The 72,089-nt window shown below is 38.2% G+C and overlaps 1 protein-coding gene across 4 annotated transcripts; it reads left to right on the top strand.

The window, feature by feature from the left end:
* The first annotated feature begins 27,700 nt into the window (after window positions 1–27,700).
* On the top strand, window positions 27,701–58,161 carry prkd1 (protein kinase D1). Of its 4 annotated transcripts, XM_077731217.1 has the most exons (22): window positions 27,701–28,150; window positions 31,730–31,868; window positions 33,976–34,107; window positions 34,196–34,371; window positions 34,450–34,473; window positions 36,165–36,363; window positions 36,445–36,522; window positions 37,445–37,513; window positions 37,586–37,652; window positions 37,715–37,838; window positions 39,259–39,336; window positions 39,425–39,589; window positions 40,129–40,240; window positions 43,589–43,641; window positions 45,682–45,754; window positions 45,844–45,950; window positions 46,272–46,433; window positions 50,566–50,664; window positions 50,736–50,896; window positions 52,916–53,022; window positions 56,649–56,734; window positions 57,250–58,161. In XM_077731217.1, the coding sequence occupies exons 1-22, from the start codon at window positions 27,935–27,937 to the stop codon at window positions 57,460–57,462; spliced, it is 2,640 nt and encodes an 879-aa protein (XP_077587343.1). In that variant the 5' UTR covers window positions 27,701–27,934; the 3' UTR covers window positions 57,463–58,161. The 4 variants fall into 4 exon arrangements, with proteins under 4 accessions (XP_077587343.1, XP_077587342.1, XP_077587345.1 ...); XM_077731216.1 differs by having other exon boundaries at window positions 37,445–37,652; XM_077731219.1 differs by having other exon boundaries at window positions 37,445–37,652; window positions 56,649–56,762; window positions 57,250–57,383.
* The last annotated feature ends 13,928 nt before the right edge of the window (window positions 58,162–72,089 follow it).

Raw genomic sequence — 72,089 nt, forward strand, 5'->3', positions numbered from 1 at the left:
TCAAATATATATAATTCTAAAGGTTAAATTACAGGGTTTGCAGCTAAAACAAGATTGACTACATCATGACATCTTTGGTATTTTCAAGCATACTAATCAATCTCACAAAATTCACTACTTGTGAAGTTCCACGACATGGCGGATGTATTTGTAGGCTTGACATATTTTTTCCCCGTACGGATTGGCCTGGCACGAAATTTACACACTATATTAAGTAAGATGTTGTTATTTAAGAAGGCCCTAATCTTGTGCTTTATCTAAGTCTACATTATCCTTTCCTGTGTCTGTGCTTGCAACAAACTGATTTTCCAGAATATGGGATGAATAAAGGTTAATCTAATAGAATAAACTCTAATCTAATTTAACCAAAGTTGGTGACTCCGGTCTAAATTGATTTCTAAATGGGTTGCGTGGGTTTTCTCCGGGTACTCCAGTTTCCACCCACATACCAAACACATGCATTGTAGGCTGGTTATAAAAAAAACTGAATAACCCCTCGGTATGAGTGGGAGCATGAATCCTTGTCTATCTCTTGTGCCCTGCGATTGGCTGCCCACCTTCTTGGGTGTTCCCCCGTGTGGTGCCCATAGTTGCCTGGAATAGGTTCCAGCACCCGCGCGACCATTGTAAGAATTTGCTTAATGCTTGACAAAATTAATGAATAACATTAATTAGAAAACCGTCAACTAATTAAACTAAGTTAGACTTGTATTTAATCCAAATGATCAGTAGAGGGCAGAAAAACCCAAGATTTGAAACTCCATCTTTTCTAGAGGTCAAAGAGGGCATGAAAAAGTTGCACGTTGAATACAACAGATTTTCCCAACCTTTTTTGAGCAGCAGCACAATATTTGCATTGATAAAAATCTCAAGGGAAACCACCATCTGAAAATTATTTAATTTAAAACAATGTGCCCAATATTAACAATAGTGATTCTCATAAAATTTTTATCAGCAGGAATCACATAAATTGCCAAAATCAAATTTTTCACAGTGACCTAATGTCACCAAAAGTTGATGTCTGCAGACCCTGAACGACTTCTGGCAAAAATAAGTAATGTAATGTTTTTCAATTGCATAATTTTAGGACTTTTCACAAAATATCACTTTAAATCTCCTAAATTCATTCAAAAAATAAATCTCTCACAAAGACTTTACGTCGCCAAAAGTTGATGCCCTAGAAACCAAACAACTGCTGATTCATGTTGGAGAAATATAAACATGAACTAAAGTTTAAATATTGAATATAATATACAAAAATCCCTTTAATTACGCTCTTAAACCAGGTTTGAATGTTTTCCCATTGTCCTATTGTTATTTTAAACAAGCAGATCAGCTACCCCCACACAGGCCGATGCGTCCACTTTTATGCCGTGTGATCTTATTGAGCCTATTAGATGCAGGTGTGGTGCTAATTAGACCAGGTGGCTCGCCGAGGAGGTAAAAATATTCTAATCACACACATCTGTACTGGTAGTTGCCTGCCTTCATCTCCCACCGGGTGACACTCAGACACACAAACACACAACAGGGACAATGGGGGTGTGTGTGCTTTTGTGCTGCTATTTCTGTGATTTGTTTGAATCTACAGTCAAAGAAAAACAAACTATCATTGCGAGATGTAATTGTGTAATCTGTTTTCTAACACACATAGACTGAGTTACTGTATTTTATCGCATATAAGCCGTATTTGTAAATCAATGAAAATGATGACTGAATCAAGGGTACAGCTTATATCCACACAAGACTTAGTGTTGCTACACTATTTTTTTACCAGTAGATATATTTACTATTTATTAATTATTTTCCGTTTTGCAGTACGAAATCAACAATTACTAGATGAATTACTAACTTCTTTATGATAATGTTCTTTTGAACCATACAGTATCTCAGAAATACTGTGAATCGACGGGCAGCTAATACGTGAAAAATTGCAACGATTTTAAGGCAAGTTTAAGGGGCGACTTTAATGTGTGGAGGCTTATATTCCAGAAAATACGGTGTTACATGCCACGTGACAAAGACAATTCAAGTTGACCCAGGTTTAAGTGTGTCCATGAACGATTGTTGGGCGCATTGTCGCCTGCGATTTGCTGGCAACCAATTCAGAATGTCCCCTGCCTACTGCCAAAAGTTGCCTGGGATAGGCTCCAGCACCCACACAAGGGATAAACTGTGAGGATAAACTGTATAGTAAATGAATGAAGGAAAGAAGGAATTAGTGAGTATTTTTATGCTGAATTGAAAATAAAATTTTGAGTACTTTTTTTTACTTTGAGCTAAACATTTTTGTTATAAATGTGTATTTTAAGCCAAACCTAAGTACTGATCAAAACGGGCCGGGGCAGGATCGAGGAACATTTCCATACTATATACTGACAATGTTGTGCTTTTCCACCTCCAAAGTTTTACTATTCAGGTAGGCGGCATTGTGGGTACTCGGACGATTCGCCGACAGACGTTTTGCCGATGGACAGTTCGCCGAATGTACGTTTCGCCAAACGGACAGTTTGCCGAACGGACGTTTCGCCAAAAAAATAGTCTTTAGTTTATTATTTTATTCAACAATTAAAAGTGGGGATGTTTCTCATTGTGTTGTTTTTTTGTGCCGAGCTTGAAAAACACATTTATTTTGCTGGAAATAAACAATAGGTCCCTGGCCCTCTACTGCAATCTGCCAAAAGAAAAGCACAAAGCATTGTGCTGCAACCGGGGATTGTTGACGAACTTGTGTTCCTCAAAAGAGTCTTGCTTGGAAACATGGAAATTCTGGAAGAAACATTTTCATGTTTTTTCTTAAATGCAGATTTAAAAAAAATAGATTATTTCCAATTTTGTAAATGTAATTGCTATTGTAGCTGATTAAAATGATTCTTTTACCCAAATGTAAAGTTAAAGTGGAATGTCTCACATTTGGTCTTATTGCAATGTGACAATACGACTGGCCTCTGACTGCTCACCACCAAATATAGCAATCAAGCGCAACCTTTTCCCCATTTTTCTGTCAGGTGGCCCAAGTACAGATGAATACTTGACTTCATGTCCATACATGAAGAACATGTAACATGTTTTCCCCGCTCGTAGCACGACTCCACCTGTTGGCCCGCTGAGAGACATGCACTTTCATTATCTTATCCCACCTCACATTACATGTCAGCACACTTGCACACACACGCACACATGCACACACACACACACATATATACGCGTGTTGAGAAGTGTGGAGGTTATTATCGGATGGTGTCAGTGGGCCGTGGACATGTGCCATGAAGTGAAATGAATCTATTCAGGTGTGTTATATCCTCACTCTATGTTCCACTGACAATTGGAAGGTGCAGGTGGGCTGGGATGTGGGGGTCTTCTCGATGGAGTCCACCATGCTATCGCATGCTTAACTATTTTTTTTCATGATAAAAAGTAATTAAAAAAAAAGATTAAAAAGTGACATTTCATATTAAAAAAGAAACCCTGACCCTGTTGTCTCGGTGGTGGACTGAAAGTCATCTATAATGTACAACCTTTAATATAGTAGTGTTAAACAATTAATTTTGACAGTGTGGGAATCGACAATGTTGACAGAGGTGGCCCTTAAACAATGGTTACTAAGACGTATAATTAGTCAATGGACGTTTTGGGGGCAGAGTTTGCCAAAGCTTCAGGATGTATCCTGCCAACCTCCCATAGTTCGCTGGGACTCCAGCACCCCATTACCCTCCTGAGGGTAAATGGCACAGTAGAAAAATGATTAAATGATGGTGATAGGTGTTCAGTCCATTTTATCTGGAAATGCAGTTGCAAAGGTCTAGAAGTCACCATCAATGGCTGCCATTGAGTTAGTGATTGGCTGTCAGTAGATGTCAACACAGATACAGGTGTCACGTGCACCCCGTGCCATCATTTTATGTGAATCATGAATTTTCTCAATGCCTGCAACAGACACTACATTATTATTATTTTTCACATGTACGTATGCTGCGACCAATCGGCGCGCCCGATTCACACTTGTGACACACAGGAAACGGAGCGACGTAAAGAGAAGACAAAAAGTCCAGCTGTGACTGAAGGTGGCACAAAGAAGGAAGCAGATGTCGTCTTTTGGAGGAATACACGCGTCCGCGCATTGAGCATCGGAGCATGTTAGCGTGCATGTGATTGGTTGTATGTGAAAGATGTCATCTCCAGCTTATTATTTGCACAAAGTTGCTTATTTGTGTGCTCATGAAATTAACTTAATTGCTTGTTGTTGAGGATTTATTGGTATTTTCATGGAGGCTCACACGCTAGGGGGGGCTTTAAATGCACACACACATCCGCGGCAGGTGGCCGCACTCATACACGCTCACACTACAACAGGCACACACACAGACACACACTCTTTTTCAAACTCAATCATGCAAAGACACTTTTTTTTCAAACTCACTCAATCACTTCTGTGTGACTTTATCATAAACATCAACCATTGCAGATGGGTCACATGACAATGCTTGGGCCCAAAACACCAACATGATCTCATCTCACATCATTGGCTACGACCAAATATAATGTGACAGAAAACAGACGGCAAACAGCCACCACACACACAATTTCCCTCACGCATTCATGAATTCATCTTTTCATATTAACATATTACCTTGAGATCCCACATAATGACTAAGAATATTATATATATATATATATATATATATATATATATATATATATATATATATATATATATATATATATATATATATATATATATACATATATATACATATATATATACATATATATATATATATATACATATATATACATATATATATACATATATATATATATATATATATATATATATATATATATATATATATATATATATATATATATATATATATATATATATATATATATATATATATATATATATATATATATATATATATATATATATATATATATATATATATATATATATATATATATATATATATATATATATATATATATATATATATATATATATATATATATATATATATATATATATATATATATATATATATATATATATATATATATATATATATATATATATATATATATATATATATATATATATATATATATAAAGTGCGAAAGAGAAAAACATTTACCTCCCATAATGCAAATCTTTACGAAGGTTGCTGAAGTCTATCCCAATGAACTATGAGATGAAAATGGATGTTTGGTTGTCAGACAATTGCAAGGCACATATGTATAGACAAACAACCATATACACTCAAAATCACACAGACAACTTAGAGTGTTCAATCAGCCTACCTACTTTGGAAGAAAACCCAAGTTTCTGGAGAAATCCCTCACGCCGAAGGCCGGAGCCCAAGATTGGACCCTTCATCTCAAAACTGTGGGGTGTGTTCCACTAGGCCCCGAAATGTGTATGTCACAATTTTCTATTATGCGTTCATAAATGAGCCAACACATAAAATGTGGACATTTTGTATTCCAACTTGGAACAGTGTCTCCAAACAAAACATCATGTCTACACTTTCTGTCATTGGGATGCGTAAAAAAACATTTCCTATGTTGTGTGTATTTCTCCAACTGAAAACACCCACAGGTTGAAAGCTGTGAGAACATTTTCTTTTGGCCCGAAGGTGTTCGATCAAACCAGCAACATCTCATTACGAGCCTTCCCAGTGCACACTGTGTGCGCGTGTGAACAGCTCCCCAGTGTGTGCTGCTGTATAATAGCTTTTGGAGGAGATTGGCGCTTTGTATAGACATTTGATTGACACCTCCTGATGTCCCGGCCCAATTAGAGAGCTCCTTTGTTAGTGTACACCAGTCCATGTGGCTGTTTGTGAGTGTATGTGTGTGTTTGAGAGAGAGAGAGAGGGAATGAATAATAATAATATGCTAGATTATGTCTTTCACACACTCAGACACTTAAAACGGTCAATTATTTAGCTGATTAAATTGCATCTGCTGTTAAAAATTGATGAAGACATTGATGAGGAGGATGAGAATTAGGATGTTTTTGGGGTGCTGTTTGATTTCGTGTATGTGAAATAAATAAATAATCTGAAATTAAATCATAATTCCGTGGTAATAATTTGACAGTTTTTAATGGGTGTTTTCTTTAGAGAATTACGGAATATTTTTTCAATTTTTTCTGTATTTTTGTTTCGGTTGCACTACAGAAAAAACAGATTTTTTATACCTTGTTTTTAAACCTTGCTTTTAAACCTTTAAATAATGACGACAATAAACATTTAAATGAAATTAATATGAATAATATATTTTTATATTTATCCTGTGACGCTGTCTTGGATAATCAAATATTTATATACATAAAATGAAAAATGAAATGAACATATTTGTATTTTAAAATAGTAATAATAAAAAAATAATTACAATACTAATCCATATAAGAATGAATGTGTGTGTGTCATTTTGATGATTAATGAACATCAAAAAAGCCCACAAAAATAAAAATATCATGACTTTATTTCAAAATCTCTAACAAAGAAAAATGCACATATGCATTTTCAATAACTATATTTGATCAAATTATGCTTAAATAATCAGTGCAAGCTCTCCAATTTAAGTGAGTAGGATGTCTATTGGCATCAGTGGTAGTGAATACTAAGTATAATAAGTATATGAATAAGTTGTATTATTCTTATTTCCTGGTGTCTCGCGGCCTCAACAGAGCACAAAACATCCAACACACAACACACTGTTATTGCTTTTGCCAGCGGGATGCAGTGTATGTATGTGTGAGTACAAGTGCATGTGAGCAATATGACCATGTTAACGAGCGGCCTGTCACTCTTCAGCTCTCAAAGCAGACTTCTGTGTCATTAACGACCTGGCATGTGTGCAAGTGTGCGTGTGTGACACGGGGATAAATGTAATAATGTCTCAGCAGGACAGAAAAAACATTGAGTCTCTTTTGGTGCCACAATGTCAAGATTTCAATGGCGGCTGTCTTCTAATGCTAAGTGCTGGCCTGCATGTGCGCGCGCTTATATCCTATCAGAGTAGTACAATGTAAAAAATAATAGCATGTGTAAAATGGCAGTGAATTCAAAAAGGAGGTTTTTATCAGAAAAGTCGTGTCAGTGTCTTTTAAAACGTAATATAATGTAAGTCATAATAAGCAATGAGTTGTGAAATAATGCTTTCACATCATGTGTTAAAACAATTGCAATTATAGCCATATGTTGTTCATGCTGTTGTGTGAAATAATAATAATCCAAAGTTCACCATACAATAATGTCAAACGATATAATTCTTAAGCAAAATAATTGGCAATTTCATGTCAACAACTGCTCAATGTCATTATTAATAGGATGAAAAATGCTAGAAAACTGATGCTATAGTGTAAAAGAGTATATACTTTCATATTTTTAAACTGGGAATACGCTCAGAATAAAATCATGTTTGATGACATCATGTAAATTTATTATTTATAGATTTTAATCTACAATTGGCTAGCAACTAATTCAGCGTGTAACCTGCCTTCTGCTCATAGTTAGCTGGGATAGACTCCAGCGCCCCTCGAGATCCTCCCCCAGTTTAGAGGATGAATATAACAAAATATATTCATTATTGCAGTAGTGCTTCACAATAAAATAATTTAAAATTGCTACCGTTTTAACGTGAAATAAACATAATTGTAAATGATGTAAAATTTGGGAATTTAAGAATATGCATATATTTACTTTAATTTCATTATTCAATGATGCATATTATACTTTGCAAGTAAAACAGCAACATGAAGTAAGGTATCTGGGTAAAACAATGTACATTTATATTATAATGTAAATGTTTTTTCATGGTCAAATTGTAATATTTTTTTTCTAATAAAATGAAGCCCTGTCATACTGTACTAAATGATGTCATAAAAAAGCAATATTGTATAAACAAAATAAAGTATTACTACAATGTATTATTCATCCTCATCAAAATGCTAAAATGCAAACCTTTAATAAAATTGTCACATTGCAGGAATGCAGAATAAAAGTTATGTCAAAAAAATATCATGGTGCTTGACGTGTGTGATAGGTCACATGCATTATGAAATACATGCAGCATATGTCCAAACAGAGTTAAAACTGAATGAATTGACACTTGAATATTCATTGTTGTTTTGATTTCATTTATTCATGATATTATCATGAATATTTTATAATTTGGATTAAAGTAATGCTCTTTTTTTTCCAGAGCATATTTAAGTCCATTGGCTGCTACATAGATCTCAAATGCATTTAAACTGGTATTCTGTTGCACTCAGCCACTTCCAGTTAAAATAAAAATGCAACTTCACTTGATCATGTAAGAAAGTGTTAGTATATTTAGTATTCAAAGATGGCTGATGGTAATTAAACTAAAGATAGAAACGCAGCACAAAATCTCAAAAACAGAAATTTCCAAATACATAAAATGGTAAAAATAAATGAATTAATTCTCCTTTTTAGACCCTCCCCACACCTCTTCCTTTATGCCGATGTCTTTCTTTCCGTTTTTTTCTTTTCTTTTTTTTCCCCCTCTGGTACTTTGCGTGACGTTCTCTCAGTGTTTTCATAGCTGTCGAGACCTTGCAAGCAAACACTGCTGCCTCCGCTCCAATTCACACATACACACACACACACACACACACATGAATGAGCACGAGTACACACTGATATTCTCTCTACATACACAATAACACACACAAGACAAACCCACGTTTAATCCCAAAATCACACACCCACACAGGCAAACTTATGTTCTCTCTATGCACACAAACCTACATACACGCTTACACAAACTTATTCATGATGTCTCACACATTATTTATTTAAAATGAATAATACATTTTCTGTGAAAAAAAATGTGTTTATTTGTTTCAATTAAATTGATTAAAGCAATACAGTCCTACCTTGAGATACTAGCTCAATGCATTCCGGGACCGGGCTCATATGTCGATTTACTCGTAACTCAATCAACATTTCACATACAAATGAACTGAATACAAATTAATTTGTTCTCACCCCCTGAAAAAAAACAATGGAAAACATTTTTATTGGTTGTAATTCACCATTAAAATAAATACACCTGGCTGTCTCGTATGCTTGTATATTAAAATTTGTCTCGTATCTCAAGGCAAATATTTGCTCTGAATTTTACTCGCATCTCAAATTACTCGTATGTTGGGGTGTATGTCAAGGTATTACTGTACTAATCTTTTAATCTGAATGAACATATTAAAGATGGTTCTTGAAAGAATTAATTCATTTATTTTTAACATAGCTTGTCCACATTAGGGTCGCGAGGTGTTGGAGCCTATGCCAGATGACTACAGTCAGACGACACCCTAGACTGGTCATCAGGCGTCAGTCCTAGGTCACATATAGAGACAGACTACCATTCACACTAACAATCACAGTGCCACTGAGTGGGAATCGATTCAATGCTGTCCGCACAGACGTCAGGGTAATAAATCACTACACCATCCGGTGGAGTTTAAAGAATTTAAATAAACAACATCAGAATTTCATAGAACAAGGAACCTGGAAAAAAATATATAAGGTCAAATTTGTCTTCGGATAGCAGACAGTAATACCTTGAAATACGAGTGCCCCGACATATGAGGAATTTGAGATACGAGTACAATTCAAATATTTACTTTGAGATACGAGACAAATTTTGAGATACAAGCATTCGATAAAGCCAGGTGGCCAGGGCACGAGAGAGAGGCTGCTTATGATCTTTCTCGCCGGATCTCCCTCGTGCAAAGATCACTACGTACACTGGGCGGAGCGTTGCATTTTTTGTGCGTTTAATTTTTAATTTTTTGCATTAGTCAGTGCAGAATTAAGGGAACCACAATGGATCCAAAGCAGGCCGGTGCAATGAAGGGTAGTGGGAAGAAAAGGCATATGATGACAATCGATATTAAGCACGAAATAATTGAAAAACATGAGTAGGGTACGCGTGACTGAGCTGAGTCATGAACCCCACCTCAATTAAATATCACTGACAATTCATGTCACATTTTGCTTCTAGCCTGGTTGTATATTTCATTACAGAGCCCAGGTGTGTGAAGGTGGACAGTTCCCCGCATAACACCTGTATTCCCTCTTGTCAGCAGAGTATTTAAACACAGGCAATCCAAGAGAAGGATCTCCAGGTGTAGTCTTGCCATTGCCAAATTAACATCTTGTGCCCTTAGCTACTTGCTTTTTATTCTCTACCTTTTGTAGATATTTAGTGTTTTGCTTCGTTTTGTACTCGTACCCTTCTGTTGCAGCACCCTTCCGTCGCTTTAGTTAGGATTTTTTTTACCTGTAAGCCACACCCTTAAATTTGTTGAATTTTACAATTTCTGGTGTATAAGCCGCCCCCTGAATCACAAGTTCACCTCCATATTCATGGTTTTAATAGAATACAAATGTGTTGAAGGGAAAATCTTACTAAGAATCATTGCACGTGGTATTTCTGAAATACTTTATGAATCAAAAGCAAACTATTAGGGTCAATATAATAAGGTCATTAGTAATTCATCCAGTAATGGTTGTTTTCCTACTGTAAAACAGAAAATAACTAACAAATACTAAATGTTAATTCGACGAAATCTACTGGTGAAAAACTGTAGCAATGCTGTAAGTCTTGTACGCATATAAGTCGTACCTTTGATTCAGTCGTCATAGTGTTTTTGTTACAAATACGGCTTATATGTGAGAAAATATGGTACTTTTCGTGTGTGAATGTGTTTTTGAGTTGAAGAAATATGGTTAACATGCCTCCTTGGTTTGAGTTGTCTTCTTCAGGGTCTGCTTCCCTCGACCTTACCAGTTCCTACGGAATACACTTTATCAAATAGGTCCATTATTATATGCATGCCAGGAGTTCTCTCTCGGTTTATAGCAGCACTTATGTTTTCTTTTGGCAAATGCTGGGTTTTACTTCTTAATATTTATCGAGAAGTAGCTCTTTCTTCTCAGAAATAATGTTTTCTAATGTTCCAACAGTGATTCTGTGATTGATTTTGTGAACTTTTTGAGAATGTGCCGTCTGTGCTGTTACAACATTTACAACTGGCTCGTTTAAACAGCTTCTGTTCTTCTGGTCAATGTAAAAATGGAACCAACTGTTTCAGGAAAGTGCTAATCAGGGTTTGTCTTTGCATGTATCCGTTTTACTTTTGTGCACCCACCACCTGGTTGCCAGGGCTCTGTGGGCTACATAAACTTAGGCCGGTACTACTTTTACAAGTAGTATGACTTAATGATGTCATCTACAACTACAGCATAAAAATAATAATAATGATTGTATAAATAAATTAGACAAGGACATGCTTTGGAAATTCCTTTAATCAATGGAGACACTGTTCATAACTTTTATGGACACAAGAGCTAGATGGCGCTGTCCGGTTTGGTGGCCTCAATATTGCAATGGTGCTCTTGATGTCGTTCTTTTGGCTTCATCCGACCATGACTTAAAACTCATTGTGACATTTCACAACCGAGTGTGAAGTGGTCGGGATGAGAATCAGAACCTCTAAATCTGAGACCAGATCCTCAGCTGTAAAAGAATGGCATGCCCTCTCCGGGTCAGGGATGAGGTTCTTCCCCAAGTGGAGGAGTTTAAGTGTCTTGGGTTGTTGTACACCAGTGACGGGAACAATGGAGTGGAAGATCGCGGGACGGATCGGTGCAGTGTCTGCAGTGATACGGACACTACATCGGTCGGTTGTGGTGTAGAAAGAGCTAAGCCAAAAGGCTAAGCTCTCTATTTACTGGTCGATCTACGTTCCTATGCTCATCTATGGTCACTAGCTGTGGGTCGTGACTGAAATAACAAGGTCCCCCTTATTTATCTCCTTTAGAGATAGAGTAAGAAGCTTGGTCATCCAGGAGATGCTGAGAGTAGAGCTGCTACTCCTCTGCCTCGAGAGGAGCCACATAAGTTTGCTAGTAAATCTGATTAGCATTCCTCCAGGACGCCTCCCTGGGTCCAGGCCTGGGAACGCCTTGGGATACTCCCAGAAGAGCAGGATGAAGTGGCTGGGTAGAGGGAAGTCCGGGCTGAAGCTGTTGCCCTCGTGACCCAACCTCGGATAACCTTAATATAATGATGTAAATAGTTTTTAGATTGACACATTATTTATATAAAAGTTGACATTCTAAAAACAGAAACATTTGACACAAAATACACAATTTACCATACACTGACATTTAGATCATATATATATAAACCACAAAAATACACACATGACCACACAAGCTCATGGGCAATTTTCGGTCTACAACCCAAACACACACTTGTGTGTGTGTGCGTGTGTGTGTGTGTTTGGGCTGTGAACTGAATATTGATTGTTAAAGTAGTTTGAGTGTAACATGTCACAAGTTGTTAACATCAACTCACTCAGCCGAACGCACAACAGTGCCGCTAGCACGCAACCACCAATAGGGGTGGGGGGGTTGAGTGAGGACCAGAGAGAGAGAAAGAGGAAGGAGAGCACAGCCATTGGACTAGAGAAATCGGGGGAGCGGCTTACTCTGCAAGTGCATGTTTGTGTGTGTGTTGTCAAACAAACTAACAAACAAACAATCCCTCAGGCTTTCATTCAATCTGTAAACTGTGTGCGTTTCTAACTGCAAACACACACAGTCCAGATTTTCAGCCATGAGTGACGTCAAAAAGTGTTTTTCTCAAAGAAGCTGCACAAATTTCCTTATATGCAACATAAAACTACCTAAATGTATGTGACTGAATCTGCCTCTGTGTATTACACACATTTCTTTGACAAGCCAAATAAGATTGTATGAATTTCATTTGTCCACACTCAAATCAAATCAAATCAAATGCACAAATATACAGAAATTCCTATACCACAAAGATTTCCTCATCAAACTGAACGTGTTACACTAAATTGTTCATACCATAAGAAATGTGTGTAGCTTTATAAGCCACATAGATAAGAAAAGAAGTTCTAACAACCGTAAATGGATGGCCACCAATTCACGGTGCTCCCCCACCTGGTGCCCATACCCCGAGACATGATATTGTTTTCCTCAAGACCCCTTTTAGCCATTTTTACAGTATGTTTACGGTCATTGGCCATTTGGGAGACCCATTTGCACCCATGTTGTAGCTTCCTGCCCAATTTCTTGAGCTAGATGAAATGGTGTTCTCGAGGTTATTAGCTTCCCCCTTTATTCTCCAGATGTAATGTTGGTCAACATCAGTCTCACTTTTGTTTCCTAAGCACTGAGTCAGCGGGGATATGCTCCAGCACCCCCCATGACCCTAATGAGAATAGAGCGGTTCAGAAAATGAGATGAGATGAGACCAAAGGACATGTCTCCGTATGTTTGTCTTGGTGTCTTTTAATGTTTCTTTGGGACTAATGGCTTCTTACTGAGTGGCCTTTCAAATTATTTTAGTGCAGGCCCTTCAAATTATTTTAGTGCAGGCCCCATTTAATTGTTGGTGCTGGTGGGCCACTGGTTAGAGCATCAGCCTAACAGTTCTGGGGTTGATGGTTCGATCACAGTTGGGCCCTCACTATTTTCTCCGGCTACTTTGCTTAACTCCCACATTACAAAAAGAGGCACAATGAGGCTGAATGAACACTCTGAATTGGCCATAAGGATGAGTATAAATAGTTATCTGTCAGCTGGGATAGGCCCCAGCACCCCCGCGACCCTAGTCAGGATAAAGCGGTTCATTAAATGAAGTAATGGATGAATTTACCAATACCTTGTCACATTGTTTTTATCCTCTGTATAGAATAACTAACGTTCTTTCTATGTAAAAACTGTCTAATGTGCTATTTTGACTTTATTTTCCGATTAATTTTTTATTTTTTTGTTGTTGCCGATTTGCGATTACGAGTGTTTTGTCTTCGAAGCACAGAACAAATCAACGGCAGCGACATGAGCATCATCCCGCAGTCGACGTCGCCATAGCAACAAGCCGCGTTCCTACGTGACAGCGCTAAAAGAGTGGCGGTTTCTCTGTGGAGACAAAAGACAAACATTTACACCTCCCGCTTTTCAGCACCGCGCTTCCGACTCATCAGCATACCTGTCAACTGGTACGTTCTCGCCGTAATTGGTACAACTGAAAGCCCATTTTTATATTGGTACGCTGTACACATGAAAATGGTACGCTAAACGGTGATTTTGAGAAAAAAAAATAAATTAAGGCACTTTCTAGCCATTTTTCACCATCCGCCATTGTTTCTTCCCGGAAACGCATGTCTGCCAAGTGATATATGTACCGGCGCCTCTGATTGGCTAAAAAAAAAAGATCATGATAAACATTTCGTTTTGTAACACTTTCACCATGTGATTTCCGTTTCCTGTTCCCTTGTTTATGTTTACTTTCATTTTCACTTGTTGTTCGTGATTTTTTACAAAAAAGTAAAGTGGTAAGATTTTCCATGTATTTATACATATATGTAAGGGCGAAAACAAAATTTGGTAAGATCACAAATGGTTCGAGGTTGACAGGTATGCATCAGCGCACTTTCCCGTCACTACGCCGTTTCAAGGTGTGCATGTGAGAGCGCGCGTGTGTGTTGCAGGTGCTAACAGCCGGAGCTAATTGGGCCGCTGAGCCCATCAAGGCGGGAGGAGCATGACGAAATTAGTGATGATGAGGCTCATAAGCGACGAAGACCCGCAGTGAGATCGACACCCACTCTACCTAAGTTCCCCTTTCTACCACTAGAGGGCAATATTTACTAGCAAACAGCTTCAAAAGTCACTTTGTGGTCATGTAAAATGAAACAAATAGATTTTTTTGTCCCGCAAACAAGTCACACGTTGATGATGTCATCAGCTCGCCACCAATAAAAAATGGTCCTATGCGTTCATGGTCTTGTTGCCTTAGCAACCAGTCACTTGTGGTTCCTGGAATTGCTGCATAGAAATAACTAAAAATGTGTGTGTACAAATACGTTTGCGCAAATTTGTGCATGTGCCTCTTTCTGTTAAATAGTAATTACATATATACTTAGAAAAACAAACAATATTTTTTCCATCAGTGTGTGAATTTTTGAGGTTGTATGTTTGTAAGAGTATACTATGTGTGTTGGGTTAGTGTTTGTGCATGAGACAGTATTTATTTGCCTTTCTTTGTGTCAACGTATGCATATGCATGTTACATATTGATTAAATAATTCGCGGCCATTGCCAGCGATAAACGTCCAACTCTATGTTGACTTGGAGGGGCTGGCAGCCCCTTCCAGTAAAAATGTATTGAACGTCTTTGATGATCAATGGCATTGAAAGATGATAATTTGTTGCCAGATCCTCACAGTTAAAATTGCTCTTATTGTAAGCCAATGATTTCAATAATTTGAATAAAAATTACATATTAATATCAAAGTTATAACACCACTTTAACAGACATTTTCTATCAATATTTGATTGTTAGATTTTTGGGCTGTGATTAGATACATTTCTATGTGAATGTTTGTATGTATAAATGATATGTATGTGTTTTGTTTGTGTATGTAAACAAGGTGACTACCATCCCTAATAAAAAGACCAGCCCCAAATTTGAATAACCATATTTTCTTTAATCTTGGGAGAATAAACCGAACATGGAGCTAAAACTAGTTTATTTTTAACATGATTTACAATGTTCAGGAAAAAAAATCTATCCAAATTTAGGACCCGTTTATTTTTCTTTTCTTTTTTTAATCCTGTTTACTTATGAATAAGTAACTACCTGCAAGTGTGTGTAAGAATGTATATAATTATGCAGGTGTGTCCGCATGGCTGTGTATACAGGTGATGGCCTTTTGTGTTTATGTGTGTAAGTCTTGGTGTGTACTTGTTAGTATTTATGTGTTTTTAACAGTGTAGTGTAATTAATTGTATGTTCCTCCCATCCTGCCTGACAGCAAAGGAGCAAGAAAGAAAGATGGCGCTGATCAATGGCATCATCCTGTGCTTGCTACAACCACACACACACACACACACATGGGGTGCAAAGAAGCACACATGCATGGAGGGTGTAATTAGGAGGCCTCCGCGCCGCCGCCATTGATGTGCAGATGAAGATGGCGTTGTGAAAGCAGACGTGTGTTTTACGAGTGTGCGTGTTTATGTGTGTGTGTTTTGCTTTTCGTTTTGTCAACTGAACAGCTGGATTGCCATTTTTCACTCAAATTAGATTTGGCCTCAAGCACCGGCGCTGGGGGGAATTAAAAACCGAGGAGGAAGACGGCATTGGTGCCTTTGGCGTAGTCAAGCATTGCCGTTGCCTAGAAGTTTGCTCTCGTTTCACATTTTCTGGTTTTTCTTTAGTACTATCAGAGAGCAGTGCAGGCCATGCCCGAAAAATGTTTGACAACGTTGATTTTGTAGGTGTCCGGAGTAATGTCAAGCTAATCTGAAGCTCATTGTCAATATTTTTGATAATGCAAATGATGCTGTAGCTCGTCAGGCCTCTGTAATTACCCCCCTTTCCATGATGTCCTAGTTACACACTGGATTTACTTCAGTTTCTCGCATATAACCCATATTTGTAACTAAACAAATAATGATTACTGAATCAAAGGTATAGTTTATATGCGCATAAGACTTGCTATACTCTTTTTCAACAGTAGATTTCGGCGAAGTAACATTTATTGTTTGTTGGTTATTTTCTGTTTTGCAGTAAGAAAACAACCATTACTGGATGAATTAATTCCTTATGATGTTCTCATCTCATCTCATTTTTTGAACCACTTTATCCTCAATAGGGTCGCGGTGGGTGCTGGAGCCTCTCCTAGCTGACTCCGGGCCAGAGGCAGGGGACAACCTGTATCGGTGGCCAGCCGATCCGATCACAGGGCACAAGGAGATGGATACAGTATCTCAGAAATACCACGTGCAATGATTTTGCTTATGATATTCCCTTCAAAGTACGTAACACATTTGAACTCCCTATTAAAACCTTGAATATGGAGGTGAAAATTGTGAATCAGAGGGTAGATTACATGCCAGAAATTGAAAAATTCACTGATTCTAAGGCAATTTTAAGGGTGTAGTTTATATGCGAGTAAACACAGTACTTGGGAAATATGCAGCAGTAACATACATGAAGGAAATAAGCAAGTTAGGTAGTATTCATCATGATTGTTTGAACAAACATCATTTGGTTGTTTTTTTTGTTGTTGTCATAATACATTTGCATTTGTTTTTAAGGGAGAGTTTAACTATTACTAATATTTATAAAATAAGTACATTTTTTAATGTTGGCTCTTAAATGGTTTGTGGGAAGAGTTAAAAGTGTTTTTACGACCTACAGGTGGCAGCACAGATCAGTGGACATCAGTGCTGGTGAGATCCAAAAGGTTTCCAAAAGTAATCACGATAATTTCAGGCAGAAAAAAAGAATAATTGGTTGAAATATTCAGAGTTGACGTGATCAGGACGAGGATCTTGTGTGAGCATAAATTACGTATTTTATTCATTAATTCATTTTGTGAACCGCTTTATCCTAATTAGGGTGGCGTGGGGTGCTGGAGCCTATCCCAACACCCTGAATCAGTAATCAGCCGATCGTAGAGCACGAGGAGACACGACCACCCACACACACATACCTAGGGCCAATTTAGAGTGTCCAATCAGCCTATCATGTATGTTTTTGGAATGTGGGAGGAAACCGGAATGATGGGAGAAAACCCACACAGGCCCAGGGAGAACATGCAAACACAGGTGGATCAATCTGGATTCGAACCCAGGACCCCAGAGCTATGAGGCCGACGTGCTAACCACCATAATAAGTCTTATTTTAATAATATTTATTGATCAATTTTAGACACTGGGTGTTTATTCTGTTCAAAAATACATTTTTATGGATGTTTGATGATTTGAAATGTTTAACTGATTAACATCATTTACATGACTTGATGTATTTATCTTGAGGACAAACTATTTACAAACAAATTATATTTTGCCTTGTATTTTATATTTTTTTATTATCTCATCTTTTAAAAATCATAATTAATGTTTTTTCTACTTAGACAGTGTCACACAGTATCTTGCCGTTATTTATCAAACTTTAATTCCTTTTTTAGACAATTTGGCAAAAAAAGATTGATATGACTGTTTAAATTCACTATTTTAGGGGATTTATCAATGCAAGCATCAGACTAAAAGAACAATATATAAGTAATAATAATGAAAAAAACTTTGAAGTAAACATTAGGACTAAACATCATTGACTTATTACCATTTTTCTTCAGGAAATAAAGTTTTATTTTGACAGATAATCATTCCACTCATTTAGATAACAAAAAATAAAACACATTTACTGTGATGAGGCAATTTAAAAAAAATCAACTTAAACATGGTCTTAAATAAGGAATTTTATCAAAGGCTCCATTAATTGCTGTTCTTAGAATTTTAATGTATATATTTTAAACTATTTCTCCTTACCGACATAACATGAAACCCCTCTGTATTGTTTCAGTTGTGTATTATTTTAATCCAAAGGGAAACAATAGAGGAATGGATCCTATTTTGTTTTCTTTTTTTGTTGTGATATGTTGTCTTAACTTGTGTTTATACTCTGATACTCCAAGCAAACATGGACATGTTGTTTTGTATCCGCCGACACCGATCGCACAACCAATTATTTTATACACACACACATACACACAATGACGTGCACTGACTTTGATGGCAGTCAACAATAACAATTACAAAACTTCATTAAGCAGCCAACATCTCATGTTTGGTAGTTACCCTCTATCACTCATTAAAATTTCATGTTAATGTTAAATATTTTATATTTATTAGTTGCAACATGAGCTAGCATTTTGTTTCAGGTTGCTAATGTGATAAAAATTCAACTTTAATACTTAATAATGTATGATAATTGAGATCTCCAGGTAATGTTCCTCAGGTGGCTGCTGTATTAACAAGTTGCCACATGTTTCCAGCAGCAAGGTGATAGATTATTCCATCAGGACAATCCATTAATTCCACTGAGGGATTTGTTTTAAAAGATCATCTTTCAGATTTTACCTTATATCTCTGAGATATTATGATGTGAGGATAGAGTGACTGTGCATCTTGGATTCAGCTAATTTGGGTAAATTTGACAAAGACATTTTTGATAACAACGTTTATGTTTTTTTAATCAGCATGTTGTTCAAGAAAGCAGCACATTTGTCACGGACACTTAAGACATATTGAGGAACAATTTACCGTCACCTCTACCCATAAAAAATAATTTGGATTTACATTTTGCAATTCATTCTGAAACAGAGTAACTCAATCCCCATTGATAACGAATGGTCTTGATTGAGTTATTGCCTTATCTTTCACCATTTTTGTCACAACCATTAATTTCACCATATATAAGATATAATTCTACTCAGTTGGTGCCTTGACATCCACCATCTGCACAAATATTAATGGTTATCAATTCAGTCCACAGCTATGCATTTAAATTTCAAGCCCATATATATTACAAATGTATTCCAAAGAGCCATTTATTGTAATTAATCAATCAAAATTTGCACCGAGTCCAAAGAAAAACTATGTTTTGGGAAGTGTCGCAGTGTGTTTTCTGACCATGGGCTCAGTATCACAATGCACTGCTTGAGAAAAATGGACCAATCAGAGGCTGGTATCTGCCTAACACAACAAGCTAAAACTAAAATAAATTGAGGTTTTATGGATAATCCTTAAATGTACATGTGACCATCTTATTTTACTTTATCATGATAATGATAATTTCCATTTTCGTAATGATACCTGCAAGTTTGGGAATCCTCATATGGATATTTTCAAACAGTATTAAGAGTAAAAATTGTTTTCTTTAGATGATCTGTCATCTAGCTGACATTTTGGTGGAATGCCGCTCATTTATTCATTTTCTGAACTAATTATCCTCACAAGGGTCGTTGCTGAAGCCTATCCCAACTACTCAGGGGCAATTTAGAGTGTTTAACAAGCCTATCATGCATATTTTTGGTATGTGGGAGGAAACCAAAATACCCAGAGAAAACCCACCTAAGCCCAGAGAGAAAATGCAAACTCCAGTTTGTCCCGGCCCGGGATTGAACCCAGAACTCTGAGGCCAACATGCTAACCGCTCGGTCACCGGGCTCCTTTTGGAAAAACGTTAACAAAAACATCTCATCAACTTTAAATGAATAAAAGTTTTATTTGTGGATAATTTATTGCAGTTGTAATGAATGGGACAATTTTGAGTGTTTAACCAGGCTACCATGCATTTTTAGGTAAATGGGAGGGAACCCAAAGAAAACCTATGCAAACCCGGGAAGAAAACACAGGAAAGTATGATCCTGGGATTGAACCCCAGATTTCAGAATGGTGAGGCTGGTGCGCTAATCAACCAAACTGCCATTTACTGAACATTCAATTAGGAAAATACCATATATGAAAATATTTTTACCCAATATTTTTTTTGCCTTTCATCTCCCAAATCTGTGTGCAACTTCCAAATCATTTATCTACACCAATTTACAAATGATATTTTTCAAATCCAATGTTTACAATAGTATATAATTGTAAACAACAATATAGAATAGGCCAGAAATGATTCCATGACGACAATGTCAAATATTGTTAATGAACTTCTCCAAACATATACTAAAGTCTCCTAAAATAAATCCACTTAAACGCCTACTGCCTTTAATTGCGCTCACTGGGTGTGAGCTTCATTATCACACACATGAGACACACACGCACACAAGCTGCAGCAATATGGCAACATTGCTCCTGAGGGAGTGCGTTTGTGTATGTGTGTGTGCCCACAGACAGGTGACACATAGACACTTGGGCATGTTAGACACAGCTGAACACGTTTACGCTTGATTATTAAGTCTAACGAGGCTTCATGTGTTGCAGCCACTGGGAGTTGAGTTCTCACAATACTGCGAAACAATTACACTCTCGATCTTTGTGTGTGTGTATGTGTGTGTCTGCATGTGCTTGTGAACGGACTGTATTGTATTTTTGTGTGCACTTCATTGTGTTTTTGTATGTACACGTTCGTGCATCTTTTGTGTCTCTCCTGTCCTGTATTTTTGCATTTACGTGTATGGCTCTACAAGTGTGTGGGTGTGTCTTTGTGAGTGTGAAATAATGTTGCAATGTACCGTATTTACTCGCATTTAAGCCACCCCCACGTATATTGTTGATTTTTACAATTACAATTTTTCGCGTATAAGCCGCCCTCAACATATTTTTGCAGTCACAAGTTAGGAAAGCGGTAACTGGCCTCAAAAGCTCCAAAGCAAAGGATGCATTCAACATGGATGTAACATTTCTGAAATACCACAAAGAATCTCTCACAGTTCCATTAACCACAATTGTAAACAAATCCATAAATGAGAGTCCCTTCCCTGAACCCTGGAATTGCTCAGTTATTACACCAGTCCTTAAATCAGGGAACCCCATATTAACAACCAACTACAGATCTGTAAGCATCCTTCCGGCCATCTCAAAAGTCTTGGAAAGGATAGAAGCGGAGCAAATTGTGGATCACATTAACATGATTCCATACACCCTTAAAAGGCTGCAATTCGGCTTCAGAAAACATCATTCTACCGAAACGGCGGTATGCTTTTTTCTAAACATAAAATCGAAACTAAATATAGACTGAGACATTGGTGCGGTCTTCATTGATCTCAATAGGCATTTGACACCATCAACCACCAGATACTGCCGACTAAACTATCTAATTTTAATTTATCACCAAGCAAACTAAATTGGATTTAATCATACTTATCTGCAGCGGCGGTCCGTGAATTTTCTATTGACGCCTTCAGCTATGTCTGAATCAATCCAACCCTCAAAAACTATTTTATGGCTATAAAACCTCAATTGCAACTACAGCTCTGACACATAAAAAAACCATCAATAATAACCTCATACAATTGAAATGTTATTTAGGAATATAGCCATATTTTACTCCCCAAAACTTCACTCCAAAAAGAATGCTTTCAGCCAAAGCACCTTCTCTGTCTGGAAATTAATAACAATTAACATATGGCAATCATCTTAAAGCCTGGCTGGTAGACGAACTAAATTGTGATTACAACACTGTCTAAGATTGTGCTACGTGTATGTGTATGTGTATAGTATAGTGTGTGTCATTGTTTATTTTATACCTACCCAATGGACTAAAGATGGAAATTAGACGTCGGCTACAATGTTACATATTTACATATATCATTAACATGAATATAACTATGTTCATAAATATGTGCTGTCCCTTAACAAATCAATCAAGGGCAACGTTGATTTGAGATACGAGTAAATCGACCTACGAGCTCAATCCTGAAAGCATTGAACTTGTATCTGTAGGTATTTCTGTACATGCCTTATCCATGGTTTTGACTGAATTTTAAATGCAGTTTGCCAACCCCGTTTGTTTCTGGTTACTATGACAATGAAAAAGCATGGTAATCTAAAGGGGATAAAATACTCCTGTTTTCCATGAAAATCTACTCATAATCTCTGTCACACATACAAACACACTTCATTTAGCATGTTCAACAAGCATGCACATGATCTTGCACACGAGCACCTGTGCTAATGAAGCTGCAGCACATCATCCTTGAGTCTGTCAATCAAAAGCTTTGCTAATGGACCTCTAGACTACAAACACACAGATGCAGCTGTACCTTGTCACCCATTAATCATGCAACATACACTTGAGGAGACAAGAAGGCACTCAAATCCAAAACCAAAGTGAATGTCCAAAGAGGCTACATTCTCACCTCCTAGTTCATTTGGATTGGAAATACATTTTCCCCACTGGCAGCCAAAAAACTAACACAAGGCTATATTTTTTTTCTTTTAGAAAAAAAAAGAACAATGAAAGTCCATATGAATTGAGAGCGGAGCAGAGCTGCCCACCTCCGTCAACCCCATTTGAGGAGTTTTGTGTTTTCATCAAGAGTGAATGTGATTCACGCAAATTTTATATGAATATAAAAAAAGAACGGAGAATTTATATCATACTGTTATTGTCATGCTCGGACGATTTACAATGCACTAGTGTTTCCAAATTCATCCGGTTTATAGTGCAGTTGAATCAAATGCGTACGTAAGATGGCGTAAGCTGTAACGATAGTCTGAATTTCGAGGAATTTAAATAGGAAATTTGGCACTTTGCCTAATTAAAAAAGGTGACAATTCCTTTGGATTTTTGGAGTTTAGGGATGTTGTCAGGAATCCCAGAGTTTGCATTACTTGTCCGGAGTAAACCCCCGAAATTCCGGAAAAGTTGGCAGCTGTGGTAGATAGGTTAATGAGTTGTTAAGAGCACTAAAAAAAAAAAAAATATGAGTGTGAGCGTACATTGTTGTCCATCTCCTTGCAACCTGTGATTGGCTAGCCACCAATTCAAGGTGTCTCCTGCCTGGTATCTGTAGTTAGCTAGGATAAGCTCCAGTACCCTCCACCCTTGTATGAATAAGTGGCTTGGAAAATGAACTAATGTTTTTTGTTCTAATAATTGTTAATTGTTGTTGTCACAGTTCCATTCATTGTTTAATGTACAGCTTTTCCTTAAGCATACTTTGATTTTGAATGAATATTTATATTAAAAATGTAAAATAATTAGGTCATCAAGCAAAAGGGAAAGAAAATTAAAAAAAAGATACAATTAAAAGACAACTCCAAAAAATAATTTTGGCACTGAATGATCTCAATTTATTCTATTCCTTTACACATTTTTACCTTAGAAATGCTTATGAACAAAGAAAATAAGAAGAAAGATTTGCTCTAGTTCTGGAATATTCATAGTCCAGCATTTCTTATATAGTATAGTTTCTGGTTTTAAAAAAGGCCAATTTCTTTTCAAATAAAAGATTTTTTGGCGTAAAATTTTCCAAACAAGCTTAATACAAATAAAAGGCAGCTGTTAGCATCCTAGCCTAGCATAACATAGAACAAGATGGCTAATTAGCTTCTTGCTAAATGTTTGCATGCAGGCCGGCGAGGCTAGATGGAGGATTTGTTTGTATTAAATCAATTTCTGGACAACGCAGGAGTGGCAAACACGTAATATGCACAATTTCCAAATAAAGTCACTCACACGTGCAGTTCAAGATAGAGGCTAAGGTGTGATCTTGTTTGTGAGAGTTAACGAGCTAAGCCTGAACATCTAATTAACCAGAGAGAGGCAGACGTGCAGCACACACACCTGCTACAATTAAACACACACATATTCAGCTACAAAGCCAAGTAATAAATGAACGTAAATGTCTTCACAGTCACTACTGCCTTGTAACTATTAAAGTAAATCCAAGTCAAGTAATTGTTGTGCGGATGCTTTGAAAAGAAAAGGACATCACATTAAAATATGTGCACTTAGCAATGATTCCCCCCACTTTTTTGACACACTGCAAAACCAACCTGCTTTGACCTATAACAGCCCAGAAATCTCTTAAATGTCTGAATTGTTTGATGCAATTTGCCTTTTATCTGCAACCGCGTAAAATTCAGTTTTGCCAGAATTCTGCCAAAATCTCATAGCCATGCCAAACAACCTACCGGAAGTAGATTTAACTGCCAAAATAACGTATTTTCTCGCATATAATCTGTATTTATAACAAAAAAATGATGACTGAGTTAAGGGTACGGCTTATATGCGCATAAGACTTACAGCGTTGCTATATTCCTTTTCAGCAGTAGATTTCGGTAAATTAACATTTACTATTTGTTGGTAATTTTCTGTTTTAAGTGGGAAAACAACCATTACTGGATGAAATAATTTCTTATGACATTGACACTTATAATGTGCCTTTGATTCATTCAGTATCTCAGATATAACACGTGCAGTGATTTTTTAAAAAAGATTTTCCATTCAAAGTAACACATTTGTACTCCCTATTAAAACCATGAATATGGAGGTGAAAATTGTGAACCAGGGGGCGGCTTGTACGCGAAAATTGTATAATTGAATGATTTTAAGGCAATTTTTTGGGTGCGACTTATACGCAGTGGCACCTGATATGCGAGAAACTGCAGTAATAATGAACATGTACACACTCACAATTTTGCAGTATAGCTTTTGTTTGTGCGTATGAAGTCAAATTGCTCAGCTTATCGACTTCTGGCGAGGTCGTTCATGTCTGAAACTCCCATACGACAACTTGACAAAACTTGAAAACACACACACGGGCACGTTGACTTTGTTGGGTCTACATTTTCACATCCGAGTAACGCCTCTTTCTCTCCTCGGCGATGCCGTCTGTGCGCCTCCCCAGGATGGGACTTTTTGCAACACACACATACACTGTGACAGATTTGACACCAATCACCCCCTCCCATCTCTTTGGGTGCTATTCCTGTCACTGCGTGCATCTGTGTGTGAGGGAAAGAGACAGAGAAAAAAAGTGTGAAAAAGGCAACACATTAGCGAAACTTGGTTGTGCATTGTTGTGCAAATGTTTGGAGGCAAAGTTTGCCGACGCTGTGCACAAGTTGACGCAAAACACCAGCAGGAAGTCGCCAACACTTTTAAAACTGTTTTTCCCTTTGTATATGGAGGGCTGGTCAAGCACATTATTTCATAGTTCAGTACTAGATATATGAATGAGAATAATGAATCTAAATCCAAATGAGCAAGAGTGTAGAGTGATTTCATCCTGGCTTGTTACTGGGTTAACTGTGAAAAATCTATTCATTTATTCTTCCCATCTCTGAGTCGGTTTTCTCTTGGTACTCAGTTTCTTTCTATATAACACATGTGGTAGGCTTATTTGATTCCAACTGTGTTGTAAGAGTTGGAAATATAGTTTGTCTATACCAGGGGTGGGAAAACTTTTCGACCCAGGGGCCACCATATTGACTTTAAAAATTTGACAGATGGGCGGAGTCAGCACAAGATACGATACATATAAAAAAGTGCATCCGTTAAGAGTTCATATGAAAAATAAACAGAAAAAAAGGACTAAAGTATTAACATACTCATCACTCATTAATAAAGTAAAAAAGTATAAAGTACAAGGTCAAGTAAAAAGGAATGTATTAAGAAATATTAAAATGTCATTTAAAAAAAGATAGAAAAAACATGAAAAACGAATAAAAGTGGTCAGAGCTACTGCCACTGGCTTCCGCGTGACAGCGCCATCTTGGGGTAAAAACAAAAAAATTGGACAATGTCGGCGGGCCGGATTAGAGAGCCTAATGGGCCGCATGTGGCCCGCGGGCCGTAGTTTGCCCATTATGGGTCTATACTATATCCGCCCTGTAATTGACAGGCAATCAGTTCAGGGTTCACACTGCGTCTTCCCCATACAGGCTTAAGCACCCCTGCTAACCACGCCATAGTACATAAATGGTAAGAAGATGAATGCATATACTCTTCAAAACCAGGTAAGTAAAATTGTATATCAATAACGTATGAAGACTTGCTAATCTTTTTCTTTAGGGATTTTAAAAACTGAAAATCAAAGTTTGCTCCCACGATATGACATGAAAATATTAAGATCTGATATAAATTCCTATTCCCATTCCCATCCCCATCCCCATCCCCATCCCCATCCCCATCCCCTATACCCTATTCCTATTCCTATTCCTATTCCTATTCCTATTCCTATTCCTATTCCTATTCTATTCCATTCCTATTTCTATTCCTATTCCTATTCCTATTCCTATTGCTATTTTCATTTTCATTGAATTTCATTTTCATTTTCAACAATGCTTGTACTTCTCAGTAGTGCTGCAGCCTATGCAACTGACTTTGGGCAAAAGGCAGACTACGACTTGATCGGTCGCCAGACAGTCATCGGGCATACATAGCGATGGAACAACCATTCACAATCACAATCACACCACCACCGAGTGCGAATCGATCACTTGTTGCCATGCTGAAAGAAATATTGCTTTCAGGTGGCTAAAAAATAAATTCTATTCTATTCTACAACCCTATGTCAACATTAAAGTAGTATACATTTTTGCTAAATTAATATTTTGCTGACAAAAGTATGACATCAAACATCACAGTATTTTTTGGTGGTCACCCCTACACATTTTTTTCACTATTAAGACTGATTTTATGCAAGATTATAGCTTTTTTTTACAAAAGTATATAACTTTTAGTGGCTAGCACGTCGGCTTCTAATTTCTGGGGCTGTGGGTCTGATTGCATGTTCTCTCTGGGCTTGCGCGGGTTTTCTCCAAATACTTCTGTTTCCTCTCACATCATCCCGAAAACATGCAAACTAGGCTGGTTGAACACTCTTAATTGCCCCTAGGTATGAGTGTGAGCGTAACTTGTTGTCCGTCTCTTTATGCCCTGCGATTGCCTGGCCACCGATTCAGGGTGTGCCCTGCTTTCATACCATAATTGGCTGGGACAGGATCCAGCACCCCCCGCGACCTTTGTTAGTATAAGCAGTTCAGAAATTGAATGAATTAATCTAAATCTTGATTCTCAAAATACAGCATTTTAAAAGACCGTCAATCAAGTTCAAAATCACAATCTAATGCAACAATAATGATAACATAACTAACTTAATAATCTTGTGTAAGACCACCAATTTTATCTGGCAACAGCTCACATGGCTAAATTGTTCTCCAAATCGATCACATGAACGCGTGGCGCCATTGGGCACGCTGCTGCGTTTCCATAGCAACGGGGACAACTTTGTGCCGTTTTAAAGCAAACTTGTGTGTTCAAAGGTGTCACATGATCGCCATCGTCATCATGATGATGAAGAAGAGGAGGAAGAGTGTCCTTCTCCCTCCACCTCCCTCTTCATCCCTCCTCCTCCTCCTTTTCCCTTCACAGTAGCACCAGAGTCCAGTGGAGTGCCGCTCGTTCCTTCTTTCTGCTTTTACACCTCTCGTCTTTTTTGCTCCTTTTGGGAACTTCTGACATCCAAGACGTGCCTCCCTCCTCTTTCTCCTCCTCTCCTTTCTTGGCGTCCTTTAGAAGCAGTGGGTCTTTCTACTTTTTTGCTGACATGAGTGCGCCTCCGCTCATCCGCACCCCCAGTTTACTCACCTTCCCCGGGGGGCAACCAGGAGGAGAAGGAGGAGGAGGAAGTGGAGGGGGCGGAGAAGGCGTGCTGTCCTTCCACATCCAGATCGGTCTGAGCCGAGAACCGGTCCTGCTGGACTCGGCTGACGTGAGTCTAGCTCAAGTGCGAGAAGTGGCCTGCTCCATCGTGGACCAAAAGGTAAGACCGGATCAATCACAGTCAACACAGTCAGCACTAATCCTAAAAGAGGAGGGTGACGATGTGAAGTCAAACTTCAAATAAAAAGTTGAAGAAAGACATTTAGAAAAATTGCAGTCTACATGCTGAAAAACAGTTCACAAAATATTATAATTTAGTAATTACCTCTTCTTTACAGATGTACTTTAACCCAGTACCATATCCAATTTTGGTTGTTATTCCACTGTCAACTAATGGGATCATTTAGACTTGGAAGGCGGGCACTGATCAATCTCATGATCCCTGAATGGCTAAAAACGTATTTACAGTGCAAACAGATTGGTCGGGAATTGTCAACAATGTCTATGAAACATCATTACAGTTCTTATAGTTTGGATATCTATTGCCATCCCTGGCACTGAATGGGCTAATGCCACATTATTCCAACACAATGTGAATTCAACCAATGAACAAGAATGAAAACAGGAAGGAATTGAGATCACATGAGTTTTTCCATCCTACTTTACACTATGACATAAAGAAACAACAATGGTTCATTTAGTTGGGGATTATTAATTGATAATGTCAAATGATTAGTTGGGAATTTAAATGCAGGTTTAATGTGTCACCAAAACGGGTGTAACCAAGTCATTGTGGTGTGTGGACAGTAAGGCATTATTATAATGAAATTTGTATTTGTTTTCATTTATTTATTTAATTTTTATGCAAAGCTTATAAACATTTTCAACAGTGAGTAAATTGGTGCCAATCAATGTTTATGTTAAAAAAATATACCACACCTCTCCACAGACACTTACATTACTGCAATACAACACTCTTACAAACACATTCAAATACGACCTACATAAACAAAAACATACACACAATAAAGAACATTAAATAGCACACACATACAAACATTCCCAAGCAAATCAACAAATTTACACAAAATAAAATAAACCCATAAAATTTACAAAAACAAAGACTAACATTTAAGACACACGCGTAAATTTTACACACAAATACAAGAATTATACCAAAGAAAGTATATTTGTAAACTGCACATACTAAATCACACCACTAACACACACATAAAACAAACATACAGCCATTCCTTCAAAACAAACATCACAAAAAACACTAAAAACATCTTCACAGAAACAAAATGCACAAAACTATAAATCAAAATGTAATGCTTTTGTCCATGTTTACATGTGTGCTTGTTTGCCTGAATAAGAGCATGTGTTGGAGGGAATTCAATGCAGGTCATGCAGTGATCATGTGTAATGCTGCAGGCTAACCACACTAACCACAGAGTTATAATTTTGAACCCCATCAGCACTGCGACAAGTTACATCAATGAGGTCATATGACCATGCTTACTTCAAATTGTTAGCTCTTTGTTGATTTTAAAGTGCACACTGGCCAACATCATGTTGGAAGTCTATAAACTCTTTGCAGAAACTGCTAGAAAACACATATTCCATATATTCACAAAAACACTCAAACATTTCCATTAACAACTACGTGTGTACCATTGCCCAAAAAACAAGAATTCAAGGGTTTTTACTGTCACTTTAACACAGAAAAAAAAACTCAGAGCAGTGTAAAACAAAAACCACAGTGCACTTACATTATTTACACAAACGCATAGGGACACACAAACCGATGTGTCCATTAAGTTGCTTTAATTGTCGCACTTCAGTTGGCACTTTTGCACCTGAACTGTTAGCAAGCTTGCTAAGCATAAATGCACATATGCAATGTTGCTAGCGAGAGCAGCAGGTGACCGCAACACCTGTAAGACAGCATGCGACACTTCACACATTTACACAAATGAACGTATTAATGTGGATGAGTGTTGGTTTTAACAAACCCTATATTGCCTGGAAAGTGCTTAGTGATGGGCTCAATGATTGTGTTCCCACTAGAGGACCTGATGCACAATTTAGATTATTTTTTAAAAATTAAATCAGATTTTTTTTTTTGCTGAAGCATAAAGATATGCGAAACGGAGCGTTAAGAGAACACTACCATGAAGTCACACACATGTGCATTGGTGAAAAGTCTGATGAGGTTTTTTTTTTAACAAAATTATGTGTAAACGTCAAACAAACATCATGTAAAAGCGGCCTATAGTAAAAAAAAAAAATTAAACGAGCCAAACTATGGCAAGTTTCCATAAGGGGTTCTTAGTACTAATAACTTCTTAAAATCAGGCAAATAACAGAACTTTTTCCCACGTTAGCCGAATGTGAATCACTCCCTCATTCGCTTACACAACCGCATTTGGTTGTGCAACACGTTTAGTTTTTTTGTCATCAGATTTTTTTTTTTTTTTTCAATTGATCCATTGGTAACAAAGCGAAACATTTTAATTTGCTTGGCAAGTTGAGTATCATCCTTACAAAAATTTGATGATGAAAATTCCAGTTTTGGCTAATATTTTATTTAGCATTTCTAGTTTAATTTTGTTTGTTTTGTATTACATATATTTCTGGAAATATAATAAATGCATTGATTAATAAATCTTTATTTATTTACTCATTTAGTTATTTTTTTTCCAGTGCCATTGATCCCAATTCACGTCCATTCCATTTGAAAACACATGAATGTATAGAAACACACACATTTTATATATTTGATGACATAATACACAGCTTTAATGGGTTTATGTTTACCTTATTACTATCATATAGGTACAATTTGATGTATGACATTATTGTTTAACTCATTTGCTATAGTTAACCGCAATAAATGACCAATCCACTTTAACAGAGATGGCTGGAAGCACTCAATCGCCATCCATGGTTGGCGTTAAAGATTTTTTTTTAACAAAACCGGGTGGCTTTGCAAAAGGTTTATATATTATTCATTGTATCAGGGTACATGAAGAGAGTACATATGTACCTATAATATAAATACACACACTTGCACAGAGACACACAGATAGTAAACGACTGACAGTTTTAATAAAGTCATTTGTGTCATTTGAGGCTTTTTCCTACTGTTGCCGGGCAACTGATGATGATGATGATGAGGATGATTGCGCTTGTGAAGTGTCCTCATGTCATTATGGCTATTATACGCACACACTCGCACACAGTGTGTGTCTGGTCGAGGTAACAACTTTTAGTGCAGTTACCCATCATGCATATCAGAGTGCGCGTGTACATGAGTGTGTGTGCATACAGTGGAAAAGGAAGCAGCCTTGAGCGGCGGCTACTGCCATGCCAACTGAGTGCTGTTACCGTGGCGACGAGCATCACAAGTATGAGGAGATCAGAATGTTGCAAATAAAGGACGATAGCAATAAATGTCTTAAATTATTTGGACTGGAGATGATTATATGTTTCAGTGCGATTCATGGCAATAGTCATTTAAATAATGTTTCCACCGATACGTTGCAACTGTGATGACGGTAGGTAGGTTGTTGATATGTTTCATTCTTTGGAGTGTTGTAATTGGAGCCAAAGCTATAATATTGTCATGTAAAAGAGTTTTTTTTTAACCCAGATATGATTTTTCCATTTTCATCAGCGGTGGCAAATGAAGTTTGCTCCTTATGCCATTTTTCTTATTCATATGTCTATCCTTTAGATTCCTGAATGTGGCTTCTATGGGATGTACGACAAGATCCTCCTTTTCCGCCACGACTCTACAGCTGACAACGTTCTACAGCTGCTTCGTTCTGCCTCACAAATCCAAGATGGCGACCTCGTCGAGGCCATACTCTCAGGTGGTTTTACATTAAGCAAGTAATTTTCAAATGACTGAAAGTGAGGAACTACGTATATTAAGCCCATTTGACCATAAGCTACACTAGTAAAATTTCTAAAAAAGTAAGAAAAATATGAACTATAAATCTATCAATACTGGATTATATATATATATATATATATATATATATATATATATATATATATATATATATATATATATATATATATATATATATATATATATATATATATATATATATATATATATATATATATATATATATATAGAGAGAGAGAGAGAGAGAGAGAGAGAGAGAGAGAAAGAGAGAGAGAGAGAGAGAGAGGGAGAGAGAGAGAGAGAGAGAGAGAGAGAGAGAGAGAGAGAGAGAGAGAGAGAGAGAGAGAGAGAGAGAGAGAGAGAGAGAGAGAGAGAGAGAGAGAGAGAGAGAGAGAGAGAGAGAGAGAGAGAGAGAGAGAGAGAGAGAGAGAGAGAGAGAGAGAGAGAGAGAGAGAGAGAGAGAGAGAATTTCACAGATTCTTAACTATTAAAACTGTAGAAAGAAAATCATTTATGTAACATGAAACACCATCAATGTACTGGGCAGAATCCAGCAGAGGGTGTATGAAGCAATGGAAAGAAAGAGTATGGAGATTTTTGCATTCATTGTGTTTATAATGTGCCAAATTGGAATACAAAATTGAAAGTGGGTCAGAGAAGAAAATAAGACCCGAAGAAAATGAGATTTTACAATACAAGATCTAAACGGAGACTCAGACAGCATAACACAGGTCCCTGTGCGTCAAGAAAAATGAGAGAATAGGGAGCATTTTGGGCTTCCTTATTATCTGGTCTGCTGAATGCCAATTATCTTACATTCATGACCCTCGACTCTACATTTATCATTTGAAATCAAAACCACCTACAGTAATCCCTCGACTATCACGGTTAATGAAGACCAGACATGGCCGCGATAATCCAAAAATTGCCAAGTAGGTTTCGTCCTCTATTATAACTTTTTTTTATCTTTAATGCTGAGTCCTAGTAGCAAAAGTAGCTTCAGTTTATGAGTTTCAGCGTGGATTTTCAAATTTTTCTGTACTTTTAAAAAGAAAGACGGGATAATCGAGGTATTACAGTATTTTTCCTAGTTCAGTTTCAGCAGACCAAATAAAGCCTTATTCTTTTGGGTACCATGTCATTGTAAGACGGGTATATTTTGCCTGTGGGTTCGGTCCTACTGTGGCCCTTTGTGGAATTAATTGCCCAGGTTTGGGCAAATGGCTCTGAACGCTACTCCTAGATAGCGTTGCCAACTTTCCCAAGAAGAAAAAATACATTTTATTTATAAAACTGGCTGACCCAATAATCATCATCCTTTAGTTGTTTTTGTGTGTGTGTTTTTAATGATTTGGCTCAAACCTGAGTTAATTAGGCACACGTTTTACTGAAATAAACACGTGGAAATTCAATAATTATGAGTGTTGTATTTTAAAGTGTATATTTTAAATTTGAGATGCAAATGTAAATACTAAACAGATATTATCTATTCATAATAACTGTTTAAATACTTTAAGTACTGTAATCACAATGATGCTCTTGACGCTTGAGTTTAATAAAAAAAAAATTTAAAGATGATGAGAGACTTGATGAAAATGAAAATTAAAAATGAAGATTTACTGCACAAATTATTGAAAGCTTTATTCCAAGACATGGGATGGCTCTACATATGTGGTCTTTCCCTTCATATTATTACCAATAGAATTCTTCTCCCTTGGGCAGGCGTTCCTCTTCACTGTTCTTCTTCATCGTTCTTCATCTGTGGCGTTTATGACACTTATAGCAATAGACTGAAGCCCCGAACTTTGAAGCTGTGAAGTGGTGAGGGATGACTGTACTCCGGTTTCCTCCCACATCACCCAAAACATGTGTTGTATGCTGGTTGAGGACTCTAAATTGCCCCTAGATATGAGTTTGTAAATGCTTGTCCGTTTCCTTGTGCCTTGCAATGGCCTGGCCACCAATTTATGGTGTCCCCCGCCTGGTGCCTAACAGGTGCAAAGGGACAAGATGTCTATTGCCGTCAATGGGCCTTTACCTTGATCATTGAATGTTTTGTTGCTCAGCTTCAGCCACAGTTGAAGACTTCCAGATCCGCCCTCATTGCCTGTTCGTTCACTCATACCGGGCACCTGCCTTCTGCGACCATTGCGGTGAAATGTTGTGGGGGCTTGTGCGACAGGGCCTCAAATGTGAAGGTACGTTAAAAAGAATTGGACGTCTTTGGGTTTCAGTGCCAGCCAATGAGTTATAAATGTTTGTTTGCGTGTTTATATGTATGTGTAGGCTGCGGGTTGAACTACCACAAGCGCTGTGCATTCAAGATCCCAAACAACTGTAGTGGCGTGAGGCGTCGACGCCCGTCAAATGTTTCTCTGACAGGGGTGTCAGGCTACTCAGTGGGTCGCCCTCTCTCGGGCGAACCCTCGCCCCCACCCCACTTTGGTGATGAAGCCCTGCTGGTCAGTTCCTTCACTCTCATTATTGTAAACTCATTAAATATGCAAAACCTCACTATCTATTTTATGTTCCTTTTCCAGTCACCCGTCAGTCCAAATATGGAGGTAAGAACAACAACGTAAGATTTCAAATAGGAGTTATGGCTTTAAATTGGAGTTAGATGGTTTCAGGGTTTCAGTCAAAATTAGGCATTCTGGGTTTCAAATATTGACTTTTAAGAAGTGTTAATGGTTCAAAATTGCCTTTTAAGATTGGATTTTTAGGTCTAAATATAATGGCTTTAAAATTAGGGTTTCACCTAGCAGCACACGTTGAAAAAATATGAATTCAAAATTTCCAAATAAGAATGTTTTCCAGAAGGGAATATTTGAAAATAGCATTTCAACATTAGGTTGCTTTGCATTGGAGAGCTTTCAATTAAATGACTGTGAGTCATTTTAAGATTTGAAATCATGGTCAGTGTTCTATAACATGATATTGTTTTACATTTGTGTTTTGGGCCTGGTAAAGTGCACGGTTTATTTATTCATTCATTCTTCTGAACCGCTTTATTCTCACTCGCGGGGGGTGCCGGAGCCCATCCCAGCTGACATTGGGCCAGAGGCAGTGGACACCCTGAATTGGTGTCCAGCCCATCCCAGGGCACGACGAGACACACAACTATTCACGCACACAGTCATACCTAGGGGCAATTTAAAGTGTATAGCCTACCATGCATGTTTTTGGAATGTGGGAGGAAACCGGAATACCCGGAGAAAACCCACACAGGCTCAGGGAGAACATGCAAACTCCACACAGGTGGACCGACCTGGATTTGAACCCAGTACCCCAGAGCTGACAGGTGTGAGGTTCTAAATACAAATTTAGAACATTGTCTTAAGGTTTCAAATTAAGATTTTAAACCTGGGTTTTAGTTGTAAAACACTATTTGTGAGTGAAATTCGGTTTCCAAATTAGGGTCAAGATTCTAAAAATGGTTAGACCACTGTTCTTCAGTTTTTTCATAAATGATCTGTCAAGCTGTTGTGCTTCGATAGTCACCTGCCAAATCCGATGATGCTGTTCTACATGTCTATTGGAAAGATTAAAAAACATGCTGTACGAGAACTGACAGATGCTACGACAAGCATGTATAATTGGCTTGAAAAATCCCAACAGTACTTAAATATATCCAAGACTGTCTGTGTGTACTTCTCAAAAACAGCAACAACTGACAGTGATACCAACGTTTTTGTCCAAGGTACAATAATCAACGAAGTTCGAAAATTTAAAATCGTAGGAATCACTCTTAACTATTAACTTGTCTTTAAAGGACAGTAAAAAATATCAAAATTTAATTTAATTCAATCTCTCTAATTTTAGGTTTACTAGAAACAATCGAACTCCTGAAAAAGAAAAACTGTATTTTGACACAACGTATCACACATGACTTACTGCCTAACAAGTTGGTCATCGGCTTGTTAAACAACACTAAAACCAATTGAAGCCACTTAGAAGCAAGCTCGGAAAGTATTGGACGAAAAACAAATAATGTACCATCATTGTCAGATATTAAAAAACCCAAATACCTGAACTGGGACGATAATGTTAAATTTGCAAATTACAGTTTTCAGCGTAGAAATCTTTTTAAATGAAGATTTTAAGACTACTTTGGAATTCCCATAACAGTTTGGGTTGAAATTCCTCATATGTTAAGTTTGAAAATTATTTTTTTCCATGTATGAAGATTCTATTACGAAAGATGTCACACTTTCAATGAAAGTTGTCAATAAGGTTGTTGTTTTTTTTAAACTAGGGGGACACGTGGCGGACTCGTGAGCGACGCTTTAGCTGCCAGTCATATGTGGGTCGACCCATCGAACTGGACAAGCTTCTGATGTCAAAGGTGAAAGTGCCCCACAGCTTTCTCATCCACTCATACACGAGACCCACTGTCTGCCAGCACTGCAAAAAACTCCTAAAGGGCATCTTTAGACAGGGCTTGCAGTGCAAAGGTAAGTGGCTAGCTCATTTCCTGCCACTGATAACGAGTTCTGTTCCGTGTCTGATGTTAATCTGTCTCTCTTCTTGTTCAGATTGTCGCTTCAATTGTCACAAGCGTTGCGCTCCAAAGGTTCCAAACAACTGCTTGGGAGAAGTTTCCAGAAATGGTGGTGAGCACACACAAACACGCACACCCCCTACTCATACTTACACCAATACAGGTACTTATATATGGAGAACAGGAGGGGCAAAATTACATTAAACAATTTCATCATAATAAGAGTTTTATACAATCACTCATATCATGGGCTGTTCATTAATTCATTTATTTGCTTATTATTTATTGATTTGTATAGTTAAAAGGGTTATGAGTGAGCTGGGGTCTGTCCCAGCCAACTGTGGACATTAGGCGGGGGACACCCTGAAATGGGTGCCAGCCATTTGCATGGCAAAAGGCATACTTGTCAACCTCTGCCCATAACTGCCCTTATAAATGATTATGATTCCCTGTACAAACCCCAAAAAAACATACAAACACCGTACGATGCATGTTTACTCGCGGTAACTCGTTTCTTACTAGGTGGCTCCTCCATGCTTGCTTCCACAAAATTTACTCTAGGTATATCTACGCATGCGCATGTCATCCTTTATCGATATTGCCGTACGCACCGCTAAAAAAAATACATACGATTGAGGATAATTTTTGCTGGTATACCGTGACAATAGTAACGATCGATGACAGTAGCGTCGTTGGCTACCAGCCTACGAGACTATCTAGATTTTAGCCAAAACGGTCTTGTTGAGATCAGTTTTCATAAATATTGGCGATTTTTTATTTTATTTATTTTTTCCCCGCACAAAAGTTTGGAAAATTTGGAATTATTTAATGAGTATTCATGGACAAAATATAATTTGGAATTTAGTGTATACTCAAGGCGCACCAACTGATTGTGAGCAAAATTCATTTTAAAGCATTTAATACTCGTGCGATTCACAGGCGTGAAAATATGTTAAATAAATAAAACTTTAATGAGCCATTAAGTTAAGTATTTTCATTTTATTATGTACTCTCACCAACATTTGAACCCACAGAGCTGCTAAGTCCAGGGGCCGAATCCGATGGCATAATGGCGGACGTTTGCTTTGACGACCATGAGAGAGGTGGTGGGCTGATCGATGACACCGATGACATCGCCATGACAACAGATGACATGACCGTTGCTGTGGCTGCAGAGGCGGGGTCCACGGATCTTGGAGACATACAAGACCAAGATGGGGATGACTCCAACAGGGCCATCAGGTAGTTGCCATTCATAATAGCTTTTTGTATGTCAATCAGAGGTATGTCCTGACCCTTCACAGCCCATCGACCAGTAACAACATCCCATTGATGAGAGTGGTGCAGTCAGTCAAACACACCAAGAGGAAAAACAGCAACGTCATGAAGGAAGGATGGATGGTCCACTACACCAGCAAGGACACCCTGGTACTCATCTGGTACTCATTGGCTGTCACTGATGGTGATAAATGTCCAATCTATTCGGACCAGCAGTTCCAGAAAAATGCAAAAGTGTTGTAGTTAACCGATACTTTCATCAGAAAGATATTTACTAACGCTTTCAATATAGTAGCCATTGGGCATTATCATGGCATAAGACACCGTCAAAGCCCTATTTTTGTCAACATTTTATCTCATCTCATCATTTTCTGAACCGCCTTATCCTCATGAGGGTTGTTGGGGGTTCTGGAGTCCATCCTAGCTGTCTCCGGGCCATAGGCGGGGTACACCCTGAACCGACTGACAACCATGCACATTCACACTCATACCTAGGGTCAATTTAGAGTGTCCAATCAGCCTACCATGCATGTTTTTGGAATGCGGGAGGAAACCGGAGTTCCCGGAGGAAACCCACCCCAGCCCGTTGAGAACATGCAAACTCCTCTCAGATGGATGTGACCTGGATTTGAACCAAGAACCCCAGAGATGTGAGGCTGACGTGCTAACCACTTGCACCACCGAGCTTCCCTTATGTCAAAATGAAGCTCTTTAAATCACTTTGGAAACTAACTCCCTTGCCACTTATAAAACCACTTCTTATAGTCTTCTTATATTAGTATTAATATTTTAATATTTTTTAAACAAAAAAAAGTATACTTCACAAATGAAGGTCATAAGTCATTGTAATGGAGAGAAGACAATTTATGTAGAAATTACACTCCTCAATACACTTCAACATAGTTACTTGACACTTTAGATCAGGGGTGGGCCGGGGGCCACATTGACTCAAAAAAATTGTCAGATGGGCGGGTCAGCACAAGCTACGATACATATAAAAAACTGCATCCGTTAACAGTACACATGAAACATGAACAGAAAAGAAGGAATAAAGAATTAACATACTCATCAGTCATCATTAAAATAAAAAGTATAAAGTACAAAGTAAAGTAAAAAGGAATGTATTAAGAAATATTAAAATGTAATTTAAAAAAGATAGAGGGGCTGTAAAACACGAAAAACAAATATAAATGGACAGAGCTACTGCCAGTGGCTTCCGCGTGACGGCGCCATGTTGGGGGGAAAAAAATATATATATTATTTGGTTGGTGGGCCAGATTAAAAGTCCCAGCGGACCGTATGTGGCCCAAGGGCCGTAGTTTGCCCGTGTCTCAGCAGGAATATGCCACAAGAATTGGTAAAATGAATTCATTGGCTGTCATTTCGGGAGTCAATTCTTTTCTGATTGAGGACCATAGACTCATGGCTGCCAGCCTCTCTACAGTCTTCTAGTCAAAGAGGACTGGATGTCAATCGGCGTCAATAACAGCCAATGATTGAAGCCAAATGGGATAATGCAAAATGTTTTTTATTCATTAAAATTAATGACGTGATGTTATGTATGTTTCAGAGGAAGAGACATTATTGGCGCCTGGATAGTAAGTGCCTCACGTTGTACCAGAACGACACTGGGAGTAAATATTATAAGGTAATGTCAAAGCTAGAAAATAAAATAGTCATGCAAACTGTATGCACATTGATAAGCAAGAAAATTTGGTCCCATGTGTGTCATTCAGGAGATTCCGCTGTCAGAGATATTGTCATTAGAGGTCGCTCGGAATTTCTCGCTTCTCCCGGACGGCGCCAACGCACACTGCTTTGAGATTGCCACCACAAGTTCTCTGGTTTACTATGTGGGCGAAGAGCTGCAGGGGTCTGAGAGCAACGGCGATAATGTGCTGGTGATGCAAAAGAAATAAACAAAAACAACTCCTATTAATGTACAAGACATTCACAGGCTATAATATTGTTGAGCATATGTGGCTCAGATTTGGCAGTTTTTAGTTAAAATCTGTAAAGTTTGACCTTGAAGGAAAAAGCTGAACTAATTCAAGAATGGCTCCTGAAGGTCAAAATGTCTGACTTTTATTGTCTTTTTGGGGCATAAATTCTTTATTTATTTTCTGGTTCTACTGTTTGATCTGCTACTTAATAGTTGTTTCTCCCACATTGCTACATCAAATGTGCTTCATTGGTAGATTTTTTTCCCAAAATTCTAAGCCTCCTTTAAAGGAAACTGACTCAAGTGAACTTCCTCCTTTGTCTTTTCAGGCATGACATCTTGAGACTTTTTTGGGGTGTACATTTGCCAAGTAAAACAGACTTTGGAGGTTGCAGCTTTAGCAGGACCAGAAAAAAATGTTGAAAATAGCCCTAAAACGGCAGTTTTAAATAAAATTGCAAACTTTGTATTGTTTGATGAGATTTTTTTTCTTACCAGGTGAGCGGTGCGGGTCAGGATGTGGCCCGAATGTGGGAGATGGCTATACAGCACGCTCTCATGCCTGCAGTCTCCATGGGCATTTCTCACAGTTGTCATGGCGATGGGCACAGTGAGTACTCTGACATTAAAATGACAAATTCTTTTTCCCCATTTATTCATAACCATTTGGCTGACCACCAATTTAGGGTTTCCCCTACCTAGTACCCATTGTTAGCTGGAATAGGCACCACCATCCCCCGCGACATTTGTGAGGATAAACGGTTTAGAAAATGAATGAATTCTTAACTAAAATGCAAATTTTCCAAATCTCCTCAAATAATTTACAATACACATTATTCATTACAAATATGTGATGTGTCAATCACAAGTGAAGTTGTGTATTAGTCTGGTTTAACTGGTACGGAGTCTAAATGAGCACCTGATGAGAAATGTTGTATAGTCTCTTAGTTTATCTTTCTTTCTGTTTTTTGTTTATTGGCAATTGCACACTAGGACTTCTGGGTTACCCCGTCTCATTCTGTTAGTCAGTCGAATCTTCAGTCAGATTGAGATTTAAACTATTCTGTCCCTTGGAGTTATTTGTGTTTGTAGTGTTTATAGTTGTGGAATGCTTTAGGATGCTGTTCCTTGGTGACATTGTAGCTATTCCGGTGGTCATCGAAGAATTCATCGTTCTGCTGTCCCTTGGTGGCATTGATGCCTTATTGGTCGTCTAGGGCTTTGTTGCTCTGCTATGACTTGGCAGCAATCTGGCCCTTGTGATGGTCATAAAGGCCCCATATCACAGTTCCGAAAAACCTGAGATTGTACCATACAAGTTCAATCCACACTGTAAGACAGCCCCCATGACTCTCAAAATGGGAGACAGACATTTTTCCTACTTTGCTTTCAATGGTGCCGTCTGGGTCATCATCCGCATCCTCAACCTCATTCTTCATTTTTATATTCCATGATAAAACCAATAAGAACCTGTCTACATACTGCAAACCCTCTTCTGGCTCCCTCACTTCTCTTGACGTCAATGTTTTTTAAGAAAGCTGACGGGACCATAACATAAATGATTTTTAGGGGGACAATTTTATTACTTCCGTGTGAATGCTGTTCTTTAATTTTGGAATTTGAGAAGATTTTATCTTTTAATTGGTATGTAAAAATCCAGGTTATGGGACCTTTAATTCCTGCTGTGTTTAGTGAAATCGTATGTGACCATTAGCTTTCATTTCTGTTACTAATTAGGAATCTGAAAAGTACTGGAGTAGACATGCAATCAGAAATGCTTTAGAAATCCGTCCGGGAAGCCATACCTGCCCCTTGTGCCTTACATTTAGGCGGGGGCACCCTGAATTTGTTGCCAGCCAATCGCAGGGCACAACAGACTACAACTACGTACACTCACAAACACACTGCCATTGAGTGGGAATTGAACCCAAACATCCCACCCCAAAGTTAAGTGGAAGAACCACCGCATTAATTTTAGGATCTTTTAACAGAACATTTTTAAAAAGCCATGTCGGAGGTTGTTGAAAGGTGGAGTCATTTTGCAAATTACAAATTCAAATCACCCTTTTAAATCCAGCAGTGCTTGCTGGTCTTCTCTCAATACCAGCTGGTGCTCTGTGGGTGGACTCCTACGCCAGCCATCATAGATATTTCAGACTTAAAATGACATCAAAGTGGTTGTGACTCATGTCTATTTGAGGCTTCTCTCCCTATATAACATAATGTAAGAGAACGGAAGAAAAATATTGGATTTTTTGTGTGGTGAGTGACATTATTCTGTGCTTTATTGGAACAGTGAATTGTTATAATTCAGCACCATTAAATGGTTGCTTTCAGACATTCCAGTCACAATGTATTTGACTTCTAGTGCAACTAATTCACTGCTAAAGTAAATCAGATTAAGTAAGTCGGGGAGTGTCAATTTAACCGTTCAAAGATAACACATATTAATACTGCGAAATACAATAATTTTAAAGGTATTATTCAGGAACATGACCAGTTTAAATAATATTAATTTTAGTTTTAACATTTCATTAAATTTTTGGTTCATTTATTTGTAAGATTTTTAAGCAATAATGATTTATTATTAAAAAAAAACTATACATACACTGCTCAAAACAATTAGAACAATTTGAAGAAACCCGTGAGATACATCACATCTTAATATGAAGTTGGATATCTATACAAATAACGACCGGACAGTGTCCCACAAACAAAAGGATGGGGGCTCAATTGTTTTGACACCTAAAAATCAGAGTGGAATGAAGCGAAAGCAAATGGTATCTTGTCTGGCAGCCACAACTTTGTATGCATGCTTGACAGTATCGCGGCATGCTCCCGAACACAAGACGGCTGGTGTCTTATGGTATTTCCCCCCCAAATCTGTTTGAGGGCATCATTGAGCTGTTGTTAAGTCTGAGGAGGAACCTATTGGTGCCTAATGGACCTGATATAATATCCCTCAAATGTTCTATCGGTGATGTTCTATTGGTTTTGAGTCAGAGGATCGTGAAGGGAATTGTTTCAATTCCTTCATCCTCAAGGTATTGCGTGCATACTCATACCACAGGAGGTCAGGAGTTGTCGTGCATTGGGTACAAGGATTTCATCCCGATACCTTATTGTGGTCAGACCACCATTTCGCAGGCAGTATAGGTCCATGTCCCTCCATGGATATGCATCCCCCACACCATCACCGACCCATAACCAAACCTGTCATGTTGATCCATCTTATAGGCAGTGTAACTTGTCTTCTCCAGAATCGTTCATATCGATCACAGGTGCTCATGAGGAACTTGCTCTTGTCTGTTCAAAGTAAAGGGCATCAGTGGTGGACTTGGCAATTCTGGTGTTCTTGAGCAACTGCCAGCCAAGCTATAGACTGCTGGCCAGGGATTCTCAGTTCCTGATTTGGGTAGAGACATTCACGGCAGTGGTCCTCTGGATGTCATTCAGTAGGGCATGAGCAGTGCTTAGCCTCTTCTACCTTTCACAATGAAGAAGGTATCCGTCCTGCTAATGGGTAGAGGACTTTTTATGGCCCTGTCAAGCTCTCCGAGACTAGCCACCAGTCCGTTGAAATCTCTTCCACGCTTTGAAGATTTTGCTGGGAGACACGTTAAACCTTCTTGCTGCAGCACGTGTGGGTGTGTCATCCGGCAGAAGTTGGACCACCTGATCAACTTCTGTCGGGTTAATGAATCACCTCATTTTCTCAGTAGAGATAATCATTCAAGCCAAAACATGCACGAGTGGATAACCATCCATTCTATTTGTTGGCACTGAAGTGCACCCGTTGTTAATTCAATGAACACCAATATAGTTCATAGTAATTACCCGTTCCCTCAGCTGATTTTTATTTGTTTCTTTTACTCTCTCTATCAATTGAAGCTATATTTTGAATTGTTTAGAGTGAAGACAAATGTCAAAATCGTTTTTTCTATTTGTGTTTGCGCAGAGGAAATCTCCATCAGTATTTCTGTCTCCAACAGTCACATCCAGGAGAACGTGGTGAGAAGTAGCAAGAACCTAAACACACACACACACACACACACACACACACACACACATGCACACACAGACTGGCTATGAAGCCAGTGTTCTTCTAAAATGCTAAAGTGCTCAACTTGACAAAGTGGCGCTTGTACCAACCCCAAGGTGAGTGTCGGGCCAGTCCGTGCGCCACCTCGGCAGGAGATGATTGTGATTACTCGGTAAGGCTGAGCGAGAGTCGCTATGGCGACGCGTGGTAATTAGGCTGCGAGCAGCCAGTAATATTTTCTTCTTTGTGCGCTCCTGATGGAGGTGTTATATTAGCCTGTCAGCGCACGCACCAGATGATGCGACCTCACAGCTGGAAATATTTCATGCCCAAGACATACACAGAAAATCCACAAAACATACAAGAATAACAAATCAACAAAGTTGGAAATAAAACTTCCACCATGGCACCAAAAAAAGCATATACAACAGATATACACGATCCACATAATATACACACATAAATATGCACACAGTGTCTACATAATAACTACATAAAATCTATGGGCCGACAGCATACTAAACACAGAAGGCACACAAAACTCAACACAATGTCGACACAACCGTCAAATGAAAACACACATACATAGCCTAAAATTGAGACAGAATGCTCACAAAAAAAACACCCAATGTTGACATATTATCGACACGAAACAAAAATATACACTAAATCCAGTCAATGTCAATAAAAAAGTGCACAAAACAAACACACAAAAGCCTCATTAATATGCATATCCTATTTACACAAGAACTTCACAGCAACTGCACAAAATCACTACAACACACAAAATCCCACAATATCAATAACAACAATGAGTGGCATGTACAGAAACACTGTCTACACAACATCTATAGAAAACCTACACATAAACACCAAATGGACAAAACACCTAGGAAAAAACAAATTACCTACACAAAAGGTACATAACAAACATAAAAAAGACACAATATCAACTTAACGCCCAGATAACACACACATCCACATACTCATATGAATACATAAAATGTACACATCATCAACAAAAGATCCAGATAAAAACAAACCATCCAAACACATAAACACAATTTACTCAACATTTAAGGACACACCTGCAACACACACAAATTCAAATTTTATCCTAGAAAAATTGGATTCGATTGGATAACTTTATTCATCCTGTATTCGGGAAATTTCATTGTGACAGTAGCAAGAAGGGGGGAAGGCAGATACAAAAAAAAAAATAACAGTTACAAGTTAGACAGTACAGTCACGAACTCCGCAGAACAACAAAGCAAAAGCACAAAGCAAAAGCACAAAGTACAAAGCAAAGCAAAGTAATGGAATCTTTAAGAATCACCAAATCAAATCATTAAGATAGAAAAGCAGCAAGAATACTAAACGAAAAAGACGATGTAAAGTTCAATAAAACTGGAAGGAACCACACAAGAAGTCTTACACAAGATGGGGGAGTTATGCTGACTGGGACCGAGGTGGGGAATATGCAGAGTCACTCTTCCAAGCTTATCTGCACAGTTCCTCAGTAGTCTGGGGCTGAAGACAACAGTAGCAGAGTAGAACCGCTCGACTCAGTTTCCGGCCTGGTAAGCGCCGACAGCTCTTCCATCTTATCCCATGATGGAGTGGTTGGTCTGAAGTGTTGCTTCCTCTCCTGGCACTTTTGCCTAGCTCTGAATTTCCAGCGGTATTGAGGTGTTGCTCCTTCTGCTGCGTATTGTAACAGCTAGTCCCATGTGTATAACAGCGTAGGTTTGGCTGAATGGTTCCAAAAAAGGAGTAGCAGAAAGAAGCCAGGCTAACAGAACAAAAAAGTTGTAAAAACATTAAAGTAAAAAGAATAAATAAGTAAAGTAAAAAGGAATGTATTAAGAAATATTAAAATATAGAAGGGCTCTAAAACACGAAAAATAAATAAGAGTGGACAAAGCTACCGCCACTGGCTGCTGAAAACATCATCATGTCCATTTGTTGAGTACTTGCATTTTTCAATCAATTTTTTTTTCATGTTTCAGGACATCAACTCCATCTATCAGATATTTCCAGATGAAGTTCTTGGATCAGGACAGTTTGGAATCGTCTATGGAGGTCAAACACAACACCGTATCCTTCATTGACTGCCACTGAAGTATATTATCATCAATGGCAACCAATGATTAACTTCTTCGGGGTTACAGGAAAACATAGAATTTCGAGCCGCGATGTGGCCATCAAGATCATCGACAAGCTTCGCTTCCCTACCAAGCAGGAAAGTCAGCTGAGGAACGAGGTGGCCATCTTGCAGGTCCGCATCCACACCATGACAAATACATTAATCCCTCGAATATCGCGATTAATCTAGACCAGACATAATCGCGATAATCGAAAAATCGCAAAGTAGGGTCAACTTTTTTTTCAGTGCTGAGTCCTATTAGCAAGGGTGGCTTCTGCTTAAGATTTTCAGCATGGATTTTCACATCTTTATGAACTTAAAAAAAATAATAAGAAGAAGAATATATATATATTTAAGAGTTAATACTGGAAAAAAGGACTGAAGTAGTGAATTTGCGATAAATGAAGACGCAAAGTGGTATCATGGTCTTGTGTTTGTCTTGGATGTGGCTAGAACCTTCACCATCCTGGCGTAGTGAACCTGGACTGCATGTTTGAGACTCCGGAACGAGTTTTTGTGGTGATGGAGAAGCTTCACGGAGACATGCTGGAGATGATTCTGTCCAGCGAGAAAGGACGTCTGCCTGAGCGCATCACCAAGTTTCTGGTCACGCAGGTCCAACGCATTCCAAATGCTTTCCCTTTATTTCTTCCATAGTCCAGTTTAAAATAGCTCGCTTGTCCCTGATTTAGTTTTTCAGTCTGTGAGTTCATTTGTTAAGTTGTTTTTGTTTTGCTTTGTTAGTTGTTGTTGTTGTTGTCGTTTTTTGCAGTTAGTCAATTTCCTTGTTTAATTGATTTCTCACTTAGTTTGTCATTTCATTCCAAATTAGGTTTTGTTGAATGCCAGTTATTTAGTCAGTTTGTTTCTCAGTTGTTGTTGTTTTTTTTGTGTGATTTCTTATTATTCCGTTTACTTGTTGTTTGTTAGTCCAATAGTTATTGTTTGACTACCCTACATGTGTACTTTGCTAGTCAGTCTGTTTATTATTGGTTTAATTTATTGATCTTTAGTGTATTATTACTTTTAAGCTTAATTAGTTGGTCAGCGTATCAGTACGTCATTTATTTAGTTTTTTTGTTGGTTTGGTTTTGAGAGTAATGTTCATTTTTTAATTGTGTGAACTTTGGTTAGTTATTCAATCAGTCAGTTTGTATCAACTTGTTTTATTTTTTTCAGTAATTCAGTCAGTTAGTGTGTTAGTTTTTATATACGTAAGTCAGCCAGGCAGCTATTGGTTAGTTTGTTTTTGTTTGTCTAAACCAGTGTTTTTCAACCTTTTTTGAGCCACGGCACATTTTTTTACATTGGAAAAATTTGTGGCACACCACTAACCAAAGATTTTACAAAATGACACTCTGTATAGTATATTTAATTACAATATAATTTCTCAATTTATTTATACTCAGTCAGTGTGAAACCTGGGCCTGTTTAGATGAACACAAAGCCGATATCCTGGCAGGAATAGTAGAAAGACACACACGAAGCTCTTCTTCAACAGCTCTCAGTCTCTCTCTGTTTTTAGTTTTTATAGCAGTTAGGCTTGAAAAGCTCAGCTCACACAGATATGTTGTGGAAAATGGGAGCAATGTCAGAACAGCTTTGTTGGCCAGAATGGGGAACTCCTTGGCAGCAGTCAACCAAAAACTGTCCAAAGGAAGATCAGCAAATCTTAGTTTTAAACCACGATCCTGTCTCAGTTCAGTTAGTTCCTCCTGCTCTTGTAAAGTCATGTCCTTTCGAACAACTGATGCCGAGCTGTATGGGTCCCTAACCCAGTCAAAGCATTCAGTGGAGGCTGAAGAGAAATATAATGACAACTTCTCCTCAAGACTTTTCAAATGTTTACCTATTACCTCAGACAGTGCAGCAGTGTTGCTTTGCTGTTTGTCTGTGAGTGGGAACATCTCCAGGTTGGCACGTTGCACATGTTGTTGCCAGAGGTGCACCTTTAAACGGAATCCATTTATTTTATCTGTGCTTGTAAGCAGGTTTTCATTTCGGCCCTGCATCCTTGTGTTCAGTTCATTAAGATGATGAAATATATCAGCCAGGTATGCCAACTTTGCGCACCACTCATCACTTGCAAACTGATTTGAGTAATCAGACCTCTCATTTGTCAGAAACATTTTAAGTTCCTCTCGCAGCTCATACACACGGGTCAGCACCTTACCGCGCGACAACCATCGGACCTCCGTATGGAGCAATAAGGCTTTATGCTCCGCTCCCATTTCCTCACACAGAGATGCGAATATACGGCTTTTCAGAGGTCGTGTCTTCACAAAGTTCACCATGCGCACCACATCGTCCAACACAGGAACCAGTTCTACTGGTAAAGTCTTCGCAACGAGGGCCTCACGGTGCAAAAAACAGTGCGTAATAATCAGATCTGGGTTTCTTTCCTTCACTCTACTCACGAAGCCTTTGGTGCGCCCGACCATGGCTGCAGCTCCATCAGTGCACCACACACTTGTGCAGTTTTCCCACGTAAGTCCTCCCTGGTCAAGATATTCCGATGTGACCCGAAAAATTTCCTCTCCAGTTGTTTTTTCTGGCAGTGTCTTGCAAAATAGGAAGTTTTCTCTAATGGCATCACCATCCACAAAACGCACATTGGCCAAGAGCTGAGAATGTCCACTAATATCCGTAGACTCGTCAACTTGCAACGCAAATTTCCTACTGATGCGTATCTTTTCCAAAACATGGCTTTCGATGTCTGTAGACATGTCATCAATACGCCTGGCAATTGTGTTATCAGAGAGCGGGACTTTATCTATGTCTTTAGCCGCACCAGGGCCGAGCATCTCGTTGACAATGGCTTTACAGGCAGGTAGTATTAATGTCTCTGCCACAGTGTGCGGCTTTTTTGATTTAGCAACAAGTTCGGCGACTAGGTAACTAGCTTTGAGCGCTTTCTCATTTACCTTTGTGGTTTTTCTCATAAACGTTGCCTGTTTCTCTGTGTTTACATGCAGGCGAACAAAATAGTCTATCGGCTTGTTTTGAAGCGACGGGTGTTTCGTTTGGAGATGGCGTTTAAGCTTGCTTGGCACCATGGCGCTGTTGGATAGCTTCTCGCCACACACCAGGCATAACGGAATAGGTGTCGTCTCATCCCCGGTGAAAGTAAATCCAAACGAAAGATAGCTTTTACTATATTGCCTTGAGCTCACCGTCTTTGCTTTGTTTTCTCCACCACTCATACTAGGGCCTTTATCCGGGTCAGAATCTTGTCCAGGGCGCAGTTCGGAGTTTGCAGTTGTCCTTTTTAAAAACTTCTCCATGACTGTCACCACGGTGCATCACTAATTTTCTTGGCGGAACGTGTCAATCAACTACGTGTTGCCACACGGACAAATATTACATTACGCTGCCAGCCTTTGCAGCACGGACATTGGACAATGACATCATATTTGCAGAAATCTATTAATAAATGTTAATTTAAAAAAAAGGATATTGGATAATTTCTCACGGCACACCTGAGGATCTCTCACGGCACACTAGTGTGCCGCGGCACAGTGGTTGAAAATCACTGGTCTAAACAACAGTTTTTTTTACTGACTAGATGGTTTAAATGTCAATTTTCATTTTCGTCACCACTTATCCTTGTCAAGATTACGAGGTGCCAAAGACTTTTCTAGCTGACATCGGGCGAAAGGCAGACTTCACCTTAGACTGGTTGCCAGTTTGACGTAGGGCACATATAAAGACAGACAACAATTCGACCTCAGTCACATTCACACCAAGTTTGATACCAAGCTGTCCGCAATCAAACCGCTGAAGTGTTCGGTGGTTAAGTTTGTTAAATAGTTAGCGGATTCGAAACATGGTGATTAGACGACGGCCTGGCCTTGATTGGTTAGCGTGTTGGCCTCACTGTTCTGAGCTTGAGAATTCAATCCCAGGTTCAAACCTTTCTGCATGTTATGCCCGAGTTTTATCTGGGTATTCCATTTTCCTCCCACGTCCCAAAACAACATGCAGAGTAGCGTCATGTATTGGTCTGACTCTCATTTCATTTGATCTTCTCCAGCACCCATGTGGGTGGTGCATTATGAGTAGTACTCAGTATTTAAGGACTTAGGTCACAGACAATGGCTGTTTGGCTATTGCATTTTTCTTACCGGCAAGTGTTCCCGATATTCCACCCGAGCTCTCCTTCCTCTCGATGGATGTATGTCTGGTTTTGCTTAGTTGGTACTTTGCTTTTCTTAGTTTACTCGCCGACTCGCTTGTGTTGTTTTTGTTTGACATTCACTCTTTTGTACTCTTAATTCTGAGGTTGTGTTTGGATCTATTCTCAATGGCCTGGCATTTCATGATAGGTTGGAATAGATTGGATTGGATGACTTTATTCATCCCGTATTCAGGAAATGTTATTGTCACAGTAACAAGAGGGTGAGAATGCAGATACAGGAAAGGCATAGTTACACATAGTTATAAATTAGACAATACAGTCAAAAAGGCTGCAGAATAACAAAGCAAAAAGCACAAAAACAGCTGGAAACACTGATGGAAAAGGAATTAAGACAATAGAAAAAGTGGACTGTTTAGTCTCATTGATTGACATTAGTTGGACCTTGAGGAGACATAATACATTCTCAAAAAAAACAAACAAAAAAAATGCTTAAGATGGAAATCCAAACCCTTGTGAGGGTAAGCGTCATGGAAGATGAGTGAATCAATAATAATCACTAGTCCATTTATTTTGTTTCTTTGTTTGCCTTGTTTTGCTGACACTTTTCAGATCCTGGTTGCCCTGCGTCATCTACACTTCAAGAACATTGTCCATTGTGACCTAAAACCCGAAAATGTCCTGCTGGCTTCAGCAGATCCTCTCCCTCAGGCGAGAAACATAATCACGAAGCAAAAATATGCTTTGTCGACTTTTGGTCCATTTTTATTTTCTGCCTACAGGTGAAACTGTGTGACTTTGGATTTGCCCGTATCATCGGTGAGAAATCTTTCCGTCGCTCAGTGGTGGGCACGCCAGCCTACCTGGCACCAGAAGTGCTCCGCAACAAGGGCTACAACCGTTCACTAGACATGTGGTCGGTCGGCGTTATTGTCTATGTCAGGTAAAATTAACAAGATGATTAATCAAATACAGTTGGCAGATACTCTGTCATTCAGGTGGCTTATTTTGTTTATGATTGTTTTTTTGTTGTTTTATCTTTTTTAATATAGTGAATTAGTTAGATAAATAAATAATAAGTCTCTTTGTCCAATAGCTATGTCAGAATTATTTTATTTACTTATTGAATTGAATTGAATGCTTTTATTGTCATTATACAAGTATAATGAGATTTAAAGCTTCACCATGAAGTGCACAAATAAATAATCAATAAATAATAATAATAATCAATAAATAATAAGTACTAAATAAATAAGTGGTCAACATAATAAGTCGTCAACACAGCAAGTAGTCAAGACAATAAGTAGTCAACACAATGAGTAGTCAACGACATAAATAAGTAGTCAACATAGATAAGTAGTCAACATAGATAAGTAGTCAACATAGATAAGTAGTCAACATAGATAAGTAGTCAACATAGATAAGTAGTCAAAATGAAACTGTGTTCACATAAATAAGTAGGTACTATAGTGGTTAGCAGCCTATGCAGTTTTAGGGCACAAGGTAATACATTAGTTTAAATCAGGTCCTTCTAGATGCAGTCGCATTAGTATTAAATTAGACCGGTAATTTGCTAATCCTCCTGATAATGACTTCATGTTTTTGTTCCAATAGTTAAGGAAATTTTTCAGACAGTAATACTTTGAGATATGAGTTTAATGAGTTCCGGGGCCCGAGCCTGTATGTCAATTCACTCGTATCTCAAATCAATGTTTCCCATATAAAATAACTAAATACAAATTAATCCGTACCCACCCTCTGAAAAAAAACACCTAAAATAGGATATTATAAGGGAAAAACATGTTTTTATATTTTTTCTAATTCACCACCTACGCTCACAAAGTAACAAATACCTATCTAGTAGTTATGCAAGACAATGTGACATTATTCTGTACAGTACTGTATGGAGTTCTTACCTTTGAGACAGACGGTAGCAGCTAACGGCAGTGTGTGCAGAGGAGAGAGACCTGATGGCAACACGTTCTGTTCGCCACACTTTTCTGACAATATGTTACATAAAATAAACTTTAAAATTAACGCGCGATGTTGGAGAAACCAAGACAATCCCACAACATCCTGAAGCTTTCGAAACTCTGGACGGATCTCATGCACCCCCAGGGCTTTGCCACCAAAGAACTTTCTAACCACATCAATGACTTCAACCCCAGAGATAGGATAATCCACCTCAGATTCCCCAGGCTTCCTCATGGGAAGGTGTGTTGATGGAGTTGAGAAGGTCTTCAAAGTATTCGGCTCACCGATTCACAACCTCCTAAGTCAATGTCAGCAATGCCCCATTCCCACTATAAACTGTGTTTATGGTGCACACCATGCTCTTACTGAAACATCGGATCAGGAACCAATATTTCCTTGAAGCCACCCAAAGTCATTAACCAAAGACTCCAATTACTCTAAAAAGGATGGGTACTCTGAGCTGCTGTTTGGAGCGTAAACACAAACAACATTCAGGTCCCGTCCCCCAAACCCGAAGGCTGAGGGATGCTGCCTTATCATCTACCGGGGGGAACCCCAATGTACAAGCACCAAGCCAGGGGTTAATGATTATTCCCACATTTGCTCGTTGTCTCTCACCGTGAGTGAAGTGATAGTGTCCAACCCCATTCGAGAGAACTGGTACCAGAGTCTGAGTTGTGTGTAGACGTGAGTGTCAACTTCCCACATTAGCACAGGCTCTTTTCCAACCAGAGAGGTGACATTCTACGTCTTAAGCGCGATTTTCTGTAGCTGGGGATGTCTTGGCCCCCAAGCTCGTTGGCACCTGCCACCAGTGGTAACCCCTTGGGAAGGGGGACCCACCAAGCCCGTCCAGGCCCCATGGGTGCAGGCCCAGTCACCAGTAGCTCCCCATCGTGTCCCACCTCGTTTTTTTAATCTATGAAACACTGATATACTGCAATGTCAGATAACATTCCCCCCATGTGGTGTTTTTTCTCATATTTAGCCTGAGCGGCACGTTTCCATTTAACGAAGATGAAGACATCAACGATCAGATCCAAAACGCTGCCTTCATGTACCCACCGCACCCGTGGAAAAAAGTGTCTCCGGAAGGTATGTCTCGCAAAAACACGTTTACAAATGAACATTAGGTGTCTTTTCCCCGGACATGTTCTAAAATTCAATAGTGTCTTACATCCCATTTCCCGGAAGACTTGTTTTTGGAGGAACTGTGCTTACAAAGCTCTGTTATGGTTTACACATGAACATCTGGAAAAGATAATGATCTGCAGCATATAGTTTCATATTACTGCGAAGCTACCTACCATCGGGCCTTAAGGCTTTGTTGGGATTTATCTTTTTACAATTCCTTTTTACAGAATTCCAAGTATAGTCCTAATCCTTATGTCCCAGCTACATTCAAGTGATTTTGTACCACAACATTCGGTTGTTTTGTTGATTGCAAAGAGGATTCAAAATTCCTTATTTGGTTGGCCTTTGTTTTTCATAGCAGTTTGTTCAGGATTTAGATTGATAATCCATGTTGTTTCTTGGAATATTAAATAAATATGCTTTGTTGTTGGCTGTCATTGACGGCGCCTGTGATCGAGGCCAGCCCCACCCAGTTCAAGTGAATCTACTATTGTCTACTACCGTCATTGGCAGCCAATGACTTATTAACCCTTCGCAATTTGTAGTGCATTGCATTGCAGTAACACCCCCAATGGACTAATAATGAAATTATGTTTTGTAGTTATCTAGTTTGTAATAAGTTCATTTTTACTTACTGGTTAGGTTGGGCTGACATTAGTATCTTAATTTACTTTTAGTTATTATTTTGTATGTTGCTCTGAGGCTTTAAGGTAAATTAACTGATGTCTGTTACTGTGTAAAATCTTACCTCATAGTTAAGTTCTTGTGATATATTAGTGTTTTGTTTTCAGTACTTAACATGTTTTTTTAAAGTCACACGATTACAAGATTTTACTTTTTAGAATCTTGCCATAGTATTAAGAAATAATTGCATGCGTTGGACACTTTAAATTGCCCTTTGGTATGAGCGTTAGCGTGAATGGTTGTTTGTCTCCTGGTGCCCTGCGATTGGCTGTCCACCGATTTAGGTTGTCCTCCACCTTGTGACTGAAGTCAGCTGGGATAGGCTCCAGCACTATGTGACCCTTGTGAGTATAGGCGGTTCAGAAAGTGATTGAATGAATCAATGAAAAAACTATGACACGCTTCTGCATTAAATTCTGTACTCTAATTCTAAAATTAGTGACAACAAATGTGGGAATGTAACTTTTGACATTAGAACTTGTCAGAATGGTTTTGTTTGTTGCCCTGATGTTAAGCTAATCACAGCAACATGACCGGGTACGACAGAATGTTTGATGTTATGACTCAGCGGAGCGTAAAATTAATGAAATATGAATGGAAATGCCAGCCGTTAAGCTTTCAAGACTTTGTTTTCCATTGGTTGGTCACCCTCCTGCTGGCTTTAATGAGCAACTTTTACATCCGCTTGGATAGCCGTTCCCGTGCTAGCCCATTTCACGCCACCTGCCGACGACCATTATGGTCACGTCTCAAGCTTGACCATCTTGTCTAATGGAGATTTTGTGACAACCTCAGCTTGAATTCAAATGTTTTATAGACTTCACTGGTAATGACTCACTGCAAGGCCTCCAAGTTCACTTGGATTGGACATCTGTTGCCATCAGCGACGGTTAATGAGTGAGCGTTGCATTGATTTGGTAGTTTTCCCTTCGTGTTCTTCTTCGACTCTGCACCTTCACTTGCTTCTTTACTCATTATAGTGGAGGAGACAGAAGGATGTCATCAAGCAAATGAGTGACTCATGAGTGTTTAGTTGAGAACGACAATGTGGCTTGTGCAAAACGACGAATATAGATAAACTGACTTGATGAGCAGGTGAGGATATCACCCCCTGGGTTTTTAATGTCTTTGATTGACTATGTCACCATGGCAACAAGTCATGTAGTAGCACAGGAAAAATAAGTGGGTGCTACCATGAACAAGTTGGGAGTTGGTTTGGTAGGTTTTGCCCTCTGTTGATTAGTTGCTTGGTTTTCTTTCTTTCTTTTTTTACTGAGGGAGTCTGAGACTTGTTAATTGTTTTCTTTGATTGATTTGGTAATTAATTCATTCAGCTTCCATACCGCACATCCTCGAAAGGGTTGCTGGAGCCTTAATCAGCTGACTTTGTCAGACTAGACCATGCGTCAGGAACCAAGCTATAAACAATTCATATTTTCAAACATTATTCTTAGAAAGCCATACTCAGAATTTAAAAGTAAAAAGACATGAAAATGTGAGCATTTATCATTCATTTCACCGCTTTGAAAGTAAAAAAAAAAGTCTGAATTATTTTGAGAACATTATTTTACTGTTGCTAATCAATAAGAGTATGCATGCAGAAGAGTCTAATGAAGAAAAATTATCATTTAAAAAGGCGCTAGAGATGGTTTTGGCGCCACAGTGACGGCGTGACGCTCCCATTGGTGCGTCCGTGACTTAGGTCTCTCACCAGTGGTTCCCATATTTTACTGCACAGGTTCGCGGAGAGCCATATACACCCATCAAAAGAGCCACATATGGCTCTTGAGCCATAGGTTCCCTACCCCTGGACTAGACCCAAAACTGGTTAATTCATTTTATATTAGTTTAGTTTAATCTTTAGTAGTACATGTTATCTGTTATGTTTTGTTAACATATGTAAAGAATAATTTAATCTTGCTTAATTGATCAGTGAATTTTATATGATTTTATTAATTTCTACTTTGTGTTTTTATTTTAGCTTTCGGGTTTCTTTTTCTTATTCCTTCACTCAGTTAAGTCATTGGTTAGTTTGTTTAATTTAGTGTTTAAATGTTTGTGGCCTCATGGTGAAGATCGGTTAGCACGTTTGCCTCACCATTCTGAGCAATCACTGGTTGGTTTCAACCTTGCTGTGTGGCGTTAGAATGTTCTGCCCATGCCTACGTGGGTTTAGTCTTGGTATTTCCATTTCCTCCCACAACCTGAAAAATATGAATGGTAAATAAGTTGAATAATCGGAATTTCCTATAAGTATGAGTGTAAGCGTGAATGGTTGTTTACCTCAGTGTGTCCTGTCAATCAATTTAGGGTGTCCTCCGCTTACTGCCAAATTTTGCCTGGGATTGGCCCCAACACCCCCATGATCCTTGGTAGGGTTAGGGTGAGCGAAGGGGAAAATGATTGAATGTCAGTGGGATTTTTAGTTAGTTTGTCACAAGCTTACTCTCTCTTTTCTTTTTTAAACATTATAAGTATACTTTAAAAGTACATTTGTGGAGAGCACTTTAGAATCAAGGTGAACACATTTGAGTGACAGAAATCAGTAACGTCACTTGTGCTTGAATTCTAATGTTTTAAGGATACTTTATTGTCCCACATAGAGAGAAAAAAATGTGTGAGGAAGCGGGGCTCATTCAAACAGGCGTGCACTCATGTGCATAATGGTAGACGATGGCGCCCCCCCTCCCCTACCTCAGCAGCTCCTGCTGCATGGGCCCCCGTGCCGCCGGAGCCTCTCAGACCACTGACCCCTGAAGAAATGTTAACATCATGTTAGCTTTGCTCATTAGCCTCTGCTGACCCTCACACTGGAGGGGGGTCGAGAGGAAGTGGGAGGGGGACCCCAAAACCTCCGTCTTAACGCTTCCACCCCCTCCCTCCCTCTTTTTCCTCTTCTTCAGCCATCGACCTGATCAACAATCTTCTGCAGGTGAAGATGAGGAAACGCTATAGTGTTGACAAAACACTAAATCACGCTTGGCTGCAGGTCAGACACTGACCTACTACTGACTGTGGTGAAGACATGACTAAATACTATTGTGAATGAAAGGGTGAATGCATTAAAGAAAATGGTAAGTTAAAACATGATTAAATGTGTGAGTGGCGAAACCAATAAATACATTCATGAATAACTGAGGGAAGAATTGACTATGTGCGATTGAGTGAGTGAGTGAGTGAGTGAGTGAGTGAGTGAGTGAGTGAGTGAGTGAGTGAGTGAGTGAGTGAGTGAGTGAGTGAGTGAGTGAGTGAGTGGGTGGGTGGGTGGGTTTTTGGGTGAGTGAGTGAGTGAGTGAGTGAGTGAGTGAGTGAGTGAGTGAGTGAGTGAGTGAGTGAGTGAGTGAGTGAGTGAGTGAGTGAGTGAGTGAGTGAGTGAGTGAGTGAGTGAGTGAGTGAGCGAGCGAGCGAGTGAGCGAGTGAGCGAGTGAGCGAGCGAGCGAGGGAGGGAGTTTGGGTGAATTAAATGTTGTCATCTGTTGTTCTCTTTGTTGTTTGGCTTTCCAGGACTACCAGATGTGGTTGGACCTCCGCACCCTGGAAAGTCGCGTAGACAAACGCTACGTGACACACGAGAGCGACGACCTGCGCTGGCATCATCACGCCAGGCTCAGCGGAATCCCAATGCAAGCCTATTTGGGGGGCCAGCAGGGGCCTCAGCTATACCGAGGCAGAGAGGATGAGCTGGAGACACTGAGCGAGCGTGTCAGCGAACTTTGAAGTTCAGAATCAGAAAACAAAGAGTAGAGTGAAAAACACAGAAAATTGAAAAGAAGGGAGGAAATAGAAACAATGAGGAGGTGAAAAAAATAGGACATTGATGGAACCAAAAGGAGGTTGACAGGAATAAGTGTGATGAAACATACCGTATTTACTCACATATAAGTTGCATTTGTCAAACAAAAGAAACAATGACTGAATCGAGGGTACGGCTTATATGTGCATAAAAAGATGACATGCACGAAACTGCATGGTGACAAAGACGAAACACCGTAATGCTATAATGCGAGACCATGCGTCCGATACGGTCAGTTATTTCAAAATAGAGAAAAGATAAACAGATAAAACGCAAAACAAAATGTATTTTTACCTCTATGAATGATTTTTTTATATTGCTTAAAAGGGGAAAAAAACGTCTTTACTTGCCACCGCTCGCTCATGGCGTCACCACAGTTATGAACGTGCTCTGACTGGCCGGACGCGAGTAGCCTAGATTTGTAGCGTTTACCATGTCAGCACCTCCAAATAGTATTTCAAATATTGTCCTTAATACCTGCGTAATGTGTATCTTGTGCTATTATTGCACCCAGAGATTTGGTGAACACTATACCGGTACAGACACATTGTGCTTACGTCACTTCCTTTTTGAAAGGAAATGATTGTACATTTGTAATTATGAAATAAAGCAAAATATCGCTTTTTCTTTTTATATCTTGTTCGAAGGTGACAACTACTGCGAACTAGCAAACCAGCGAAAAAATTGAGATATTTCAATATTAGAAGCAATCTGGCTGCATCAACATCTTAAGTTGATGGTCAGAAAATTTTAATTTACTAGAAAGCATCAGGTGCTGAAATCAGGGAGTGAAAATTATGAATCAAGGGGCAGCTTACATGCGAGAAATTGTAAATTTATATGGGACGGCTTATATGCGAGTAAATACGGTAACAACAGGAAATTGAATGAACCAAAAAGGAACTTGAAACTGAACTACAGTAATTTTAACCCTAACTAAACATAGAGTTGGAAATAAAAACAACAATAAGGGACACAACTGAAAATTGAAACAAAGCTGCAAATCAAAGAAGTTAAAAAGAAAATTGAGTATTGAACTCAAGCCTACAGGAATTCATCGAAAAGAAAGCATTCAATGTGACCTTACCTCTCAGATTTATTTTTTAAATTTCTCAAGCTCATTTGTTTCTTTACTCTTCATTTAGGTGTAATAAAATGACCAGTAGCAGCTTGTTTCTCCTTGTCTGATGCTAGCAATGCTAAGCTATCACTTAATCCAATTAAAACTTTGTGTCTGATCACTCACTTTTAGCCAGGCTAAAAATTATCTTTTTTTTAGCATTAATTAACACCCTTTTTTAATTTTAAACTAAGAGTTTCATTTTAAGAAAGATTAAAGGGTGTTTTTACGTTCGCATGCAATTTGTCACCATGTTATTAGTGAAAGAAAAATGTTGTCAATTGTTTTCTCTGTCTGACTGATCATTACTTTATTAACAACGAACTGGCTTTTGCAGTCCCATTGATGGCGAAGGTAGCCCATCTCCTTGTCTAATCTCCCAATATATATATAAATAACATATCAATAAAAGCAAAATTGAGGGGGGAAGTTTGCTTTGTCCTTGTACACTTAAAATTGAGTTCAGGGGAAAAGTATCAACATGTTGCCGTTATCCAACTTGGAAATCAAAATTAACAGGCAACCAGTCAATTGTGTTGCAGGGGAATGTTTTATTAGTCAGTACCGGGTGGCCAATCAGAAGAATACTACTTCCTGTCACATGGGTCTTGTGGTTGCTTCAATTTTGCAGAGGCCAAGAATTCGTGAGTAAATAGCTTTTATGATTTTGGCTTCGATCTCCAGTGGGTCATCACTGTATAGAGTTCGCATGTTTTCCCAGGCTTGCGTGGGTTTTCTCCCGGGTAGTCTGCAGTCCTCCCAAAATATGCAGGGTAGGCTCAATTGCCCCTCGGTGTATGGATGAGTGGTTGTCCATCTCTTTGTGCCCTTTATTAGGACGGCCACTGATTCAGGGTGTCCCCTGCCCTGTGCCCATAGTTGGCTGGGATGGACTCTTTGTAAAATGAATGAATGAATGTATGCTAGGTTGAGCAGCAAAGTGGGAGAAAAGGACCTGAATACTGATAAACCCATTCTTAAACTGTGCATTGTTTGGCATTCACAAGGTGAGAAAACTGTCTGGTTGAAAATAAGAGTGATCAAAGGTACCTGTAGCGGACTAGGGAGTGACAAAGGTTAACAAAACTGAAGTTAAACAGGAATTGTAGAGTATGAAGAATGGAAAGGCAATTGGCCCAGATTAACGTACCTATGAAGGAGCACATTTGTCAAAGTGGCGGACCGGGGGCCAAGTGCTGAAGTTCTGTTTTCAGGACCAAATTGAAATGAAGAGTATAGATATATATTACATTTCCTGATTTCCCCCTTTTAAATCAATAATTGTCATTTTTAACTTTTTTTCCCGTGTATTTAATTTAAAAATAATTTTGTAAAATCTAAAGATATATTTTTAAAAAGCTAAAATAAACATTGTTTTAGATCTATAAAAAATGAATATTAAGGGATTTTAATCCAGTTCTTGTATTTTTTTAAAAATCTAAATATTATATCTAAAATGGTCGAGCCCACGTGGAATCAAGTTGACGATAAAGCGGCCCGCGAACCAACCCGAGTCTGACACCTTTGCTATAGAGTTTTTAACTTGAGTTGTTAGTTGTTGCTAGTAATGCTAGAAGGGAAGAAGATGCCAGATCAGTGATTTTTAACTTTGTTGGAGCTACCGAATCCATCCAGTTTAAAATGCGGGTTCGCCGAACCCTACTTTAGTGTAAAATAAATCATGATTTTTTTTTTCAAATCCAAGATATACAAATTCCTTGCAACACTGATTTGCCAAGCAATGTCACGTGATCATCTACAGCTAGTGATGGTCAAGCGGGGCATATTATCGTGTATAGACTTGATGAGTCAATGTTTCTTGGCCTCCATGGCATAGTCTCCATTAAACCAATTCACTGAAACCCTAGGGTTCAATCGAACCCAGGTTAAGAACCACTATGCCAGAAAAATTAATAAGAAAAGCCCATCTTAAAGAAGAAATTAGACATGCAAAATCATGTAAACTGTAGGGCAATGAAGCAATGAGGCATACAATTAAGTTATGGGAGAATATGGTTGAGGCTTGACAAAGGACAGAAGACAGTAAATGGGAAGAGTATGGCTTTTTTTGCTGAGGAAGAGTATCACAAAAGTGATGTTTGTACTCATACTAGCAGTGTAAACGTACAAGGAAGGTCAGAAAGAGCTCCAATGTGTCTTGCCAGATCTTGAGAAATCCATTGACATGAAGTGGAACCTTGAAAATCTTGGAGGAAGTTTGGTGTGGCAGAGAAGTATGTCAGAGTAGTTCAGGGCATTTATGACAATTGTCATGACAGTCATTTACACATTTTCCGTGCTGCTAACGGGTTGCGTGGGGAGGGTGCTGGAGATTATTTCAGAAAACTGTCGCTGGTGGACACCGTTAATAGGTTGCCAGTCAATCGTGGTGTTTCAATTATATATAATAATATTGAATCAGGCTGTTGGTAGTATTATTGTGAGTATATATATATATATATATATATATATATATATATATATATATATATATATATATATATATATATATATATATATATATATATATATATATATATATATATATATATATATATATATATATATATATATATATATATATATATATATATATATATATATATATATATATATATATATATATATATATATATATATATATATATATATATATATAATAAATACATAAATTAGATATTGAAGTGACATGTGGTCCCACTGGATGGCGCCCTACTACTACCTCACATACACGTGCGTGTTTGTGTATGTCTGCCCGAGTGTGCGTGGTGAGATAACCTACCGCGGTGCTTGTTGGGACGCGGCAGGTAGCATCAACACACGCACGCACGCACGCACACACACGCACACGTACACGCACACGTACACGCACACGTACACGCACACGTACACGCACACGTACACACACGCACGCACACGCACGCACTCGCACGCACATGCACGCACGCACTCGCACGCACATGCACGCACGCACCCATACACATTTAAGAAAGAAAAAACAACAACAACAAACACGTTTGTGTGACCAAAAGCACACACAAACACATCATGCAAAAAAGTAATTGCAGCCAATTAGAATGCGAAACAAAGCAAACACGTTATAGCTGATTTCATCTTTCATAAAATTGGAGTAGGCAGGGTTCGAGAATGCAAAGGAAAAAAAAAACATTTACCACATTTGACCAACAGGCCTACTTACCCATCACATATGACGTTTATAAATCTAAATTTGTATCTTTGTTTTCAAATTATCGCTTTTATTTTGGAGACTCAAAGTTTGACTTTTACCTCAAAAGCACAAATTCGATATTCATAAGATAATCAATTATGAGATTTATTCGTAGTTCGATAATAAAAAAAACAGTTTGGTCAGGTTGAATGCACTTTTATTACATGTAAGAGTGTTTAGCAAATGCATTTTATACAAAAATATAAATATATATTAAAGTCAACTGTGATTAAGTGATTCTTCAAATATGAACACAACTATATTTTACACAATCCTTAAAAAGTTTGTCAATGATGACAATGTTTGACAATAATTAATTCTTGAGTATATCCTTCAAGTAAAAACAACAAAATGAATATATGAATCATGTATTTCATTGAAACACAATTCCGTTTTTTGAACAGATTTTTATGTATGTTGTATATCTATAAAAATAACACAATAAAAAATATTTTAATTGAGAATAAATATTGGCATTGATGATATTTTTTTTTATTTACCGATTGACATGACTATTATCATTCGTTTTTATTGGGCTTTATTAAATACGTCTCATCATGAATACCATAAAAATCTAACAATTTCTGCCTTAATCTTCTTTAGTATTTATTAATTCCATAACAAGATCTTGGGGAACATTATTTAACATGTTTTCACTCATTAATTTTTAACATTGCTTATCTTTAAGAGTCGCAGACACGTGTTTATAGTCAGACATTATTTATCTAAGAATAAATCAAGATGTTGCCATTCCATTCATATTATTATTATCATTACTACTACCATTATTGATTTAAATGTAACATTACATTGTAATAACTTATTATAAACATTTAAATCTTTCATTCCTATCTCTAAAAAAATAATAGCCTAAAACAGTCTAATGTGAAAATCTACACATTCTGTAGTTACTTTGTTTCAGCTATTTGTGATAATCTATGGAATGCCTTTGTAACAATATAGAACTCTTAAAATATGACATCCATTATGAAAATAAGAATGAATTTTATACCTGTCAAGATGAGGATTTTTTTTCCTCTTTGCGGACGGAAACAACGTTGACGTCTTGTGCTTCACTCTTTGTGTTCTTCTCATTCGTTAACGAAAAGTCATGCTGAGACTTTTCTTTTCTTATTTTTAAATTGCTGTTTGAAATCAGCATGTAATTTCAATTAAAAGAAAAATAAGGAAATGAAATAAATGTACTATAAAAATATGATTGATACGTCATACTGTCATCTTATAACCTGCAGTCAAATGTGTTCATATTAAAAAGCATAGAAAATGTTGAAATTCGGCCATTTTAAATATCCACATTTCTTTATATTTACCGTTTTTTCTCAGACAATTTACTCTACAAAAATCATAAACTATTTTTTAAATGTTAAATGTTTCCTTTTTGGATATTTTTTTTTAGATTTTTATTAACTATTTTGGTAATTTGGTTATCTATTGTTATTATTTATAATTAGAATTACTGCTATCATTTTGGAAATGCTATATTCAGTTTAAGAAGTGGAAATGGAAAGCAAGTGCACAGCACTCGTGCTTTTCTGTCAGGTTCGGACAAAGACGCTTAGAGGGAAAAAGTGTGTATGTGAATCTACACGTCACTGTGTGTGCATTTGTGTGTGCATTTGTGTGTGCATTTGTGTGTGTGTGTGTGTGTGTGTGTGTGCATTTGTGTGTGTGTGTGTGTGTACATCTTATCCTGGGGTGTGTGTTTATTCTTATTTGTTTCTTTGCTTTGCTTTGTTGTGTGTGTTTCCTTGTATTTTTGTACATCTTAGTTTTGTCTGTGTGTGTGTGCATCTTTTTAGATATGCAAGTGTTTATATTTCTGTGTTATTTTATCATAGCTGTGTGTGGGTCATTGTTTAGTCATATGTACGAGTGTATGTGCCAATCAGCAAAAAAAAAAAAAAAACACGACTTGAGGTCAGGGTTCGGGTTAGATGCAAGAATTGTGAACTCATGAGAAAAGGGAGCCATCTTGTTTCAAGTTGTCTAGTTACCAGGGAAACAAGACATTCATCTGTATGATCTACTTGAAAGTGGAATCAAATATTCCCCACAGGGTCTACTAGATCAGCAACATGGAGCCAGTGACCGCCAAATATTTGAGTAGCCCGTGTGCCTGCTTGAATATTAGAAGATCATGGAGATCTGGAAAGGAAACAAATTGGAAAAACAAAACGTAGGTCAATACGATTTATTACACAAGATGATTACGAAGAAAATTCATTTGAGATCATTTGTTGCTAGCATTAATTCATTGACTGCCATAGACAATGACACGTCCAGTCCTTCTTGAACTGTGCTTCCATTGCTGCCAGCCCCTCGCAATTCAAGACCCTCAATAGTAGCCAACAAGTGAGATGAGTAGGTCAAAGCTTACAGACTTCCCCAAAAGTTTTATCCTGTTTTCCTTTCCGCTTCTCAATTCCATTTTACACTACACACACAAACAACTTAAACACTGCTACTATGTATGAATACACAGTCTCTCACACACAAAAAGACAAAACTTACATACACATGCATTTTCTCTCATACACTCCATCGGTTGTGTACACAGTCAGACACACTCCCTCTCTCACTTACATGTGGATTGAATTCTCTTTTGCACACACGCACACTCATTTCCAAGCACTTTCCCCCTCACACATACTCTCTCTCTCTCTCTCTCTCTCTCTCTCTCTCTCTCTCTCTCTCTCTCTCTCTCTCTCTCTCTCTCTCTCTCTCTCTCTCTCTCTCTCTCTCTCTCTCACTCTCTCTCTCTCTCTCTCCTCCCTCTCTCTCTCTCTCTCTCTCTCTCTCTCTCTCTCTCTCTCTCTCTCTCTCTCTCTCTCTCCTCCCTCTCTCTCTCTCTCTCTCTCTCTCTCTCTCTCGCACAAATTCACTTTCTCACCACACACACACACACACACACACACACACTTGCACACGTTTTCTAAGCCCCCCTTACAAACAAAAACTCTTACAATCACACAATGTGTAGCATTAACTTACTGTTGCAAACACACTCATTTCCACATACACACAAACTTCCCTATCACACAATCACACACACTTTTCCTTCTCTTCTAAAAAACACACTCTAAAACAAATACACACACTTGAACGGAGTGCGTCAGGCATGCTGGGATGATGTCGCGGTTGCCACGGTAACCACCGTGGCCGCTTCCTGTCAGCATGTCGAATGACAAACACGTCGGTGTGATTTGTCTGGGTGTTTACGAAACAGAAAACAGCGTCGGGCAGGCAATAGGCGCCGTCCCTCCGTCTGTTGATGTCGCGCAAGACAACAAGCCGAAAAAACAAAAGAAGGAACAATTAACACGTCACGCTTTCCCATGCAACAGAAACACACACTACAAAACATTTGTTTTTAGCCTCTCCTTTTTAAACACATAAATACAGGATCCCCCTAATTACAACCAAGTGATGGCGATCCTCCACAAATTTCAGGGAATTATATGGTAGATCTTCTGAGACATAGTTTAAAATTACTTTAAGTTCTGGTAGGTCAGCCTCACAGTGGGGGACTTGGGTTCAAATCCAGGTCGGTCCACCTGTGTGGAGTTTGCATGGTCTCCCCGGGCCTGTGTGGGTTTTCTCCGGGTACTTAGATTTCCTCCCACATTCCAAAACTATGCATGGTAGGCCGATTGGACACTCTAAATTTCCCCTAGCTATGAATGTGAGCATGAATGGTTATTTGTCCCCTAGTGCCCTGTGATTGGCTGGCCACCAATTCAGGGTGTCCTCTGCTTCTGAGCAGGAGTCAGTTGGGATGGGCTTCAGCACCCCCTGTGACTCAGAGAGGATAAAGCGGTTTAGAAAAAAAGATGAGGTGGGGAACCAAGACTTTCTCAAGACCAGAACTCGCTGAGATGAAGAAAAGACAAATAAACCAATACATTTTGGCAGTCAAAGTTAAATTGAGTCCAAACTACTACTGCTACTAAACTTTTGGTGTGTATGGCAGCAATCAAGTTTTTGCATTTCACCCTGTCCTTAGCATCATCCTCCCCTACTCCAGCCACTTTCATGTCCTCCCTTGTGACATCCATGTATCTTCTCCTAGGTCAACTTCTAGCCCTGTTCACCGGCAGTTTCACCTTTAACATCCTTCAAAATGTCTCTTCTGGACATGTCCAAACCATCAAAGCCTGGGATCTCTCACCATGTCTCAATAAACCCTAACGTTCAACGTTTATTATCTCATTCCTAATTTCATACGACCAGGTCACTCCAAATGAGAACCTTTGCAACTTCATTTCTGTAATTTCTAGCTCGACATCCGTTCTTTTCACCAGAGCGTCTGTCTCTAAGCTAGTGTTTCCCAACATTTTTTTTAGCTGCGGCACACTTTTTGCATTGAAAAAATCCCATGGGACACCACCACCTGAAAATCCTTTCACTTAAAACTATGTCGCCTATATTAGCAATAGCCATTCTCATCAAAGTTTTATCAGCAGAAATCATATACACCTAAAAAATATTCCAAAATCACATTTTTCACAATTTCTGTTTCGATTGATGCAAAAATAAGTCATGTTATTAATCGAACATGTTTTTAATCATTCAATGGCATAATTTTATGACTATTCTCCCAATATGACTAAAAAATCTCCTCATATTACGCAAAAAAAATTGTGCTCACACAGAATTTGCCAAAAGTTGAAGTCCTAGAAACCAAACAAGAAAAATAAGCAACAAAATTGCAGTTTCACAATTTGAATCTTGTAAAATTTTAATCTATAATTCATCATTCATCATATTTAGATTTTAACCTTGTAATAGTTCAGTTTTATTCTTGCTATATCCATATTCTCTCTGAATATCACATTGTACGACTTCTTACAACACCTGACCATTGTTCACGACACACCAGTGTGCCACGGCGCAATGGTTGGGAAACACTGATCTAGTAGATCATCAGGAGCAAAGTGTGTTTCCGTGACAACCAGACAACCAGCAATTAAATTGTCAGCTGAATCATTGGTCGAAATCTGACAGAATCTTGGTAATGTGTTGCTAAAGTAGTCAATCTCAGAGCTAGATTGAAATTTCCACCGTCTGCAGCACGTTGACGGCCACCTGAGGAGATCTTTGAAAAGCATCTCCCGCCTCAGTCACCGCCAGTTGCCGATGTTTACTGGCAGCAGCGAGTAGCACAAACACACAAACACATCTGTGTGATGGCAAGGGCGTGAAGCGGGCGACATGCTGGGATAATGATGGCGACATTAAAGCGCCATACAGGAAGTAAACAGCAGAGAGTGGCAAGGAAACACAAAGCAAGTTACGCGACAATTAATTAGGAAAAGGGAAAAGTTAATCGACTTCCATCAAATGTTTCAAACACTTCAAACCTGACGGTGTCAATCAAAGCACCATCAGTTGGTAGAGGAGGCCTTTTTCAGCTACGAAACACTTAGCCCGCATAGCCGCTAGCGGCCTCTACGTGAGTGTGTGAAAGCGTAAGAGTGCACATGTGCTCGTTTGTGTGTGTATGAGTGTGTTGATGGTGAAACTGGTGATACTGGGGATGACGAGCAGGGGGCTCAGGGGGGTCATCATCCATCCAAATCAGCATTAATCAAGACGGCGGCTGGTATCAAATCAGACAAATGATTACCGCCATTCAGCTACCGATGGCAAGGGGGCGACCACACTGCAATCAGCTCACTTCCAGGAGATTCTTTTGCCAGCGAATCATCTGATGAGTAACGAGTGGTGCCCAAGGAAGTTTTAAGTTTTGCCGCCATTTTAGATCAACATTTTCCCGCCTGCTATCAAACGCAATAATTTCATTTTTAAAGCACTACAGAAGAAGAAAGGGTGGAGATATTTTCTTTAGCAAAGACCAGTAAATCTCAAAGTGTATAATCACACCCCCTAGTACTAAGTGAAATAATGACTAACCTGTCCTACTGTTACTACCTTTCTACTACAACCTCAGTTTGTGTTGACTTTGTGGAGTTTTGTGTACATTTTCTGCTCACTAATCCCGCAATTACAAAGAAATTTGATATCCCTTTCATGTAGTATTGCAGTTTGCAGGTTCCTGACTTCCTCTGTGTTACCGGAGTGTGGCGTACCACTAACGAGCCACCTTTGTCTGGGAACATCCACGCGCGACTTTCCCAGAGTTCTAAGGGGCTGCACCGCGGCCGCCTGGCCCAAAACCGCAGCTCATCCCTGGGGGTAACAGGAAGGCGGCAGCCTTGGCGGGAGCAGGTTGAGCGTGGGAAAACACTGACTAAAAAAAAAAACCTGGATAATCTTAAACTTATACTTGAATACGTATCAACTCTTTGGCCATTGACAGCGATTGACAACCATTTGAACATGAAGCTTGTTGTCTAATCAGTCGCTATAAACATCTACCGTATTTTAACGACTATAAGGCGCACCGCATTATAAGGCGCACCCTCAATGAATAACAATTTTTCCATATATAAGGCGCACTGTATTATGAGGCGCACTGTCTATTTTGGAGAAAATATAAGACTTTTAAATGCGCCTTATAGTCGTGAAAATACGGTAATTGCCATTGACTTCCAGGTATGAAGCACTCACTACTTTACAGTCACCTCTAGAGCCAGCCATTGTTGATGTTTTGGATTTTTTGTATAAAATCTTGCAGTGGGGGAGGAGCTATATGATTTTGTAAACTAAGATGGCATCTGCATATTTAACAGTATTGTTTCAGTTCAGGCGTTTGTGTTTTTTTTAATATCCGACAGTGGTGGTTTTTCGTTTTTGGTTTTCTGTTTTTTCCATATAAAAGGCGCACTGGATTGATTATAAGGCGCACTGTCTATTTCGGAGAAAATGTAAGACTTTTAAGTGCGCCTTATAGATGTGAAAATACGGTAATTCCTTTTTTTGTTAATACGCTTGACAGTTTAAGCTAACGTAAGCACATTTGCTTGAATTAAAGAGACTCACCCACCAATAGAAATAATTCATTCATTCATTTTCTGAACCGCTTTATCCTCACAAGGGTTGCGGGGGTGCTGGAGCCTATCCCAGCCGAATTCAGGCACGAGGCGGGGGACACACCCTGACTTGGTGGCCACCCAATCGAAGGCCACGAGGAAACAGACAACCATTCATGCTCACATTCAAACTAGGCAATTTAGGATGTTCAACCATCCTAGCATGCATGTTTTTGGAATGTGGGAGGGAATCGCAGTAAACCCACACAAACCTGGGGAGAATATGCAAACAGGTTGACCGATCTGGATTCAAATCCAGGGCATCAGATCTATGAGGCCAACAACTCAACTGCCAGGCGGCTCAGTAGAAGAATAACATATTTAGATTTTTTAAAATATTATGTTACCTGGTTTGTTGTTCTCCTACTTATGTGTTACAATTAGATAGCCACCAATTCTGCGGGTGCCCTTCGTTGTTGACTCAGACAGGCTCCGGCACCCCCTGTGACCCTCGTCGGGATATTCAACAAAACTCAAAATGGCTGCATGTATATTATTTCTTTCCAGATTACACTTTTCTTTTCATTTTTAGGTGCCTTTGGCAGTAAATGACATATCACCCATTTGATTTTGCCAGAGGTGCCATTTTTTTCAAAAGCCAAGGTATGGCAAGATACATTAGATTAATTTAAGAATTAATTAATAACAAACGATTTTGGATTATCATTTCAATTCTCCAGAAACAGTGCTGTAAAAAAGTTAATTGTAAATGAAGCACTCATCATTATTTTCATGTAATTCAAATTTTATCATCAACATACAAAAAAGATGTTGCAAGGCATGAAAGGATAAAACTGGTGTTTCATCATGGCAAAGTCATCCACCAGATGATCAATTTTGAAATTTTGTTCCAAGATACAAAAACAATTGTGATGGAGTGATGGAGATAAATGCAAATAAATTTTAAAAAATCATACTCCTGTATTTAATTTTGAAATTGATATGATAAACTTGCTCTCCATTGGGTTACCAACAAACGGCTGGCCTCCCATTGGATAGGATAGACTCCATTATCCGTGATGCTTTTTGTGCGTCCGCTATTTGTCGTCATGGCGTTATGTTTCTTTTCATCTTTGTTCCAAAAAATGTTTAGTTGGTTCAATTCATAAGCCATGTCTTATGTGCATGTATTTATATGTTTTGTCAGTTGCCAAACATTTGCCTCCTCCTCTCTAACCTACGCCCCACAAGCCCAATAGAAAATGCTTTTGCATGTGTTTGTTATTTATTTTTATGGCTGAATAAATCCTTTTCCTGATCTCTTTTTCTCTTTCATGTGTGTTTCTCACACAATTTTGTTACATTCTGATCATTTTAAAAAGATTTAGTTCGGTGTTTCTCATTCCTACTGTCCGCTGCTAGGCCATTCTTTCCTTATCTCTCTGAGATGAAACTTGACTTTCGTCTGATCTTAATGAACACTTCTGTAGATGCATATAATTATGCATATAAATACCTATTATATTCAAATGTAGCACTATTTTACATAGTTCCCATTATCTTTATCTATGAGTTTGAGCTTGCATGGTTGTCCGTTTCCTTGGGCCCTGCAATTGGCTTGCGACCAATTCAGGGGTGGGTAAGGCCAGACATGGACAAACTACGGCCCGCGGGCCACATCCAGCCCGCTGGGCCTTTTAATCCGGCCCGCCGACGTTGTCCAAATATATATATTTATTTCCCCAAGATGGCGCCGTCACGCGGAAGCCAGTTGCAGTAGCTCTGTCCACTCTTATTTGTTTTTCATGCTTTACAGCCCCTCTATCTTTTTTTAAATTACATTTTAATATTTCTTAATACATTCCTTTTTACTTTACTTTGTACTTTATACTTTTTATCATGATGAGTGATGAGTATGTTAATACTTTAGTCCTTTTTTCTGTTTATATTTCATATGCACTGTTAACGGATGCAGTTTGTTTATATATATATATATATATATATATATATATATATATATATATATATATATATATATATATATATATATATATATATATATATATATATATATATATATATATATATATATATATATATATATATATATATATATATATATATATATATATATATATATATATATATATATATATATATATTTATATATATATATATATATATATATATATATATATATATATATATATATATATATATATATATATATATATATATATATATATATATATATATATATATATATATATATATATATATATATATATATATATATATATATATATATATATATATATATATATATATATATATATATATATATATATATATATATATATATATATATATATATATATATATATATATATATATATATATATATATATATATATATATATATATATATATATATATATATATATATATATATATATATATATATATATATATATATATATATATATATATATATATATATATATATATATATATATATATATATATATATATATATATATATATATATATATATATATATATATATATATATATATATATATATATATATATATATATATATATATATATATATATATATATATATATATATATATATATATATATATATATATATATATATATATATATATATATATATATATATATATATATATATATATATATATATATATCATATCGGCCAATCTCTCAAATTTTTAAAGTCAATATGACCCCCTGGCCGAAAAGTGTGCCCACCCCTGGGTTAGGCTCTAGCACTCCTCATGACCTTTGAGAGGGTAGGTGATATGTAAAAAGAATGAGTGAATGTACTTTGTGTTATCAATGTGGTAAAAAAATGACATTTACTTTCCCCTGGATGAAAACGATTTGTCATGTAATTTGTTATCGGAGACACTAATGCTGTTGGGATCTTCCAACGGGCCTACCAAATTATGAGTGTATTGTTCCCTGTGACTCCATGTCATTATGTCAACAGGACGGACAGCCATTTTCAGCATATGTGAGTTGGGTGGCAGCTGTGAATTGGGCAGTTTCAGTCGTAAACCTTTAGTGTTTCCAAATGAACTCCTTCACTGCCATTGACTACAATCTCTATCCAGTTCATTTGATCTGGGAGAGTTTGCAGTGAAGTACAAATAGTTTGGACGTCGATGCCATCAATGGCAGCCAATGACTTAAAGATGTACTCAAAAAAATCTATCGAAT

This window comes from Stigmatopora nigra, chromosome 13, assembly GCF_051989575.1.
Source record: "Stigmatopora nigra isolate UIUO_SnigA chromosome 13, RoL_Snig_1.1, whole genome shotgun sequence".
NCBI lineage: Eukaryota > Metazoa > Chordata > Actinopteri > Syngnathiformes > Syngnathidae > Stigmatopora > Stigmatopora nigra.

Coding starts and splice junctions, on each gene's coding strand:
- prkd1 (XM_077731216.1), top strand. CDS start 27,935: ATGAGTGCGCCTCCGCTCATCCGCACCCCCAGTTTACTCACCTTCCCC. Junction 28,151..31,729: donor GCTCCATCGTGGACCAAAAG/GTAAGACCGGAT, acceptor TCTATCCTTTAG/ATTCCTGAATGTGGCTTCTA. Junction 34,474..36,164: donor CCGTCAGTCCAAATATGGAG/GTAAGAACAACA, acceptor TTTTTAAACTAG/GGGGACACGTGGCGGACTCG.